The 57542-nt window shown below is 48.8% G+C and overlaps 4 protein-coding genes across 5 annotated transcripts in view; 3 read left to right on the forward strand and 1 right to left on the reverse strand.

Annotated features, from left to right (window-relative positions):
• LOC136513921 (probable E3 ubiquitin-protein ligase ZFP1) overlaps nucleotides 1-3748 on the forward strand; it is a 7713-nt gene extending 3965 nt beyond the window's left edge. Inside the window, exons 2-6 of one of the 2 annotated variants that reach the window (XM_066507898.1) lie at nucleotides 105-986; nucleotides 1234-1541; nucleotides 2245-2373; nucleotides 2469-2633; nucleotides 3297-3748. In XM_066507898.1, coding sequence (XP_066363995.1) covers nucleotides 179-986; nucleotides 1234-1541; nucleotides 2245-2373; nucleotides 2469-2633; nucleotides 3297-3443 — 1557 coding nt within the window. In that variant the 5' untranslated portion in view covers nucleotides 105-178 and the 3' untranslated portion in view covers nucleotides 3444-3748. The remainder of the gene's footprint in view (nucleotides 1-104; nucleotides 987-1233; nucleotides 1542-2244; nucleotides 2374-2468; nucleotides 2634-3296) is intronic. The other variant, XM_066507899.1, reaches the window with a different exon arrangement.
• A 355-nt stretch (nucleotides 3749-4103) lies between these two features.
• Nucleotides 4104-6119, reverse strand: LOC136513922 (ras-related protein RABA1f-like). The gene is made up of 2 exons (XM_066507900.1): nucleotides 5489-6119; nucleotides 4104-4946 (listed from the first exon to the last, which is right to left on the reverse strand). Exons 1-2 carry the CDS (start codon nucleotides 5704-5706, stop codon nucleotides 4514-4516), a joined length of 651 nt encoding a protein of 216 aa, XP_066363997.1. The 5' UTR covers nucleotides 5707-6119; the 3' UTR covers nucleotides 4104-4513.
• Nucleotides 6120-27939: 21820 nt separating this feature from the next.
• On the forward strand, nucleotides 27940-38227 carry LOC136510086 (WUSCHEL-related homeobox 12-like). Its single transcript, XM_066504653.1, has 5 exons — nucleotides 27940-28355; nucleotides 28547-28971; nucleotides 34390-35059; nucleotides 37540-37790; nucleotides 37933-38227. Exons 1-5 carry the CDS (start codon nucleotides 28241-28243, stop codon nucleotides 37945-37947), a joined length of 1476 nt encoding a protein of 491 aa, XP_066360750.1. The 5' UTR covers nucleotides 27940-28240; the 3' UTR covers nucleotides 37948-38227.
• Nucleotides 38228-49661: 11434 nt separating this feature from the next.
• LOC136510059 (protein CHUP1, chloroplastic-like) lies at nucleotides 49662-55155 on the forward strand. Its single transcript, XM_066504633.1, has 9 exons — nucleotides 49662-49953; nucleotides 50034-50083; nucleotides 50963-51958; nucleotides 52313-53581; nucleotides 53726-53857; nucleotides 53957-54138; nucleotides 54293-54404; nucleotides 54548-54691; nucleotides 54785-55155. The coding sequence occupies exons 1-9, from the start codon at nucleotides 49866-49868 to the stop codon at nucleotides 54881-54883; spliced, it is 3072 nt and encodes a 1023-aa protein (XP_066360730.1). The 5' UTR covers nucleotides 49662-49865; the 3' UTR covers nucleotides 54884-55155.
• Nucleotides 55156-57542: the final 2387 nt, after the last annotated feature.

A 57542-nucleotide genomic window follows, 5' to 3' on the forward strand; every position in this document is an offset into this window, starting at 1 on the left:
CTTGTCTGTTATCATCATTTACTTAAACAAGACATGCTTTGCATTTTACATCTCTACTTATCCATATTAGATTGAATGCTGACCATGTTTGGTCAATCGTGCAGGGAGAGGTGATGATAAAGGATATTTGCTGACCAAACATGCAGTAGTTCTCCTTAAGGAAATAGAAATTGGCGTCATGTCACATAGAAATATGCTCTGGACACATCAGTCCGTTAATCCTGAATGGGAGCAAGGACATGTCCAAGTTCAAACAGGAAGTTCCTATTATGCAGGCACTGTAAGTGATTCATCCAACCTGGGTGTGCAAGTTGCTGTCGGAGTTCCAGGAAATACTGCTAATGTTGGTATATGTGATCTGCGGAATCATGAGCGCCCGCATGTTCATAATTCATACCCACATGCCAGTGCTACATCGAGATTTGTCTTCCCAACTAATATGTACAACCCTAGCATGTCAGCAGCAGCTGTCAACATATATATTCCTCAGACTCAAAGCTTTGGACTAGGCAATGTGCTACCACCATCTTTACATAATCAAGTTTCCACAGGAACTATTGATGAGAGTAGCAGCAGTGTCAATTTTGGTGATAGTGCTATTGGATTCATGAAAAGGAAAAATGCAGTAGTTGCTGGAAACCATCATTTTCTTCATGGATTTGCTGGCTCAAGTTCATCTGTTCATGCGCCTCAGAATCCTGTGCGTGGACCATGGAATGCTTCATCTCAATCAAATTGTTTACCCAGTTCTGCCGCTTCAAACCTACCAGAATACCACAATAGTAATGGGTGGCCATTCTTAGAAGAATCTTCAGCAGATGCTTCAAACAGTTTCAGTTCAGTGGCTGCTTGCCCGGAGTTGGTACCTCATGGTAACTATTTATATCCAGCTTCTCACATAAGCCAGTGCAATACATGGGTTCCGCAGGCTGCAAGTCATGGAGTGCCACAGTGGGGATATAGTAATGCCATGGTCAATCCTCCAGGTTAGTAGACCTTCTGAATGAAGATATATTCATCTGATGTTTTGCTGAATGTTGAATTAAGGAATCATCTCACAGTTTTCTGCTTATTTGGATTGACAAAATAGATTACTATTTTTATTAGCTTGCTAATAAGATTAGCAGTAAATTTCTGCTATCATGGATTGACTGGTCATTGAATGGAAATATTTGAGTGTGAGATTTAGTGATGTACTTGGCAACTCTTGCTTTAACTTGTCTTGTTCATCAGGAACCGCAGACATGCCGAATGGAAATATTCAGGATTATCATGCTGGCCATTCTTCTATTCATGGGCCACTACCTCATTTCTGCCAGAATCCTTTGCATAGTATGCAAGCACCTCAAATACAAGTACCCCATCAACAGTTCATCGGTAACAATGTGGTGCATGGTTTAAATCCTTCTGCCACAGGCCTTCCTTTAGATCCTAGAATGCTGGCTCTCCCATTCAATGCTGAGCACACTTTTGGGCATCCAATGCATCCACCTCTGATAAACCAAGCTAACAATGGGGCTTTAAGAATTCTGCCATATCAGGTGGCTTCATATTTCCAAATTTTTACCTGTAAAGTTCTTGCATAGTTGCATGTATCTACTAATAACAATACTGGATGCTGAAAAATATGTCTCCTTGAATATTTTTTATGCGTCCACTGCAGTCTTTCTTGGTAATCATGCAAAACCTATATTAGAGTTTGAATTTACCATTTTGGGTGCATCATTGATAGTGCAGAGATGTCAGTGTTTCATACTCATTCTTGAAGCACAACTCATATTTTATATAGATATAAAAAAACTGGTTGCGCTACATTTATACTCCTAGTTATGTTGGAATTTAGATGCAAATATTCACTTCACAGTCATGGAAGCCTTGTAGCCCTTCTTCATTGAAATACTTTATAATATGCATTGATCATCAAGTTCTAGAAATTCATGTTCCCTGACTTCAATTTGGCACAAATATCTGACATGTAGCAGTTGTCTTATAATATGCAACTTTTCACTTCAGTCATGGTCTGCATCCATTATTGTCTGAATATATCTCTTTCTTCTTGCCAAGATGTACGAGCCATTTTGTTTTATTGCCATGATATGTGAATTTCATAGCCCAACTACCTGCTGGCTTTGAGCTACAAAGAAGCATGTGAGACAAATGTTATCACTGACTTAGTAGTACAGCCTGTCAGCAGTGTCTGCATGACTGAATCTGCCCTCCGTGAACATTTCCTATTTCATGCAGCTACCTCAAGTAATTGATGTATCTGTGCAGAACGCTACAGTGATGAATCATTCAAGGATTTATGAATCAGGACATGTTATTGATGAACATAGAGATATGCGTTTAGATGTGGATAACATGACTTATGAGGCATGTATCTCATTTGAATGCTTGTGAATTCTTTGTGCACCTTTTCTGAGTGTGTATATATCTGATTAAATTCGTTTTCTTTGCTTATTCTGCAGGAGCTTGTAGCATTGCAAGAGCAGATAGGTGATGTCAATACTGGTTTGACAGAAAGCTATATCCAAGAAAACTTGAGGTCCACTTTTCATGTTCCAGGAGCAGCTAGCATCTCTGATCAATTTTCTGAGCTTTCTTTGGAGAATGATGCTTGCATAATATGCCAGGTCAACCTCTTGCCATGTTCAGATGTTCAGTACTGAATTATAATCTGTTATTTGCACTCCCTCCATTCCAAATTATAAGTCGCTTTGACTTTTTTTTGTACATCCATTTTGCTATGCATCTAGATATAATAATATGTCTAGATACATAGCAAAATGGATGAACCAAAAAAGTCAAAGCGAGTTATAATTTGGAACGGAGGGAGCACATCATTAACCCGCTATCAGTTACTCCCCCCACTCCAAATTATAAGACGTTTTGGCTTTTCTAGATACATTGCTTTTATTATGCATCAAAGCGACTTATAATTTAGAACGGATGGAGTACATCATTAACCCGCTATCAGTTACTCCCTCCATTCCAAATTATAAGACGTTTTGTTTTTTCTAGATACATTGCTTTTACTATGCATCTAGACAATGTGTATATCTAAGGCATAGCAAAAGCTATGAATCTCAAAAAGACAAAAGGTCTTATAATTTGGAAGGGAGGGAGTATATGATAGATTCTGCTGTTGCACATTACCATGGTATAGATAATTTGTACCCCACCGGTACTAGAAGTACTAGCTTACTGAAAACAGTGAAACCATCGTCTCTGATATTTGCTCGATAGCCAGATATATGCTTCTTGTCCTTAAGGATGACTTGGTCCATGCCTTGCAGGAGGAGTATGAAGCTAAAGAACTTATAGGAACCCTTGAATGCGGTCACAAGTACCATGTGAATTGCATAAAGCAATGGTTGATGATGAAAAACCTGTGCCCCATCTGCAAGACAACAGCTTTGTTATCAGATAGAAGGAATGGATGATCGTCCCCAATAACATTATTACCGCATGGCAAATTAGCGCGCTTTTGTATATAGACATGGTTGCCTTTATTTGCCGTCCCCTTTGCTGTGGACATAAACTGAGCTTCGAAAAACTGTACAGATATTTTGTAGGATATTTTAGATGTTAAATGGCACCATGGTGTGTAAAGCTCCCATGATTGTCTTGGTAGATGCCCCCTTCCTTTACATTGTACATTGTATTTATCTTTACTCTTCAAAAAAAGAAACCCGAAAACCGAAAGTTATGTACATTTTGGAATTGAAAGAACCGAAAATTGTCCTCACTTCTGGAGCATTTTGCTAGAGCTGCATGAGATTTAGCGGTGGATCTTCCTATCTAAACCGTGTGGAATTTGCTGCTGAAGTAGGACTTGGTTATGGTTTTCCCCTTCAGTTCTGCAGGTAGTTGCGGTTGCAGTACACATACGTTCCGTGGTGTTGACGAAGTCTGAACAGCGTCAGCCACGGCAGCTGGTGGCGAAGCGAAGGCTGTTTTAGTTATGTATGTACAGTACATGCCGTGCTACATCGGGCACCAGCATCGGTTCGTACAGGGCACGCACTTTTGCTGCTGCTTCTGTTGATGGCACCAGCATCGGTTTTTTTTATGGCAGACATGAACATCTAATTACTTCACACTTTGGCGTGCCAACTGACAAGCATATTGATACAATCCAATGAGTTACCCTAGTGACCAATAGGATTGCAATTGCAATTTGCAACATGGCAGCAGTCTAGGAAAACAAATAGCCTGTTGAAGCAATGCAATAGGTTGATAAGAGAAGCGACAGCATACAGATACAAGAAATGAATGCAACAAGGTAGAGAAGGCCTATATGAAAAAAAATATATGATAGCCGCACACTTCCATATGCCTAAACTATACCAGCAGGCTGATGTCCTGAATGAATTAATGTATCAAATGGCAAAAATCAACGAGATACCTGGTAACACATGAATACAGGTCGAGGACCATGACTGCAATAACGTCCTGCGCCCTCTACTGCGGAAGTATCAACCACCCAAGTACATGTTCTATCCTTCTAAAGCTAAGACGAACAGCAGGCAGACTTCTTCACCGCGGACACATCGTCCTTGCCACCAACATTGATGGTCTGGCCCTTGGGAGGCGCCGCAGGGTCATCGCCGATGTCGAGGGCCTTCTTGCTCACGACGCGGTAGATCTGGGTGAGCACCTCGGTGAAGGCATCCTCCACGTTCATCGCCTCCAGGGCCGACGTCTCCATGAAGAAAGCGTCCTCTCTCTCGGCGAAGGACTTGGCGTCCTCTGTCGGGATGGCCCTGAGGTGGCGCAGATCTGCCTTGTTGCCGACAAGCATGATCACGATGTTGGCGTCTGTGTGGTCCTTGAGCTCCCTGATCCACCTCTCCACGTTCTCGAAAGTGACGTGCCGTGTGACGTCGTAGACAACGAGCGCCCCTACTGCTCCGCGGTAATATGCACTTGTGATAGCACGGTACCTGCAGAAGCATCCACCAAATGGTAAGTTAGCTGCAGTGCAGAAAATAGTTGGATGGCAAAAGCCACATGAATAATGGCAATCCTATATCCAACACAGGAATCATCGCCGTGCATCAATCAAACAGTTCAGCACAGAGCTAGAGTTATGATTTCTATCCACAATTTCAACGTCTATAACTTCACATCTGGCAAAACAGGGCTGCCTGTATCAGCTCCTGGCCCTGCACCTGCTCAATCTTCTAACTGCATATTCTGATAGCTCGAAATGTGATACATTGAAAATGGTACGTGCAAGAGCAATCAAGGAAGGTGTGAATTGAATGAGTGCAGATTCTTTCCATTTTCTTTCAATGGTGGTCGCAGCAGTTCATTTGCGTCATGTGCAACAACCAATTAGGGGTCACCGACCAAACTAAGCTACAGAGATCCATACGACGCAGGCATAGCAATCGCTAACGAATGGACCAATCGGAGATCAGATACGAGGAAAGGGGTCGATAAGGCTCGCGGGGCACAGCTGGATCTGGGGGGTTGTACGTACCTTTCCTGGCCGGCGGTGTCCCAGATCTGGGCCTTGACGACCTTGTCGTCGACGTGGATGCTGCGGGTTGCGAACTCGACGCCGATGGTGGACTTGGACTCGAGGCTGAACTCGTTGCGCGTGAAGCGCGAGAGCAGGTTCGACTTGCCGACGCCGGAGTCCCCGATGAGCACCACCTTGAAGAGGTAGTCGTAGTCGTCGTCCGCCCGGTACGCCATCGCCACCACCACGGGCACGCACGAACGCGGCGCGGCGCGAAAGGCTGGCTGCCTGGCCTTGGGCCGGCGGCGGCGGGACGGGCGGTGGATGAGGAGGGGAGCGCGGCGGATGGGAGGGGGCGGAGAGAGCACGCGGACGCGGGTGCGGGTTTTTTTCTCAGTTCCTAATCTCACCTCGTTTTTTTGCTCGGTTTGCCTTTGGCTTCGTGCGGGGTCGGCGCCGTGCGGACGCGTGCGGGCGTCGGGGTCGGTTGGGTTAGTCGCGCGCACGCCGAGCGCCCGAGCCCCCGGCGGGCGGGGCCGGGGAGGAGATGGATGAGGGCTGGAAAGTGGGGAAAACGAGCGAAAGGGCCGTGTTTTGGCTCGGTTTTGGGCTGGTGGCGGCGGATCGTGGCTTGTTTTCTCGGCAGATCGGCACTGCAGGAGACTCTGGCTGGGGCCTGGGAGTGCAGGGACTGGGAGCCAGCTGAGCCAGAGGGATCAGGTTGGCGATGGCGAGAGATCAGATCAGAATGCGTTCGAGATCTGGTCGTGTGGCTGGAGGCGGGCGGCTGGCGCACGTCAGATCGTCAAGTGAAACTCCACGTACGCCAAGGCTACCTAACAAATCAAGGTTTCCGTGCCGCAGATTAAACGGTGGTTGTGACATGGACACACACGCGAGTAGGTCCCGTTTGGCCGGGCTCCCGCGGGCTCCGGCTTCTGCACTGTAGCCGGGTGTCGGCCGCCCAGCAGCCGACAGGTGCCTACAGGAGCCGGAGCAGCGGAGCCAGAAAAACGAGCTTCTTCGGCTCCGGTGGTGTCAGTGAGAGAGGAAAGGAGGGGAGAGAAAAACGACTCCGATGAACAGTAACCGGGTGTTGGCCGCCCAGCAGCCGATAGGCCGGAGCCGGAGTCGCCGGAGCCCGGCCAAACGGGACCTCGCTGCGTGCGTGTAGACTGTAGTGTCGTACGAGTACTAGAGGCCGTGGTAAAATTAGCTGGAGTAGATTCCAGGGTTTTGCATTGCACGTATATTTGGCCATGCAGCCCGCGGCCCGCCGGCTAGGCCCGTTAGCCAGCGGGCCCGGGCCGGCACGGCCCGAGGCACAGGCCGTGCCTGGGCCGCCACCCCGGCCTGTGGCACGGCACGGGCACGGCACGGTGCAAAGAGGCGGCCCGGTGCCCCAACGGCTTCATTTGGCCCAGCAAGGCAGCCCACGAAAGCCAGCCCACCCCGCCGGCCGCCGCATATATAAGCCACTGCTCGCCGCGGCGCTGCCTCCCTCTCCATCCCTAACCCTAATCCCCATTCCTCCCCCGCCGAGCCGTCTACTCTCGGCTCTCGCTCGCTGCCTCGCTCTCGCTCTCGCATTCGCGATCCACCACCGCCGTCGCTCTCCATCGACCATCGTCGTCCGTCCTCTCTGGCACCGATGACCTCGTCGGCGCTCCTCCACCTCGCACTGAGTTCGCTAACCCCGTCTCCTCCCTCCTTTTCCTCTCCTGTTTCCTCTCGGCTCTCGCTTTTGCTCGGAATCGTTGAACCATGTAAGTTCGTGTTCATGTCACTCCCTCCTCCCCCACCTCGCCGTCGATTCTAAGCGGTGTGACGGTGTTTGTCTCATCCTCTGGCTAGCTCGCTGGCTTCTTCATCTCCAGCACCGGGCTCCGGGAAAGCAGGTTCGTCACTTTCCCTAACCCTAGATCTGCTCTTCTCTGCTCTGTCTCTCTCTGATCTCTGTCTCTCAAGTGCCATCTCTCACTCTTCTTCTTCTCCGGCACCGGGCTCCGGGAAAGCAGGTTCGCCACTTTCCCTAACCCTAGATCTGCTGATCTGCTCTTCTCTGCTCTGTCTCTCTCTGATCTCTGTCTCTCAAGTGTCATCTCTCACTCTTCTTCTTCTTCTTTGCGTGCATGTTGGTGCCTGACGCCGCGTCTTCCTCCTCTGGAGTAGACATGGCCAGGCTGCCAAAGCGCCCGTTGAGGGACGATGCTGGAGCTGCTGGAGGTCGAGGTCGTGGACGACTGTTCGGCTTGTCCGCGGGCGGTTGCGGTTCTGGCCTCGCAACGCGGGGGGAGGATCAGCATCCCCTCGGCGACGGCAAAGACCAGGCGCCGCGCCCGGACGATGAGCTGAAAGTCGAGGACGACGGCGACCTACGTGATGATGCAGCCGGTCTGTTCGGCATCGACCTCGGTGACGGCAACCAGCCCATCGATCTCGATGGCGACGATGGTGATGGTGGAGTTGAGGTCTCCACTGACACTCATGGTACCTCAACCACCTCTGGTAAGAAAGTTTCTGCTGTTTGAGATTACTTTCATGAGATTAAGGAGAATAAAATTTGAGTTGCTGCCATCTGTAAACATTATCGGGCGTGATACACTGCTAGATCGTCTGCTGGCACTGGCCATTTGAGACAGCACATGTATTCCTGTATGAGAAAACGTAATCATGCTAGTATGGTCCAGTCTAAGCTTGCTCTGAATTCTGATGGTTTGAAAAATTGGGTGTATGATCCTATGCTTGCTCGCACTGAGTTGTGCCGTTTGATTGCTAGGCTAGACCTTCCTTTAGGGATAGGTGAGACACAGGCTTAGGAGGATTACATTAAGCGTGCTCGTAATCCTCCGTTCGAGAAGGTTTCTAGCAGACCACCACTAGAGATATGTGTAAACTTTTTGATGAACAACGTGCTATGCTTATGAAATCTGTGTTGCCTACTGCATCTTCTGTTTCTTTGACATCTGATATTTGGTCTGGTAATGCTAAGGAGGATTATATTTCTGTTGTTGCTCATTATGTTAGTGCAGATTGGGAGTTACAGAAAAAAGTTGTTGGTCTTAGGCTGATTGATGTTTCACATTCTGGTGAAAACATTACTGATAGGATTTTTAGTGTGGTTGAGGAGTTTGGTTTGATTGATAAGGTTTTTTATGTTTCTAGACAATGCTTCTGCTAATTCTAGGGCTTACGAGATTTTGCAACCTATGTTCTTTGGTTATTTGGGTTCTTATCCTGCACCTACAAGAGCTGATCCTAACAAGGTGCAGTACTTGCTTGTGCATCAGCACTGTGCATGCCATATCATTAATCTGATTGTTAAATCTGGCATGAAGAGGTTGAAACCTTATACTAAAGATTTCAGAACTGTAATAAGTTTTTTTAATTCCTCTAATCAAAGAATTGCATTGTTTAAGAACTACTACACTGCTCAGGGTCTTAGACCTAGAAAGTTTAGCTTGGATATGGATATTAGATGGAATTCTACTTATTTGATGCTCAAACACTTGCTGTCATACAAGGAAGTCTTTCATGTATTCATTACCGCTAACTATGGTTCTACTTTGTTGACTGCACATCATTGGTATATTGCTGAACAAATAATGATATTTCTGGAACTCTTCTATAATTCCACTGTTGTCCTATCTGGTGTTTATTATCCCACAGCTCCACTTGTTTTGCACCATATGTTTGACATGGTTGAGCATTTGCAAAATGCTGAAAGAGATGCTAATTTTAGAATGATTGCTACTCCTATGAAGCTTAAATTCCTTATAGGAAAAAGTCTACTTAACCCCCACCTTTCATACATAGTCTACTTTACCCCTAACTATGAAACCGTCTGTTTTATCCCCTGAATTTTCCAAAACCGTCTATTTTACCCCTGGGTGGTTTTTGACAGCTGGTTGCTACAGTAACATCAGACGGTTTTTGACAGCTAGTTGCTACAGTAGCAGAACCGTCTATTTTACCCCTGGGTGGTTTTTTTGCAGCTGGTTGCTACAGTAGCAACAGCCGATTTTTGACAGCAAGTTGCTACAGTAGCAATGATTGCTGCAGTAACTGTGGATTGCTAAGGTGTGGCGATTTGAATTTTCTTTTTTTATTTATTTTTGGTGAATCTTTGAAAAATCACAGTAAATCATAGAAAAATCATAAAATAAAAAATCTAATTTTGTTGGACTCCACATGAGTAGATCTACATAGTGAATATATAATACGGTATGCTTTAGTACAAAATTTTTACTGTAGCCTTAGATTAATTAGAAAATCTAATTTTGTCTGTAATTAATTAGAATAATTCATAGCTGCAACTTCTATGGTCCAATTGTGGTGAAATTTTTATGGTACACTAATCATTGTATGTTTGAACTATAGTAAAAATTTCGTACTCATTGGACTATGTATAACTTAGTTATAGATAAATTCTAATTAATTACAGACAAAATTGGATTTTCCAATTAATCTAAAGCTATAAAAAAAATTTGTACTAAAGTATACCGTATTATATATTCATTGCGTAGATCTACTCATGTGGAGTCCAATAAAATTAGATTTTTCATTTTATGATTTTTCTATGATTTTTCAAAAATTCATCGAAAATAAATAAAAAAATTCAAAACCAACGGAACTATAGCAAACCCACCGTTGCTGTAGCAGACCCGCTGTTACTGTAGCAAAACCGATGCTGAAAACCGCCCAGGGGGTAAAATAGACGGTTTTAGAAAGTTCAGGGGGTAAAACAGACGGTTTCATAGTTGAGGGGTGAAGTAGACCAAGTATGAAAGGAGGGGGTTTAAGTAGACTTTTTCCATTCCTTAAATATTGGGAGAAAATTCCACTGATTTATTCATATGCATTCATTCTTGATCCTAGAGGTAAGATGAAAGGGTTCTTTAATGTGCTTGAATTGCTTGGTAAGGCAACTGGATGTATTTATAGTGTATACTATAGTGATGTGAAAGATGAATTATATAGATTGTTTGCCAAGTATGAACAGAAATTTGATGCAGTTAGGTCTCAGAGGGTTTCAGTGCCTTCAGCTCATACTGGTAAGACAAAACAGGCATGTGGAAGGATCTTTGGAGGTCCTGGTGAATCTCCTGTCGGTTCCCCCTCATCTTCATCTACTCCATCTGCTGTCAGTGAGCTCAAAGCTTATTTGGACAGTGACCCTGTCACATGTTATGAGGAATCCTTTGACATACTCCTCTGGTGGCATGACCACAAGCTAACCTATCCAATCCTATCTACTATGGCTTGAGATATCATCTCTGTCCCTGTATCTACTGTCTCTTCTGAGTCTTGTTTCAGCTGTACATCCAGGATACTCGAAGACCGGCGGCGGCGCTTGTTGTCTGAGCATGTGGAGATGCTCACCTGCATCAAGGACTAGGAGCAAGGTGCAAGAAGGGAACAACATAACCTAAGGACCTGGACCTGGAGGAGGCATTTAAGAACCTCTTCCTCGATGAAGAAGGCGAAGACAGCGGCAGCGGCAGTACTGCTGGTGGTGGATAGAAGAAGAAGAAGAAGAAGAGAAGAGGAGAGGAAGTCACTCACTCAACTGAAACTTTCAAGTTCCATATTGCTTCTTTACATTCAAGTTCACTAACATTGCTTGCTTCTGTACAATTTTGCAGGTACTTTTGGTGTGATAGACGACAGAGTGAGACAGTGAGTCACTATGAATGTTGCCACTGATGTTGGCAGTTGGCTATTGTAATAGGATAGAACTTTTGCTGCTGTAAACTCACTAAGTCACATTGTCACAATGACTTTGCCACTGATGTTGGCTATTGTAATAGGATAGAAGAACTAAGACTTTGACACTTTAGAGCTGGCTGTACTCTTTTTTTCTTTCTAGGGTTTCTCACAAGGGTGAGTTTTACCTAGAAAGGTTTTTAATGAGGCAGCATTGCACAAAACAGCTCATATTCATATAATGATATAATCTTGTCTTTTGTCCCTTGTCCTTGTGTTATGAGTTGTGAGCCAGGCTATGGACCGGCACGGCCCGGTGAAAATGGTCGTGCCCAACGGGTGGCACGGCACGACCAAATGGCCCATGGGCCGTGCCTTGGGCCGGAGGCCGAGCACGAGCACGCCATAGGCACAGCACGGCCGGCACGACCCGATGGCCATCTATAACTGCACGTGTGCAGGAATGTGTTACCTGCCTGCTGTCTCAAATTTCCCCCCTCGTCTCCGGTATGGCTCCATGTGGGGTATGTACATGCATGTATTTGGGTGATGGCATGAGCTGGATCGGTCGGTGCTTGTCTCGTGCTGATTAGGCAGCTGCAGCTCCTGTTGGATATATTATGGGCTTAGCCCATATAATATTTAATAAATCAAATAAAACTTTATGGTACATAACATTAAGCGTTGTATGATTTAATACCATATGAGATTTTGACTGAACGTTTACTAAGCTTATTTGGTTGGAAATTATCCATCTCAATTGAGAAGCTGAGAAAATAACAAAGGAGTGCCATGAGCGCACGCGCCACCAGTCGGGCCGAGGTAGGCAGGCGGCGAGTGAGCGGGTAGGCGTGGCCACGTTTTGCTGCTTAATCCATATAATCACGGGAGTTTCTCTCCTTTATGGTGGAGGCAAACTGATTACGCCAGTTACCATCTTTTCGCTGTCTCCGTCTCCTGGGATCCTCTGTAGCCTTTCTCCCTTCCCGTCTGAAGGGTCGAGATGGCGACTAGAGGGGGGGTGAATAGTCTTTTCTAAAACTTAATCGCGTCGGCTAACCGAAACAAATATGGAATTAAAACTATTGGTCTAGCCAAGACTATACCCCACTATATATGTTCACTAGCACCTTGCAAAGATAACAATTATGCAACAAAGGTGCCGGGCTAGTTAGAGCTCTCCTAAACAATTCTAGGAGCAAGGTTACACAAACCTATGCCACTAGTACTTTAAGCAACAAGGGAGCTCCTATACATGCTAGTAAGCAAAAGCACAAAGCTAACTAAGCTCACTAGCAATGCTCAATAACAAGGCAACCAATGCCTAATTAGAGAGCGCAAAGACTTAGCTACACAAACTAAGCAATGTGACTAACAAGGTTACTAAAACCAAATTAGCTACGTAAGGGAGCTACTTCTATGCTACACAAGCAAGAAGGTAATTAGCAAGCTACACAAGCTATCTAATTACAAGAGCAACTATACAAGCTTAATATGTATAAAAGTAATTGCAAGCTTGTATAATGGGGATGCAAACCAACGGGAAGAACAAGGTTGACACGATGATTTTTCTCCCGAGGTTCACATGTTTGCCAACACGCTAGTCCCCGTTGTGTCGACCGCTCACTTGGTGGTTCGGCGGCTAATTAGCATCACCCGCTAAGCCCGCACATCGAGCGCCGCAAGAACCTACCCCTTGAGTGAGGGTAGCTCAATGACACGTTTTACTAGAGTTACTCTTCGCGGCTCCCGCGGGGCGAGCACAATGCCCCTCACAAGCACTTCTCCGGAGCGCCGCACAAGCTTCTTGTGCGCTTCGATGGAGACCACCACCAAGCCATCTAGGAGGTGGCAACCTCCAAGAGTAACAAGCACCACCGGCTTGCAACTCGATCACCTAGTGCCACTCGATGCAACCTCACGATGCAATCGCACTAGAATCGCTCACTCACACAATCGAATGATCACTATCAAGTATGTGTGTGATGGAGGGCTCCCAAGCACTCTCAAGCATGGACACAAAGTCCCCCAAGGTGCTCCACACCAGCCATGGCCGAAGGCCACTTCTATTTATAGCCCCAAGGGCTAAACTAGCCGTTACCCCTTCACTGGGCAACGGTCGGGCTGACCGGACGCTCCGGTCGTGTTGACCGGACGCTGGACCTCAGCGTCTGGTCGCTCGCAGACGACCACGTGTCCCGGTTCCAACGGTCATTTGACTTGACCGGACGCAGCAGCACTCAACTGACCGGACGCTGGACCCTCAGTGTCCGGTCATTTCCAATAAGCTCCCGAGCATGACCGGACGCGTCCGGTCGAACGCGATCGGACGCAGCCAGTGTCCGGTCACACTCTAGTTACTGCATCACCGTACGTCAGCCTGACCGGACGCAACCTTCCAGCGTCCGGTGCATTCAGATCCAGCGTCCGGTCAGTTGACCGATGCCGGCATCTTCGCGACCAACTCATTTTCACTTCTAACTTCTTCACCCTTGCACCAAGTGTGCTAACCACAAGAATTTGCATCCGGCGTAATAGAAAATAGACATTCCATTTTTCTGAAAGCGCCGCCGCCTTTGTAAATGTGCCAATACCACCAAGTGTACACCACCATGTGTATGTGTGTTAGCATTTTCACAATCATTTCCCAAAGGATGTTAGCCACTCAACTTGCCACGCCACTCGATCCTAGCGACAATGCAAAGTTAGATCACTCGAGTGGCACTAGATGACCGATGTGCAAACAAGTTTGCCCCTCTTGATAGTACGGCCATCTATCCTAAACTCGGTCATAAACTTCTCTACACACCTATGACCGGTGAAATGAAATGCCCTAGGTTATACCTTTGCCTTGCGCATTCCATTCCATCTCCTTCAATGTCGATGCAACACATGCACCAACACGATCAACAATAATATGATCCACTTCATATCATCACATGATCATATTGGTTCATCGATCTTGACTCTACTTGCTCTTCGCCGTTGCCATCGTCCATCGGCGCTAAGTCTTGCTCAAGCTTCACCGCTACGCGGTCCATCACTCCAAAGCCTTCGACTTGCCCTTCACGCTTGCAACCGGTCCATCAAGCCAAGTCTTGTCTTGATCTTCTCCACCTTGATCACATGACTCAATGTCATGTCTCATGTGCAATAAACTCCTTCATCATCACATGTGTGAGCTTTGCAACATCTCCAAGCCATTTTCACCTCCATGGCATATGTTGCTCATACACATGTACCTGTGGACTAATCATCTGTATATCTCACATAAACACAATTAGTCCACCTAAGTTGTCACTCAATTACCAAAACCAAACAAGGACCTTTCACCGTCCCAGCCATCAATCTAAAATCCTCTGTCAGTCTTTGTCCCTTCCGCTTCGCTTCTGAGAGACCACATCTCAGCCGCCCTTGGGCTTTCCCCATCCCGTACCTCTGCGCGCACGGAGCAGGAGCAGCGGGAGAGCAGGTGCCTCTAGAACCCTCGTCCGCCTGCGAACCTTGCACGGGGTGTATGGCGATTAGGTTTTTGAGGAGCGATTCCGCGATTGCTCGTTCGACATCTCCTTCCTCATGGAACCTGTCTTCTTCCTGGTGATCGCTCGTGGAACCCATCTTTTTCCTGGTGATCCGTTTGTGGGACTGTACTGTGAACACCGTCCTGCATCGATTGTGGTCCACGACTTCGAGCAACGCACTATGTCGACTAGTGCGAATGGAGCCTCCGATGCCCTTGGCATGGGACCCTTCGCTGGGTACAATTTTATCTCTATGATTACCGTACTTTGCGTTCTTACTGCATCGATCTGTATGTTATGTCTACATGCTATAGCGTTCGTTAGAGATTAATTTGACCATGAAAATGCACATATATGTCGTCATGAACCTGCTGATGTTATATTTTTGGATTAATTTGACTATGAAAATGCCTAATTATCTAACAATCCAAAAACATAATCTTAGATAATTTTCTGTCAGTGGTTTCGCTGCTGCTTTGAAGCCAAATAATTTTGCTGGCAAGAATTTCATGATACGGTGTGCCAAGATGGTATTGTTGTTGACTGCGTGAACTGCTATCACGCCGCACAGGGAAAGCCTGAACAGTTTACTCTTGAGGAGGAGCAAAAGTTCTTGGCTGTCGATAACCTGTTTTGAGGTGCCGTGATTAGTGCACTTCATCCTAAGTATGAGAAAAACTATATATCTTGCACATCATACAAAGAGTTATGGGATGCTCTTGAGGCAAAGTTTGGAGTTTCTGATGCTGGCAGTGAGTTGTACCTTATGGAGCAGCTGTATGACTACAAAATGGTTGAAAACCGTTCTGTAGTGGAACAGGCTCATGAGATACAGACGCTAGCAAAGGAACTAGAACATTTTTTATGCCTGTTGCCCGACAAGTTTGTGGCCGATAGTATAATCGATAAGCTGCCACCTTCTTAGAGAGATTTTGCTACTTCTCTAAAACACAAGAGACAAGAGTTTAGCATGGCTGAGCTTATTGGATCTCTTGATGTTGAGGAAAGGGCAAGAGCAAAAGACAACCGTAGAAAAGGAGTTGAGTCTTCCGCTGTCAATATGGTGCAGAAGAAAAACTCATTTGCATCCCATAATAAAAAAGAAGAAGAACATGTAAGAGAACAATAATACAAAGCCTAAGCAAACTGCATAGTTTAAAAAGAAAAATAACAAGAAAGGTGGAGGTTGTTTTGTTTGCGGGAGTGATGAGCATTGGGCAAGTGCGTGCCTAGACCGCAAATATAAGCAAGAAAAGAAATCAGCAAACATGGTGATTAGCGAGACTAGAGGAGAAACATCTGGGTATGGTAATTCTTTACCTTTTATTCTTTCAGTTTGTCTTTCACCTGAGTGATGGATGGACAACGTTGCTAATATTCATGTGTGTGCTGATGTTTCTTTGTTTACTTTCTATCAGGCCAGAAGGACTGGAGCCTTGCTGATGGGAAACAGTTCATATGCACGTGTTCTTGGTGCTGGTACGGTCGTTCTGAAGTTTACTTCAGAAAAGACGGTGCTATTAAAGAACGTGCAGCATGTCCCCTCCATCAAGAAGAATCTTGTTAGTGGTTCTCAAATGTGTCGCGATGGCTTTAAAATTGTGCTTGAGTCCAATAAGTGTGTTGTGTCGAGATAGGGAACATTTGTTGAAAAAAGTTATGATTGCGGAGGCTTGTTCCGCTTATCTTTGCTTGATGATGTGTGTAATAAAGTAGTGAACAATGTTAATGTTTTGGATGAGTCGAATATATGGCATTCACGACTTTGTCACATTAATTTTGGTTGTCTCACACGGCTTGCAAATCTAAATTTAATCCTGAAATTTAACTTAGTCAAAGATTCTAAGTGCTAGGTATGTGTGCAATCGAAGCAACCGCGCAAGCCTCACAAGGCTGCTGAGGCGAGGAACTTGGCACCATTAGAACTCGTTCATTCTGATTTATGCGAAATGAATGGCGAATTAACTAAAGGCGGTAGACGATACTTCATGACATTTATAGATGATTGTACTAGATTTTGCTATGTGTATTTATTGAAAACTAAAGATGAAGCGTTGCATTATTTTAAAGTCTATAAAGCTAAGGTAGAAAATCAACTTGAGAAAAAAATCAAGCGTTTGTGGTCCGATCGCGGGGGAGAATAATTCTCAAATGAATTTTCTAAGTTTTACACGGTGTATGGAATTATTCATGAGAGGACGCCACCATACTCACCATATTCCAATGGGATTGTAGAGAGAAAGAACCGCACTCTAACTGATTTGGTTAATGCCATGTTAGAGACCACGAGATTATCTAAGGAATGGTGGGGTGAGGCTATATTAATAATGTGTCATGTCCTGAATAGAGTGCCCACAAAGAAAAAAAAATTACACCATTCGAGGAATGGGAGAAGATGAGATTAAATCTCTCTTACCTGCGAACTTGGGGTTGTTTGGCAAAGGTGAATGTGCCAATAAACAAAAAATGAAAGCTTGGACCAAAGACTATTGATTGTGTTTTTCTTGTTATGCTATTCATAGCGTGGGTTATAGATTTTTAATTATAAATTCTAGTGTTCCTGAGATGGCTGTTGATACAATCATAGAATATAGAGACGCTACATTCTTTGAGAATGAATTTTCCATGAAAAATGCACCTAGCACGACTGGTCATGAATTTATAATTTCCCGTGAGTATAAAATTTTTACTCTGATAGAACAAATTGAGGAACCCTATATACAAAATCCTGAGAAGAATAACACTATAGTCACTAGGAAAAGTAAGAGACAGAGGACTGTAAAGTCTTTTGATGATGACTATATTGTGTACCTTATAGATGACACACCAACGACCATTGAAGAGGTATATTCCTCTTCTGATGCTGACTTATAGAAGAAAGCAGTACGGAGTGAGATGGATTCTGTTATGTCTAATGAAACTTGGGAAATTGTTGATCGTCCTTATGGGTGCAAGCCTATAGGATGCAAATGGGTGTTCAAGAAAAAACTTAGGCCTGATGATACTATCGAGAGGTACAAGGCAAGACTTGTGGCCAAGGGTTATACTCAAAAGAAAGGTGAAGATTTTTCTTTGATACTTATTCACCGGTTGCCCAACTAACTACAATTTGAGTTTTGCTTTCTCTGGCAGCCTCTTATGGTCTTATCGTTCATCAAATGGACGTTAAGATAGCTTTCCTAAACGTAGAATTAGAGGAGGAGATCTATATGGATCAGCCGGATGGGTTTGTAGCAAATGGTCAAGAAGGCAAGGTGTGTAAATTATTAAAGTCAATATATGGCTTAAAACAAGCTCCTAAGCAGTAGCATGAGAAGTTCGACAGAACTTTAACATATGTTGGCTTTGTTGTAAATGAAGCTGACAAATGTGTGTACTATCGGTATGGTGAGGGTGAATGAGTTATTTTGTGCTTATATGTTGATGACATACTGATCTTTGGATCTAGCCTCAAAGTGATTGAGGGGGTGAATGAATTTTTATCTAATAATTTTGAGATGAAAGATGTGAGAGAGGCTGATGTTATTCTTAATATCAAGCTTCTGAGAGAAGGTGATGGTGGGGTAACTCTGTTACAATCCCACTATATGAAAAAGGTGCTGAGTCGCTTTGAGTTTAGTGACTGTGCACCTGCTCCTACACCTTATGACCCTAGTGTGCTATTGAGGAAAAATCGAAGAATAGCTAAGGACCAATTAAAATATTCCTAGATTATTAGTTCGCTCATGTATCTTGCTAGTGCAACAAAGTCTGACATCTCATTTGTTGTGTGCAAGCTGAGCCGGTTTGTGTTAAACCCGGGAGATGATCACTGGCGTGCTCTTGAGAGAGTGACGCGCTATCTAAAGGGCACTATGAGCTATGACATTCGTTATACTGGACACCCGAAGGTGCTGGAAGGCTATTATGATGCCAACTGGATCTCTGATGCTGATGAGCTTTATGCCACAAGTGGATATATGTTTTCGCTGGGAGGTGGTGCTGTTTTCTGAAAGTCTTACAAGCAGACTATCTTAACGAAGTCTATAATGGAAACAGAACTCACAGCATTAAACACCGCTGGCTCTGAGGCCGAGTGGCTTCGTTATCTCCTTATGGATTTAAAGGTTGTTGAAAACCCATACCGGCTATTTCTATGAACTGCGATAACCAGACTGTGATTACGAAGGTTAACAGTTCTAAGGACAATATAAAGTCCACAAGACATGTTAAGAGACGACTAAAATATGTCAGAAAATTGACAAACTCTAGAGTAATAGCGTTGGACTATGTTCATACGTCTAACAATCTGCCAGATTAGTTCACTAAGGGTCTGTCACACAATGTGATAGAAAGTGCATAGAGAGAGATGGATTTAAGACCCACATGAAATTTACTATAGTGATAACCTGTTCTATGTGATCGGAGATCCTGTGAAGTAGGATGGTGAAACAAGCTAGTAGTAAATTATGAGAAAAGATCCTTAGTAAGACTCATTTCTAATGCATATCTTTTCTTTCTATAAGACAGGTTGGTTTTTACCTTAATATGTTCCAAGTGGCTTGCTAAAGCAAAGATGTTGTCCTACAGAACATCTTTTGAGGAACACACCTATATGAGTCAGACTGCTGGTCACAGTCTATGAGATTTGGGTGATCTCTAAATACTCATGAAATGCACTGGAGTATGACTTATATGCTTCAAATAGAGGGGATGTCTTTTGCAGCCAAGTATCAGCTAAGGACTTTAGTGAGATTCACCTCACATAAAACTGTCAATTTAAGGCTTAGTCTATTGTTCAGTTGTAACTGAGTGAAACTATTGCTCTAGATGGATGTTCAACTTAACAGTCTCCATCGAAACACTGATATATAAAAGAAATGTGGTTCTGAGACTACTTTGTTACAAACCCTAGAGTTTGGTGGGGATTGTTGGATATATTATGGGCTAGGCCCGTATAATATTTAATAAATCAAATAAAACTCTATGGTACGTAACATTAAGCGTTGTATGGTTTAATACCGTATGTGATTTTGATTGAACGTTTACTCAGCTTATTTGGTTGGAAATTATCCATCTCAATTGAGAAGCTGAGAAAAGGACAAAGTAGTGCCACATGCGCACGCCGCCGTCGCCGTCGTCGGTCGAGGCGAGCCGTGGGCTCGGGCGCGGGCCGAGGCCGAGGACGTGGCGAGGCGAGGAGAGGCAGGCAAGCGGGCGGGCGTGGCCAGGTTTTGCCACTTAATCCACATAATCACGGGAGTTTCTCTCCTTTATGGTGGAGGCGAACTGATTACGCCAGTTACCGTCTCTCCGCTGTCTCCGTCTCCTGGGATCCTTCGTAGTCTTTTCTCCCTTCCCGTCTCTCCGCTGTCTCCATAAATATGTTGCCTGCCTGCTGTCTCAAATTCCCCCCCCCCCTCTCATCTCCGGTATGGCTCCATGTGGGGTATGTACATGCATGTGTTTGGGTGATGGCATGAGTTGGATCGGTCAGTGCTTGTCTCGTGCTGATTAGGCAGCTGCAGGTCCTGTTGGATATATTATAGGCTTGTCCCATATAATATTTAATAAATCAAATAAAACTCTATGGTACGTAACATTAAGCGTTGTATGGTTTAATACCGCATGGAATTTTGACTGAACGCTTACTCAGCTTATTTGGTTGGAAATTATCCATCTCAATTGAGAAGCTGAGAAAAGGACAAAGGAGTGCCACACGCGCGTGCGTCGTCGTCACCGCCGCCGGCCGGGCCGTGGGCGCGGTCTGAGGCCGAGGCAGACAGGCTGGCGGCGAGCGAGCGGGCGGGCATGGCTAGGTTTTGCCACTTAATCCACATATTCACGGGAGTTTCTCTCCTTTATGGTGGAGGTGAACTGATTGTGCTAGTTACCGTCTCTCCGCTGTCTCCGTCTCCTGGGATCCTTCGTAGCCTTTCTCCCTTCCTGTCCCAGCCATAAATCTGAAATCCTCCATCAGTCTTCGTCGCTTCCGCTTCGCTTCCGAGAGACCATATCTTCGCTTCGCTACCTCTGCGCGCACGGAGCAGGAGCAGCGGGAGAGCAGTTGCCTCCGGAACCCTCGTCCGCCTGCGAACCTTGCACGGTGTGTGCAGCGATTAGGTTTTTGGGGAGCGATTCCGCGACTGCTCGTTCGACATCTCCTTCCTCGCGGAACCCGTCTTCTTCCTGGTGGTCGCTCACGGAAGCCGTCTTCTTCCTGGTGATCCGTTCGTGAGACTACACTGCAAACACCGTCCTGCATCGACTGTGGTTCACGACTTCGAGCAACGCACTATGTTGACTAGTGTGAATGGAGCCCCCGATGCCCTCGGTATGGGACCCTCCGCTGGGTACAATCTTATCTTTGTGATTACCGCACTTTGCGTTCTTACTGCATCGATCTGTATGTCATGTCTGCATGCTGTAGCATTCATTAGAGATATACACATGCACATATATGTCGTCACGAACCTGCTGATGTTATATTTCTGGATTAATTTGACCATGAAAATGCCTAATTATCTTACGGCTCCCAGCTGAAAACTTATATAGCCATGTTTCCCGGGAGTATTTACTGGGGGAACCATGAGGTGGTTACTGGTTAGCAGTTGCTGCTTGCTTGTGTTGACGACTGCATGTCGATGCTTCGGTTCACAAAATCTGCCATGAAGAGAGACTGGATTCCATCATATCAGTTCACTTTGATGAATCATGCAGTTAAACTTGCCTCTCTCTCTCTCTCTCTCTCTCTCTCTCACACACACACACACACACACACACACACACACACACACAAAATCTGCCATGAAGAGAGACTGGATTCCATCCAAATTTTAATTAGCATGGCCTGGAGCATTCAGTTTGGCTCATGCATGCTCCCCAAACGTGCAACACCCACATTTACTTTGCGCTCCTGCCTCGCGCCTGTACGTCCGTGTCTCCCCCGTAAATATTGTCACGTTTGACACGGCAACGTCATGCAGTTGAAAAGAAAGATTCCCGAAGCGGATCAATGGCAGGGTGGCCCGCGCCGGTCATTCGTTCCGACGTCTCCGGCAGGCCGGCCGGCCGGCCTAATCCCCATGCATTCATATCCAAGCACGCACCGCCATGGCCCATGGCTGTGCTGTCGTCCTGGTCTTGCTTGTCTGGTCTGGTTCCCCAGAAGCCAGGAGAAGCTCTCCCGATTCGTGCTTCACCGGCAGGGGGCAGCAAGCCAGGCGCTGGGAAGCCTGGCACCGTGGCACGGCGTGAGTGCGTGACTATTGACTTTATTGCCATTTGTGCAGACACTGTGTCACGTTCACAGGTCACCTAAGCTTCTTCCGTGATTACTGAACGATTCAATTCCTAACAAAAAGGTGCGAGGGGAGTGGAGTGACCGTGATGAGGGGAAGAACGAGGGAGGCTGGCTGGTAGAGGTGGTGGTGTCAGTCATCAGTCAAGGTGTCGCCGTCTGGCCGTCTGGGTTCGCGGACCATGGCAGGACCGCGCGCACGAGCGGAGCCGGAGCCCAGGCGATGGGATGGGATCGGTGGCGTCGACGACCGCGCAATTCCAGCTGCGGCGCCGGCCGTACGCTCCTCACCAGTCCTACTCCTCTGTCTCTGCCATTACCAGGGGCGAAGCTATAGACCTCCGTGCACCCTGGTGCACCATTTTAACACAAAAATTCTCATATAATTTGACAAATGTACGATCTTTTTCTTGTTTTCATGTCCAATTTTGGATTTTCCCCTAATATCATACAAAATAAAAAAAAGTCATGAAATTTTAGTCAAATTAATAATAATGCTTTAGTGCAAATGGTCTTGTGGTTATTGAAAAAATTGGTATTTTTTTTGGATAGTCCCCTAATGTCGACGAAATTTTAGTCAAATTAATTCAAAATAAAAACTTTACCAACTTTTTCAATAACCACAGGACCATTTGCACTAAAGCATTATTATATAGCTAATCAAGAATGTACCCTAATACGATCAGCAACCATGTCATGGCAAAGCATGAGTAGGAATGAGATAGAAAAGCAGGGAGGCAGAGAAGGGTCATTGTGGTACGGCCTTGGTGGCGTCGGCTGCGAGGCAGCTTGCCTGTAAGAACAAACGTTGCATATGTACTGCATGGATCAGTAGGAGGACTCCACATAGGGAGCCACTACCACTAATGGTTGCGGGTAGACTCAAGTCTTACTTGATGGGATGTGCATTGCTCGTTAATGGATTGACTATGGCCTTTAACCGTTGCATACAACTGTCTAAATGTCTTGCCGGCTAAGCTGCGAGCATCCCTGGTGCACGCTCATGGGGCAAAGGAGTGCACAAGAGGAGAAAAGTTGCTGGTACGGAAGTATTTTTTACCGTGGTGCCGGTGCACCACGCTAGCCCTACGTGGCTTCGCCCCTGGCCATTACTGCGCGGTCGTTGAGACGGCCCCCTCTACTAGAGTCTCCTCTATCGTGATCCGTGCGCGCATCAGTCGCCAACCCACTAGCCTGCCACGCATGCATGTTTCTACGATGAGGTGCCAGAACCCGCCGGGACCCCCCACGGGCCACGGCCACTGGTGGAGCACACGAATCGATCGACCGTGCACCGTGGTTTCCCCTTCATTGATTCATGCGTGCGTGCGTGCTCCTTCTGTTGTCTTTCGTCCACAAAGACCCACACGGCCGGCCAAGCACGCACTGCCCCCGTGCCCGTGCGCCGTGTCAATTGCCAAAGTAACGCGCGTCATCGTCACCGTCACCGTCACGCGGCCATATGTTTTGCCCGTGCGCTCGTGCGGCCGACGCAGACACGGGACCGTCCGCCGCGTACGCGCGCGCGCGTCTTCACCTAGTGAGATCGGGATGAGAACAGACAAGGCATGGCATGATACGAGCCACTCCACCGGCGCCCACAAACATGCATGAATGCAGGGGCCATTTCATTTTTATTATTCAGCACATATGTGCGGCTAGCTAGCTAGTCCCCGCGGACGCGGACTTCGGCGCCCGCGGCACCCAACCCATCGACTGATCTCGCCGCCACCTCCTTCCCGCGAACGATCGAGTCAATGCCAATCCACTCGCAGCCACGCGCACGTACGCCGGCCGTCGGTGCCTGCCGCCCGCCCGGCTGCCGTTTTCCAATCGAGGGCCGGTCCGCTTGCCCTCCCTTCCCGCTCGGCGCGAGCAAACGACACGCATCCATGCGCAGGCGCAAGCGCAACGCCGGCCGCGCGGGTTTCGCTCAACTCCTAGCTAGCTCTCTGCGTCATTTTACTCGGCACAGTCTGCGCACCGACTGCATGCGCTGCGTTCACGAGGACACGAGCTAGAACAGTGCGAGTTCTGCTGCGATCCTCCTCGCTTGGAACCCGGCACTTCTCCCGCTCCGTCTCCGTCGCCATTCGCCATTGAATGCCCTTGGAACAAACCGAGCAAGCGTGCGTGCGTGCATTACGTGCTGTGACCTGTGCGTGAGATCGATCAGGCAACTAGTGAGTAGCTGGAGAAGGACGTGTCGGTGTGTCTCGCTGTCGCGACGCCGAATTGGTTCAGTGCAGCCAGCTCCTCCTATTACCGAGGCCATTCTTAGTGAAGAGTTGGTTTTAGTTTCGTACTGTTATTTTTATACGTGACTCGTTAGATAGAATGCAATATAAAACATAAAACCATGGTTCTAATAGCATGCTATAATACCACTACAGCATTTTTAGAGGACTTACCATTATAATATTACCAATCAGGGGCAAATCCGGACTAAATAATTATTAATGTCACTTGTGTTAAGAACATGATCATTAGCTTTAATTTTCCGCGCTTCATATAGTTGCGCCTGAAAATGCAAAATCAAATTTACCTGACAACTGAAGGAAACAAAGGAAGAAAGAAGAAGCTCCAAAGTAATCTTATTTAAATCCAATTAATGAGAATCATTGCCTAATCAGATGCAAAATTTCAGGCACCAGATATAGAAATGGAATTTACATTATGAAATTAAACCCAAGGCTATACATACAGGTTCTAGAACCAAAAGTAACATGACTACCTGGGGGCAAAAAAGAAGAGAAGAAGAAGAAGAAGAAATGGGACACCCTTGAGCTATCCACACTTTTTTCGTGTGCGTTGCTTCTAAGCTTCAAACCACTACATCTTCTCTCACGCGATCTATCCATCCTTACGATTCCACCTACACTACATTGCAGTTGAAGAAACATGGAGGTTTATCATATTTGACCCTTCTTGTCTAAAGCTTTGGTTGATTACTTGGGTATCTAAATTTTGGGCGCCACTGAATTCGGGGACCTACCAAGCATGCGGTGGGTCCATGATAAGGGCCATCAACTTGAAAGGATTAATAGGGCCTATAGGGAGTGTCGGTGCAGAAAGTGATCAACAAGTAAATATTTATAGTTTTGCCGCACGTTGTGATCGGAGGTGGCCTAGCACTCAATGACACAGGGTTTATACTGGTTCAGGCAACGTGCCCTACGTCCAGTTTGAGTCGGTCGCTGACTTTATTCCTGAGCCCAGGTGCTCGAAGTTTGCAGTGGGGTTACAAACGCGAAGGAGAAAGATGGGGTGCGCGAGTGGTCCAGTCGGCTCTGGTCGAAAGGGCCGAGAGCGACAGAAGCTCCTCTATGAGCTAAGTGTTCAAGCGTGTGCCTGAGGTCCGAACCTGGCGGTTCTATGGTTGTGAGCTAGTGAACTTGGTCGATCTGGATTAGCTCGTATGAACTTGAATCAACTGAGTCTCTTGGGAGAGAGCGCATCCCCTTTTATAGATGAAGGGGATGGCCTTACAAGTGAGAGGGAGAGAGTTCGTATGCTTCTAAGTCTTATTGCCCACGCCGGCAGGTACATGAGGATGGTAGGCGTCCACAACACTGTTGGATGTTGGTTGTATGTGGCAGGTTACGTCGTCTTGTTTTGGGTATGGCAGATATCGGCACCTGCATATACTGTTGATGCCTAGAGGCATGTGAGGAGTTTCACCACGTTCACTCGGTACGGTAAATTCCGGCGCCCACAACACTGTCGATGCCCAGAGGCATGTGGGGGGCCTTACCGTATGGGAGTTAACGGTGCCCAGGGTACGGTGCCCAGAGTTACCATGTGGGGGGCCTCATCAGAATGGTTGTAGAGTACTGTTCCTGCAGGTGACAGGGTACGGTCCCTGGTATCATGGTTTGACTTGAGCGCCTTGCCTTGCTTTCTCCATTCGTTCCCTGGTCCTTTCCGGGCTGGCGTCCTCGATCGGTTGGTCCCAGTCGACTCTGGTTGTGCCAGTCGAAGAAGAGCAGTGAGCAGGGTCTTTGCATACCCCGGTCGGAGACGTGGGGTCGGAGTCGGAGGTAGTGCTTTGCTAGGCCTTCCGGTCGGAGAGACCGTTCGGAGGCGACTGTAGACCGAAGTGAGCGCTCCGGTCGGAGAGGTGGGCCGGAGTCGACAAGCGGGCGCTGTTCCTCCTCGGCCAGACCTTCCGGTCGGTGATTGGACCGTCCTTTTGGCCTGTTGTTTAGACTCTTGGGCCGGCCCATGAGTTGCGTGTTGTCTGCTTGGGCCGAGCCTTTGCGGGGAAGTCGGTCCGCGAGGGACCCCGGGTTTATGAACCCAACAGGGAGTGAATAATCCTAAACTGAAAAATTAAATCAAAACTCATAGTAGAATTAGTACATTCAATCAGATATTGGTGGAAATTGGATGTCTGGTCAGATAGACAGACGGCGAATTAGCTACAAGAAGTATAAATTTGACCAACAAAATTTGAATCTCTACATTTTAGCAAGACCCCTAGTAGATGTGTGAAGATGTCCTCACTAGTTCTCTGCACTTAAAGTTACTCAAGCAAGTAGATCAGGAAAATTCTCCACAAGACAACAAGAACTAGCTCGAGAACACGAGAACACACAACCACAAAGGACACAAGATTTAATTCGATGTTCTGCCAATCCACAAAGGAATGCTACGCCCTCGTTGTCGAGGAAGCCGTCAAGGCTTTGAGCCTCTTTCAACCCTACCCTCTTCTCCAAGCGAATCACTGAGATCAAGCTTGAGTAGATTTCATTGAGCTTATACAATCTTCCCAGAACACTCCACAAAGAGGACGATGGGTGCTTCGATGGGAACTCATTGCGAGCTACGATTCCACCGAATCCAAGAGTTACAAACTCATATTCAAGCTTTGAAGGAGACTCCAAATGCTGAAAGGATGGAAAGTTGAACTTGGAGCACTCAAATCTCTCAACCCAAGCAAGTCCCTTTCAAACCACACACACCTCAAATCCTCCAAGAATCGTAGCTCTAAAGTAGGAGAGGAAGTGAGTAAATGTGCCGGTTGGTTTTGGCTCAAAATGGATGAAAAGCATCGTTAGACCCATTATTATGAAATATATGTTCGGAGGTTATTCCTATGGGATAATAGATGTCAATATTCTTCTTTGTAAATTTTATTAAACTTAAAAGATGATTTGAGTTGGGAATCCCAAATTTCCATCTATTCCCCGTTGTGCTACGGGAGGAAGTAACCGAAGGCCAGCAGAATGGCACCTGCCACTGCCAACCCATGTCATCCTTGCTTGACAAACTGGAAGAAGGATCAAATCACTGCGTACTTTTCATCTACTACAGCTAGTAGGAGCTATCAGTACTGTAGCTCGACATGTCCATGTCCGGGATGTCCCCGTCCATCAGTAGCCCAGGGCTTTTAAATCCAGGGTGTAAATATTCAGGGTGTCATATTGGGTGTCACGTTGTGTCACGTGAAGACGTTGTATGAGGTGTTCAGATACTGATAAAAAATAAATTATAGAATCCGTCAATAATCTACGAGAAGAATTTATTAAGTCTAACTAATCCGTCATTAGCACACGTGTTACTGTAGCACACATTTCAAATCATGGACTAATTAGGCTTAAAAGATTCGTTTCGTAAATTAGCCGTAAACTGTGCAATTAGTTATTTTTTAATTTATATTTAATACTTCCTACATATGTCCAACCATTCAATAGAATATAGAGTAAATTTTAGGAGGGGTCTCGGTTCCCCCCTTTACCATGCAAGATTCAGCCCTGATCCCCTCCGCCTATCTCACCGGTCACCAGTCATCACCCCTCCATTTTTACACTCGCACAATTCCAAGGATCTAGCAAAACAAAAGGGAGGAGGAGATAGAGTGATGGCATTAACTGTGTTATAACTCTGCTGCACTGCACAATTCTACGGTAGTAGGCGAGAAAGCTAGCCATTTAAGCATGCAGCGGGCGCAAGAACAGGAGAAAAGCCATAGCCAAATCCATAGGGTTCTTCGTCCTCCCTCCGATCCCCCACACTGTTCCTGTACAGGCTACTGGAGCAGCAACAGCTGGAGACACAACACGCACCCCCTTTGCCCTGGCCGGCCGATCGATCTGCTCTTCCCCTGTTCCCTCTCACACCATCTCACCAGTCACCAGCACCTATCATCATCGATCGAGCACAGACGACGACCACCACAGCTGTCTTGCCGAAGGCAACAAGGGAAGAAAGGACCACCACCGGCCAGCAATCCGTCGATAAAAGCGCACGTCGGAGCAGCATATGGCGTCCTCGAACAGGCACTGGCCGAGCATGTACAGGTCCAGCCTCGCCTGCAACTTCCAGCAGCCGCAGCCTGACATGAACAACGGCGGCAAGTCCTCACTCATGTCCTCAAGTATGCATCATGTCTCTTTAGTCTTATCTATAACCATGTTGCACCTTTACCAGCATGTTACCGTTTCTTGCTGCATGATCAGATCAGCAGTACGTAGCTAGCTTAGGGTTTGGTTTCTTGAAACGTGGTGAGCGCTGACTCCGCCGGCCGGCTTTGTTTAAAATCCGTTGAGATGTGTGCTTGCTTCCCAGGGTGCGAGGAGAACGGCGGAAGGAATCCGGAGCCCAGGCCGCGGTGGAACCCGCGGCCGGAGCAGATCAGGATCATGGAAGGGATCTTCAACTCCGGCATGGTGAACCCGTCGCGCGACGAGATCCGCCGCATCCGGCTCCAGCTGCAGGAGTACGGCCCCGTCGGCGACGCCAACGTCTTCTACTGGTTCCAGAACCGCAAGTCCCGCACCAAGCACAAGCTGCGCGCCGCGGGGCAGCTGCAGCCGTCCGCCCGCGCCACTCTGGCGCGCGCGAGCGCCCTGGCGCCGGTTCCCGCCGCCGTGACGCCTCCGAGGCACCACCTGCATCTCGTGGCGGCTGCTCCCGTGGCGCCCACGTCCTCGTCCTCGTCGTCCTCCGACCGGTCCTCAGGGTCGTCGAGCAAGTCGGTGACGCCGACGACCGCCGTTGTTGGACAAACCAGCTCAGTTCAGCTCCTATTGTTAGTGAGTGTTTTTGCTTTCCAATAATAGCTCCTGCGCGAGCTTGCTTGTAGGAGTCGTGCGCATGAGAGCATGCAACGACATTGCTGGTTTCTAGCTTGTAGTGGTAGCACGCCCGGCATCGTCTCGTTCGTGGGATGGCGCGGACCGATAGGAGGTGGTGGCGAGCGTGGAGTCGTGGACTGAATTTGCGGTCACGGCATTGTAATGGGATTTTTATATTCGCATGAATAGAGTCAGAAAAGGCTGCGGTTTTCAAGCGGCACCAAATCATCGTGTTCACCTGTGTTTCGCGTTGAGTGTGTTGGGATTCCGCAGGTCGTCTTCTACGTCTCCGGCGGCGGGCGCCGGCGAAACAAAGACAACAATTGGTACCAGAGCCTGTGTGAGGTTCTGAGGAGTAGTGATGGCGCCAAAGAAGGACGGGGAGGAGGGCTCCCAATCGCCGTCGCGCAGCCGCTCGCGAACGCGCGGCGGTCGCCGCGGCCGACACCCTCGCGACGCCATCGTCGAGCGCGTCGTTCGTGAGTCAAGCGGCTCAGGCAACTGGCCCCAACTCACAAAGACGAACTATGACATCTGGTCACTGCTGATGAAACTCAAGCTGCAGTCTCGCTACCTCTGGGATGCGATCGAGCAGGACGACGTCGACTTCCACGACGACAGGTCCGCGCTGGAGGCGATCTGCTCCGGCGTTCCCCAAGAGATGGTGCCAACCCTGGCGACCAAGGCGACGGCCAAGGAGGCGTGGCAAGCCATCCGCACGATGCGCATCGGGGACGAGCGGGTGCGGAAGGCCACGGCGCAGAGTCTCCGGGCGGAGTACGAGCAGATCACGTTCCGTGATGGTGAGTCTGTCGAAGATTTCGCCCTCCGTTTGTCCAATCTTGTACAGCGGTTGGCGATTCTCGGTGATGAGGAACCGGAGCCCAAGGTGGTTGCCAAGTACCTCCGCGTCGCGCGACCGAGGTACAGGCAGCTCGTCGTCTCCATCGAGACGCTCCTGGACATCGACACTCTCTCGATCGAGGAGGTGACCGGGAGGCTCAAGGCGGCTGATGACGGTGCCGACCCCGGCGGGGGTGCGGGATCGTCTGGAGGCGGCTCCTCTGCAGCTCGTCTCAATCACACCGAGGACGAGCTGGTGGAGCGCGTGATGTCGCGGCTACAGGTGTCTGGCGGTGGCGGCACTGGTGGCGGCTCCGGAGGCGGGCGTTTGACGTCCAACCAGAGACGAGGACGAGCTGGTGGGAACTTGTCTCAAGGCCGAGGAAGCAGAGGAGGCTCCAAACCTCCTACCGACGGCGCCGGCAAGAAGAAGAAGAAACTCGCCGGCGACGAGTGCGCGTACTGCGGCATCAAAGGCCACTGGGCCCGTGAGTGCCGCAAGAAGAAGCGGGACGAGGCGGCCCATGCGGCCCAAGTCGAGGAAGGGCCCATGGGGGGGGCCCTGATGCTGGGCGTCGTCAACCTCGACGCCAGTCCGTCCCCAATCCGGGGTCCGTCGGTGGATTCGCTCCCGGCGGCGGAAGACGCCGACCTCGCAGTCGAGATCGAGGGGGGAGGTAGCACGCGGTGGTCGTTCGCCGAGCCGGAGCCAACCGCCGCCTCACTGGTGGCCCTGGCCACACCAAGTCTCGCGGAGGCGAATCGCGCAGGCGGCGCTCGGGAGATCCACCTCCACGAGAGCGAGCTCTTCGTCCAGATCGGGGAGAAGGGCGATGGCGGGAGCACGCGCTGGATCCTTGACACCGGCGCGACGAATCACATGACGGGCCACCGCAACTTCTTCTCCGAGCTCGACACCGGGATCCATGGGACCGTGCGCTTCGGCGACCGGTCCGTGGTCTCCATCGAGGGGCGCGGTACGATCCTGTTCGAGTGCAAGAACGGGGAACACCGCCTCCTGTCCGGCGTCTACTACATTCCCCGGCTGACGGCGACCATCGTCAGCCTCGGTCAGCTCGACGAGGACGACCACGAGGTGCGCATGAAGAAGGGCGTTCTGCGCATCTGGGATCAGCAGAATCGCCTGCTCGTGATGGTGAAGCGGTCGGCGAACAGGCTCTACTTCCTCGACATCGAGATCGCGCAGCCAGTGTGCCTCGCCGCGCGGAGCAGCGAGGTGGCCTGGCAATGGCATGCGAGGTTTGGGCACCTCGGCTTCCAGGGGCTGCGCGCGCTGTCAAAAGGTGGGATGGTGCGTGGCCTGCCGCCGATTGACCACGTCGAGCAGATTTGCGACAGCTGTCTGGCGGGCAAGCAGCGACGACGCCCGTTCCCGGCGGCCAGCAGGTACCGCGCGACGCACCCACTGGAGCTGGTGCACGCCGACCTGTGCGGGCCGATCACGCCGGAGACACCTGGAGGGAAGAGGAGCTTCCTCCTGGTGGTCGACGACAAGAGCAGGTACATGTGGCTGGTGCTGCTCGCGTCGAAGGATCAGGCAGCATCCGCCATCATCCAGTTGCAAGCGCGAACTGAAGCTGAGGCGGGGCGAAAGATGGGCACGCTCCGCACCGACCGCGGAGGCGAGTTCACGGCGCGCGCGTTCGCCGACTACTGCGCCGAGCAGGGCATCGGGCGACATCTCACCGCGCCGTACACTCCACAACAGAACGGCGTGGTGGAGAGAAGAAACCAGACGGTGCTGGGGATGGCCCGAAGCATGCTCAAGGGAAAGGGTCTGCCAGGCTGGTTGTGGGGGGAGGCAGTCGCCACGGCTGTCTTCATCCTCAACCGGTCGCCGACGAGGAGCGTCGAGGGGAAGACTCCGTACGAGGTCTGGTATGGCGTCAAGCCCTCTGTCCACTTTCTCCGCGTGTTTGGATGTGTGGCACACGTCAAGGTGGCAGGTACACACCAGCAGAAGCTCGATGATCGGAGTACACCGATGGTGTTCATCGGGTACGAGCCGGGCTCCAAGGCATACCGCTTCTACAACCCGGACACCAAGCGCGTGATCATCTCGCGCGACGCGGTGTTCGACGAAGGAAGGGCATGGGACTGGAGCAGCGTCGGCGAGTCCAGCGGGGAGAACACCGAGCCGTTCCACGTCGAGTACACGACGGTCTCGGTGCGACACGGCGTCGCCATCGACCCGCAGCCGCAGCAAGGAAGCACGGCGGGACCCTAGTCTGTGGCGGACACAGACATCGCACCTCCAGCGCCAGAGTCGCCGTCGACACCAGTGCACGCACCCGGCGGGGTTGAAGCACCTGCAGCAGTGGGGCTGTCACCGGAGTTCGTCTCGCCACCAAGCGCGAACCCGGACCTCGACAACGACCACGACGACGCACCACTTCGGTTCAGAGCACTGGACAACGTGCTCGGACCAGCTCACATTCCCGGCCTGGCGGAGCGGGAGTTCCAGGTCGACGAGCAGCTCCTGCTCGCCAGCGGCGACGACGAGCCAGCCACGTTCGAGGAGGCACGTGGTAATGCTCGCTGGCGGAAAGCCATGGTGGAGGAGATGTCATCGATTGAGGAGAACAAGACATGGACACTCGCTGATCTTCCACCAGGACACCGCCCGATCGGCCTCAAATGGGTGTACAAGCTGAAGCGCGACGAACAAGGGGCGATCGTGAAGTTCAAGGCTCGGCTCGTTGCAAAGGGCTACATCCAGCAGGCAGGGGTGGACTTTGATGAAGTGTTCGCTCCGGTCGCACGGATGGAGTCGGTGCGCATGCTCCTTGCTGTCGCCGCTCATAGGAACTGGCTTGTGCATCACATGGATGTCAAGTCAGCGTTCCTGAATGGCGAGCTCCAGGAGGAAGTATATGTCCGGCAGCCGCTAGGTTTCACTGCTGCTGGACATGAAGGCAAGGTTTTGAAGCTCAAGAAGGCGTTGTACGGGCTTCGTCAGGCTCCCCGTGCATGGAACGCGAAGCTGGACAAGACCCTGCGCGAGCTGGGTTTCGCCAGGTGCGCCAGCGAGCATGGGATGTACACCAGAGGAGGCGCAGCGGAGCGAGTGGTGGTTGGTGTCTACGTCGACGACCTAATAATCACCGGAGCAAGGCAGGAGGACGTCGAGGCGTTCAAGGAGCAGATGAGGCGCATGTTCCGGATGAGCGACCTCGGCCTGCTGTCATTCTACCTCGGGCTCGAGGTGAAGCAAGGTGGCGACGGCATCAGGCTGGGACAAGCCGCATATGCCAGGAAGCTGCTGGAGAAGGCAGGGATGACGGCGTGCAATCCCTGCCACACGCCAATGGAGGTCCGGCTCAAGCTCTCTGCCAAGAGCACCACGCCGGAGGTCGACGCCACGATGTACCGCAGTCTTGTCGGGAGCCTGCGATACCTGGTGCACACCAGGCCAGATCTCGCGTTCGCGGTGGGCTATGTGAGCCGTTTCATGGAAATGCCTCGACAGGAGCACCTCGCAGCCGTCAAGCACATTCTGCGCTACATCGCCGGCACAGTCAACTACGGGCTGTTCTACCCCAAGCTCGGCAACACCGGCAACATGCTAACTGGGTACGAGCTGGAAGGGTATAGTGACAGTGACTTGGGGGGAGACATTGACGAGAGGAGGAGCACTGGTGGAGTCATCTTCTTCCTGGGTGAGATGCCAGTGTCTTGGCAGTCACAGAAGCAAAAGACGGTGGCCCTCTCGACGTGTGAAGCAGAGTACATGGCGGGCGCGGCAGGAGCGTGCCAGGCTGTGTGGCTCGTTCGGCTGCTGGGCGACATCACTGGAGTCAAGGTCCAGCCGCCGATCCTGAAGATGGACAATCAGTCCGCTATTGCACTAAGCAAGAATCCCGTTCTTCATGACAGAAGTAAGCACATCGACACTAAATATCATTTCATCCGTGAATGTGTGGAGAACGGGAGAATCTTCGTGGAACACGTGAGCACGGAGGAGCAGCTCGCGGATGTGCTGACGAAGTCACTTGGGCGAGCGCGGTTCAGTGAGCTGCGTGACAAGATCGGCGTCGTCAAGCTTTGATGAACAGAGTCTGGTTTGGGGGGAGATTGTTGGACAAACCAGCTCAGTTCAGCTCCTATTGTTAGTGAGTGTTTTTGCTTTCCAATAATAGCTCCTGCGCGAGCTTGCTTGTAGGAGTCGTGCGCATGAGAGCATGCAACGACATTGCTGGTTTCTAGCTTGTAGTGGTAGCACGCCCGGCATCGTCTCGTTCGTGGGATGGCGCGGACCGATAGGAGGTGGTGGCGAGCGTGGAGTCGTGGACTGAATTTGCGGTCACGGCATTGTAATGGGATTTTTATATTCGCATGAATAGAGTCAGAAAAGGCTGCGGTTTTCAAGTGGCACCAAATCATCGTGTTCACCTGTGTTTCGCGTTGAGTGTGTTGGGATTCCGCAGGTCGTCTTCTACGTCTCCGGCGGCGGGCGCCGGCGAAACAAAGACAACAGCCGTCGTGCTTGCGTCACCGGTTGTCGTCCAGGGCGTGATGCCGACGACGGCCATGGACCTGCTTACGCCGCTGACACCGTCGGCGGCGGCTCTGGCCGCACGCCAACTCTACTACCAGTACCACAACCAGATCATGGCGCCTGCTACCGCGCAGCCAATGCCCGATCTGATGATCGCATCCCCCGAGCCACTCCTTCCGCAGTGGCAGCAAGGCGGACAGCACTACCTGCCGTCCACCGAGCTCGGCGGCGTCCTCGGCGGCCACACCCACACGCACGAGCCGACGGCCATGCACAGGGCCGCCGTTTCACTCTCACCCAGCGTGCTCTTTGGCCTGTGCAACGAAGCTCTAGGGCAAGACTGCGCCGACATCAGCATCGTCTCCAAGGGACTCGGCCATGGCCAGTTCTGGAACAACACCTGCGGCGGTTCTGATGTGAGCAGTAGCAAGACCGACGCCGTGAGCGCCGTGCTCAGGGACGACGAGAAGGCCAGGCTGGGGTTACTCCACTGCTACGGCTTGGGCGCGGCGACGACAGCTGCCGCGGCTGCCACTCTTGCAGATGCCGGTACGTATACGGCGGCCATGCTGCTTCCAAGCTCTGCGCCGAGCAACGCCGCCGCGGCCACGAGCGCCGCCGTACTCACCGACCAGTTGCAAGGTGCGTGACAGTAATAGCTTATTGCTTGTTTAGTTCCCAAAAAGTTTCCTAAAAAGTGCTACAGTAGTCATCATATCGAATTTTGTGATACGTGCATGGAACATTAAATATAGACGAAAAAAAAACTAATTACACAGTTTGGTTGGAAATCGCGAGACGAACGTTTTGAGCCTAATTTGTCCATGATTGAACATCAATTTCAAAATAAAAACAAAAATGCTAAGGTAGTCAAATTCCCAAATATCGAGACAGATCATATGCAAGTTCGTTTTTGTTTCTTTTCGGTTTTCTGTCCGGCTTTCAATTCACAAGCATTGTTCGCGCAAAAGCTTGTAGTAATAGCATGCATGCGCATAGACAAAAGACCGGGTCTCCTTGTCCTGCCGTGCCTGCACTGCACGCATCGTCCTAGTGCCTGGCCTGCTCTGTCTCGATCTACTTGCAAGCTTCGATGTAGCGAGCTTGGCAAAGGGGAGGACATGCCACTTCGATGATAGGAATGCATGGTTCCAATTTCTTGCGATCACATCGGATGCCAATGTACGCATGCTTGCATGGTGTTGGTGTGTCGCAGGCAATGAGACAAGGTTAGGCATGCATGCATGTAACATCGATCTACTGGTGCATGCACCGATCTTGTCACGCTGTATGCGCACCCTGTTCATGCATAGCTAGAGATCGACATTTGCATGACAAGGTTACACTTGCACAGGGGAACTTGTCAACTTGTAAGACTATATCCAACAGAGCTGATCCAAACACATGAGCTATTTCACCGTTTGGGTCACGTACAGTGAAAGACAAAGGCAAGCAAAACCGTCGAACTCCAACAGCTAACGCAAAAACAGAGCTCGCGAAGCACGCCGCCGGGGATGGAGCAGTGGCCGAACTGGCGCCGCCGAGGCCGCGCCCTCGACCACGCCCACCGGGGCCGGGGCTGCGCCCGCGCGAAGGGGTCGCGCCCCCTACCGCCGGATCCGGGCCGCACCCGCACCCACGCTCGGCGGAGCTGGGGGCGGTGCCGCGAAGCCGCGTGAAGGGGTTGCGCGCGCGACCGCCGGATCTGGGTCTGGGGCAGCGCTCGCGCACACCAGAGTCAGAGGGGAAGAAGCGCCACCGGAGGAAGGCACCGGATTGGATCTCGCGCCGGCGGCCGGACATGGAGCTGAGAAAGAAGCGCCGCCAGCCATGGAGGAGCGGAGCTCGCGCTCGTGGCAGCCCTATTTCTCACGCGCGCGGAGGCGGAGGTGCGCGAGGCGACGCAGTTTTGGGTGCCCTCTCACCGTGGACGCAAAATAGGTAATCCATATGCCTAGTCCGTTGGAGGGTGGTTTTTCACTGCGAACGATGCATTTTGGGTATGGGTCACGTAATGCATCGTCCGTTGGAGACAATCTAAGCATACATATACATGGCCGATAGGTGTAGAGGTGGAGAAAGAACCAAATAAAAGCTGTGAGCTGTTTCCTATTTCATGCTTGGGAAAGCACTACCGTGAAATGTCATACAGTAGTACTAGAGGTACACTACACGCAGTCGGAGTACAAATCTAGACGAAAGTCTATGTATCTAAACATATTATTTATCTAGATACATATTAAAATGAATATATTAAAAAAATCAAAATAACTTATAATTTAAAACTGAGGGAGTAATAAACACGAAGACATAGGAGTGGTTGGGAATATATATGCACGTTCAGAAGGCAGAAGAACATCGCTAGCATTGTTATCACATAGCAGCAGTAGGAAGATTTTAAGCATATGATTCCAAGAGAAAACTTTATGGCATTACTAACAGCAAACATGCATGCTGATTGTTTGATTGCTATATGCATGAACGTAGTACAATGCTATATTCCGTACCTGATTTATGTGTGAAAAGACTTGGACTGGATATATATGTGCCCTGAGATATTGAAATGAACCATGGAGATCCAAAAGCAGATTGACACCTTCATCAGTAGACACAGTGGCGACTTGGGTCTCCATCGAGGTCATAAATGGCGCCCTTGTATAGTCTTGTCGGGGTGCTTGGTGAAACATCTACGTATACTCCTACTAGAGGGCTGAAAAGATTGAGCGTGATGGCTGTCAAATCGTCTCCTGCTCGATACCGCACGGCAGCTAGCTAGCTAGCTAGGGCATTCGTATACTCCCTCTGCAAAAAAAAAAAAGAGTCAATTTGGTTTAAAAAAGTCGGTAATTTTTAGGTTTGACCAAATATATTTAACTAAATATTAATATTTATGATATAAAATTAGTATCATTAGATAGATAGTTGAATATATTTTTATAATAAATTTAGTTGGAAATATAAATATTATATATATTTTTTATAAACCTAGTTAAAGTTGAAAAAAATTGACCACCATGATTTCCATAGCCACTCTGTTGATGTTGTTGAGACGGAGATAGGAGTTTCTGCCAAGCTTGGAAAGGCTGCAAGTTTGGCAATGATTCCACTCGATCTGTTAGCAGGGCTGTTGGATGCTGGGCTGCTGATCGGGGAGACGCCGACGGCGACGTTGGTGGCCGTGGCGCGGGACGCCGTGACGTGCGCGGCCACCGCAACCGCGCAGTTCAGCGTGCCGGCGATGCGCCTGGACGTGAAGGGGGCGTTCGGCGAGGCCGCCTTGCTGGCGCGCCACACCGGCGAGGCGGTCCCCGTCGACGAGTCCGGCGTCACTGTGGAGCCGCTCCAGCAGGACACTCTCTACTACGTGCTCATGGTATGTGATAACCTATAGCTAGGGATCATGAACTAATCCTGTCTGCTCAGTGTTCAGTACCGGAAAAGGAGAAAAATCTCATAAGCAACCATTTATGTAGTACTGCTAACATTATTGTTCCCCATTTGTTCTGCATTCACAGGCGACTAACAACTGAATGATATAAGCTCCAAGTCTTCTGAGTCAAAAGGTGTCAAAGGGAAGGGAACGCGAAGAGCGACAGAACTACTGATCCACGCACGGACGCCTATATATTTCGGAGTGTAGCTAATTAAGCTAGCTTAGCTGCTGTCATCTGATGATATGTATCATTTTCCTTCAGTACGAACCAAACCTAGGTATATTTTGCCATGCACGCATGTATTTTAAGTCAGGACCAAACAGCACTGTGTTTTGCTTTATTTTCATCTGTTTAAGGCATTGTTTAGTTTCTCTCCTTAAAGTTTACTCCATATTCCATCGAATATTTGGACACGTGCATAGAGTATTAAATATAAACTAAAAAATAACTAATTGCACGGTTTGCGACTAATTTACGATACGAATCTTTTAAGCCTAATTAGTCCATGATTTGACGATGTGGTGCTACGGTAACACATGTGCTAATAACGGATTAATTATACTTAATAAATTCGTTTCGCGGATTACTGACGGATTTTATAATTTATTTTTTTATTAGTATCCGAATACCCTATGTGACACCCGATATGACACTCTAAAACTTTATACTATGAATTTAAATAAGGCCAAAATGAAATAAGCCATCCCAATGCAAGTTCTGGAGTACTAGTAGCACTGAAGTGGATCTTTTTTTTTTTATTCAACGGAGTCTGGCATTGTGTGTGATGATTGATGAGAGAGGCAGCAGAAACGCTGCTGGTATGGTCTGCAGGGTGCATGGGGGAGGTCTGGTCTGGATTCTGAATTTCTGAATTCTGATCATAAAGGTTTCAGAAGTGCAGAGAGGCCTTTTCGCGGACGATGACCGATCACGACCACAGCACTGTAGGAGTAGTACGTGGATGCAGCGTTACGTGTGGGGATTTTTTTTTAAAATTTTAACACTTTTTTAAACTTAATTTTAAATCTAACACTCTCGGTTTTTTTAAAACTAACACTTTTGGCCGCGCCTATTGTCCTCGTGCGGCCAAATACCTGTGCCGCGCCATGCATGGTGGCGTGGCAGAGGGCTGACGTGGCAAGGCTCTGCCGTGCCACCGATCTTGGCGCGGCAATGCCGCGCCCTGATCCATGGCGCGGCAGAGCCGGGTATAACCTTCGCCGCGGCCCGCGTGCCCGAGCAGTTTCCATTCTCCGAGTAGCGCAGCAAGGCTGGCCGCCGCGCCCGCCTTCACCCGCGCCTTCCCGCCGCCGTGCATGTTGTCTGCCACGGCCGCGTCCGCCCACGCCAGCCAGCCCGCACGCGCCAGCAAGCCAGCCGCGTCCGCCCGCCCGCGCCAGCCAGGCCACTGGCTGCTGGGTGCGGCCGCCGCGACCGCACGTCGGCGCACCTCTCCCTCCGGCCAGAACCTCCGGTCACATACGACGGCTGCCCTGCGCCCGCGCCTCCCGGCCCGGTCTTACACGCTGCAACGAGGTACTCCACTAATATAGTTAGCACAGTTAATAAAGTTAGTAAAATTATTAAAGTATAGTTAGTATAGTTAGATGGTTTAGTTAGTATACGTAATATAATAAGTTAGTATATGTAGTAAAGTTAGGTAGTTTAGTTAGTACAGTTATATTATGCCTTGTATAGATGTTAATATTTGATTAGTTAGTATAGTTATAGTTAGGAAATATATTAATGTTAGTATGGATATTACGTACGATGATTTCGACGACTTAATGAAGTTTCTTGAAATGCTTCTGCAGATGGATTGTTGTGTTAGAGTTTTGTACGGAGGAAGTGTTAGGAGAGAGGATGGTATGTTTGAGGATATAGAAGAAGAATTGGAATGGTTTGATGAACCTCCTAGCTTCAACGACCTCTGTGTCTGGTTGAATATAAAGTTTGGCGGTGATTTCACGCTAAAAGGGAGGTTTGATACTGGGAAGACTAGGACACACTATGTCCTCATACCCTTGCGCGACCCTGCTCGCTGGTCCCGCTACACTAGGGTTCTCCAAGGTTCCAATGTGCCCATGGCTGAGGTGGTGGTGGAGAATGGGTACAGGATACATGGTGTTCAGGACGGCCCGTCCATTGATGATTTTGGAGGCAATAAAAAAGAATTAGGGGTCGAAGAGAAAGCAACTTAGGATAACATAGATTTGGACGGTCAGTTGACGCAGGAGCAGTTTCATTCAACTGCAGTAGGCTGTATAAGCAATGACTTCGATGTGAATGAGTTCGAACGGAAAGAGGAGGAGTAGCAGGAGGAGGACATGATCGGTGATGTAGTTAGCAGTGATTCAGACGATTCTGATGATGACCAAGGACGTACAGATGCTATGACAACAACGGCTGATGCCATGCCAGTACCGGTACATACTATGCTATTACCAGTACCAACTGAGGTTTTACAATGTGTCTATACTCAGAGTAGACTAGTCACAGATTTGGCTGCAGATGATATTCCCTATGATTCATGGGCCAAAATTAGCGAAGCGCAGCAGTATGTTCCGCCACCACCTTACACAGCGACTGAGCTTGAGCAACTAAGGTCCAAGAACATACCTTTCAGGGGCGTTCCAAACTATAGGGATGTCACCATGACGGATATGGCAATTTGTGATACTGGTCTTTAGATGTGTAGGAATTCATTGTATGACTATAAGACAGAAACCCTTAGGAAGGGGATGATATTCAACATAATGTCAGAGATAAAACTCTTCCTTCAGGACTATGTTGTGTACCACCATAGACCATACACCGTCACTTATTCGGACCAGGAGTTGAGGTACCACTTGATATACAAAAACGGTTGTCTGTGGAGGTTAAATGCACGAAGGAGACAGAGTGATGGCAAGTGGAGGATAACTAAAGTTGTTGAACCTCACACTTGCCTAGACAATAGGGGGAAGGAAAATCATCAGCAGCTCACTGCACGTTACCTTGCCCGTCGTATATTGGGGCTCGTTGATGACAACAACGACATCTCGGTGTCTTCTTTATAACAGTCTATATCTGGATTCGTTAGGTACGATGTGACGTACGGAAAGGCTTAGCGTGCTAAGCAAATTGCTCTAGCGATTCGATGGGGTACTTGGGAGGAAGCGTACAACAGGGTGCCCCGTATCTTATGTGCAATGCATTATTACAACCCTGGCTTGAAATGGTTTGTGGACACCGGAGGAATATTTTTTCGGGGCCCATTGAGGCATGTCCTCTATCGTGTGTTCTGGTTGTTTGCGCAAATGGAACATGCATTCTAGTTTTGTCGGTTAGTCGTACTTGTTGATGGCACTTTCCTGACAGAAAAGTACAGGGGCACCTTGATGATGACTGTTGTTGTTGATCCTGAGGACCAGATAGTACCCGTGGCATTTGCTTTGGTAGAGGGAGAGAACAATGAATCATGGTCATGGTTCATGCGGTTTCTACGTGTGCAAGTGCTTGGCCCAACTCGCACTATATGTTTGATCTCTGACCGTCACGCAGGGCTTCTTAATGCTGCAGCTGAGTATATAGATGGGTTCCTGCCTCTAGTACATAGATGGTGCATGAGACACTTTGCCGCTAATTTCTGGCGGCGTCAGCGGAAACAGGAGGTATGTGACAAAATAAAGGCTCTATGTTGTGTACGTACAGAGCACCAGTTTAAGGAGACAAAGAGAGAACTAGACAAGATGGTAAATACATCGGGAAATGCCTGGTTAGAGGCGCAGATGGAACATAAAGCTCAGTGGGCGTTAGCATATGACGAGGGGGGTTTCAGGTATGGCATCATGACCACTAACTCCTCGGAGTCCTTCAACCGTGTATTCACCGGAGTTCGATCGTTGCCTGTGTCTGGAATTGTTGAGTTCTCCTTTCATAAGTGCAATGAATATTTTGTGAAGAGGTGGGAGCTTACGTAGAGGAATATAGCTGAGCAGGGGCATTTTAAAAAGGCTGGAGCTGAACATTTGAAGGAGGCCAAGGAATTAGCCAAGCAGCACACTGCCGAGCTGTATGGACCCCGCCGCCATATCTTTAGTGTACGGGGCAATGGTGGCACAAGCCTGGGCGGCGAACGTTATGGTGAACGAAACTACTAAGTTGATCTTGAAAATGTAGAGTACAGTTGCAACGTCCCTTAGATCATGCATGCCCCTTGCTCTCATATGATCATGGCCTGCAGGGTTCACGGGTACAACTATGAGGATCTACCATATATGTCACCCTTGTATCTCCATTCGAACACCGTTAGTATTTGGGAGATGAGCTTCGAGCCATACCTTGACCCAACACAATGAAAATGTTGTATGGCAACTTATCATCCATTTATTTACTTCATGTTCGTTTTGTACATCACTTATAGTTTTGTATAGCACCTCCGCCTATAAGCCCACCTCCGCTTGTAGTTCTGTAGTTTTGTACAACACAGACGCGCCGTGGGCTATGGCGCGACAAATGATTATGTTCTTTTAGAATTTTTTAGCGCATGATACAAACAGATGTGATCACTTAAGATCGATCATGGGTAATCCGAGTACATCATACATGGGTACAATACATCGTTAGTTCAAATAGAATATAAGACAACACAATAGAATTTCTACTACATGGCTACATTGATCATTAATAAAGCATGGAACTAACAGACGACGCAATCAAAAACCCTTAGTCAGAAACATACTGAGTAAGCAACTCATCGTCCGAGTACCAATCCTCAACCACAATCCTGTTGTTGTGGCTAGGCTCACCTACATTGCTCTGACCTCCTGTCACCTGTAGTAAGCGGACTTCGCTTCATCTGCGGCCGCTGCAGCCTGAGGGAAGAACACATCGTCATTCTCCTCCGCCTATAACCCCACCTCTGCTAGAACGATGAGCTCGCTCAGTCTGCCAGTGTCATCCTCATCCTCCTTCGCTTGCAAGCCCGCCTCTGCTAGAGCGATTAGCTCGCTCAGTCTGCCAGTGTCGTCCTCATCCTTCTCCGCCTGTAAGCCCGCCTCTGCTACAGCAATTAGCTCACTAAGTCTGGTAGTGTCATCCTCATCCTCGTCCCCCTCATTAGACAACACAATCGGTGATTGAACAGTGCGACCAGCTCGCTTTCTGTACTCATCTAACTTCTTTTCCTCGTACCTTGCATGAGCCACCTCTGCAGCATGTTCCTCGTTGTATCAAATCCCTTCATGTATAAAATACAATCAGTTAGCAACGTGATTATATTACATTTACAATCAGGCAACGAAAATAGGCGTTCAAGCACTCACTGCCACATAATGCAGCAACATGCTCGTTCAAGACCTACATCTGTACTCTTGTCTCCTCCCTTGCCTCCTTCCTTGCCCTCTCCTCCTCTAACGTCATCCGTCTCTCTAATCTCCATTTGTTAAGCCCAACATCAATCGGGTTACAAATACCGCGCTGTCTAGCAAACTCACGTATCTTTTCTTTGTGATGTTTAACGAATAGGTTGACGTAGTCAGGTACATATTCCCTCTTCCTTGCAATTAGTTGCCTCTTCTTCAGTTCATCCAAAAACTTAGCTTGACCATCGTAACGTTCTCACCTGCATTTCCTAGTGCTCTGTTCAAAAGAAATATTATATCATATATGTCTTAGCAAAAGAAACAAAATACGATTTCATGTTTACCACAAAAATAACGAACCTCTTTGTACTCAACCATATGACCGTAATAATGGCCCATTCCAAGCTCCGAAGAGACTAGGCCATAGTTAGAATTAACACCACATTCACACTTGACTGGTGGTGCTTTGTAAATTAACCTTTCTTTCTTCTTTTGTTTTGCTTTTGGAGGTTCTTCGGGCCATTTGTTCTTATGATCATACAACTACTTCTTGAAACGACACTTCGTCATTGAATACATCTAAATAACGTGACATTAGTACATGACACATATAGCTCAACATTTCAACACATATACTTTGCACTTACTTCATGCTTGTTTAGACACACAAACTCCAACGTATTGTCAAGGTTTATCACGGTTCGGTCTCCGCAATGGCACATAGGAGGTTCCTCGAGTCGTCTAACTGCGGCTAAGTGCTTCTCCTTAGCCATCATTGGAGGGGGGGTTAGGGGGAGGGGGAACCCACCGCTCGAAGTGCTCTCGTGGATGTCGCCCTCTCCACCAATCGTCGAAAAGGAGGTACCTGGGATCAAACTTGTCTACACCGTCGATCCACTAAAAGAAAAAACACCTCTCATAGGCCTACACAATAAAAATTCAACACAATATTAGTAACCTAGTAATACAAATGAAGAAAAAAATATACAGAAACAATAACTTATATTAAAACGACTGCACGTGTAGAAGCAACGAGCCGCTGTGTCCGGATGTCTCGATTGAAACGCGTCGGCCGGATGATCACAGTCACAATTAGGGACAGGGAGTTCAGGAAGGATGGGGGCATCTTTGCTAGACTCGTCGGGGTACATTTCTCTAGGACGACCCCGTTTTCGCCATAACTGCTCCCAAAACATGTCTTCCATTCAAATTAAACACCAATCAAAACAACGCAAATTAATGCAAAATGTAATAATTTGCAATGCAACTAAAATATTATAAACAACAATTATAGCAACAAAAATATACATGGCAAACATATTTCTAACTAAATAATTAACCTTAACATTGACAAACTCATACTAATATCTTCACCATAGTTTTCAAACATAATTTTCCTACTAACCTTAACTCCCATTCATAATATCATATCCACAATTCAAACGAAAATAAAATGTGTCATTACCTTGAACTAGGACGAGGAGGGAGAAAGGCGGTCGGGGAATGGAAGGGAAGGGAGGGAGGCGGCAATGGAGGGCCGGACTGCCGCCGTTCGTGGCGCGGCGTGCTTGGATGAGCGGAGGCCGTTTTGCTGCTCGGACAGCGGGACTGGCCGCGGCGGAGGTTATACCCGGCTCTGCCGCGCCACCGATCAGGGCGCGGCACTGCCGCCACCGATCAGGGCGCGGTACTGCCGTGTCATGGATCAGGGCACGGCACTGCCGCACCAAGATCGGTGGCGCGGCAGAGCCCTGCCACGTCAGCGGCCAGCGCTTCCGGTTGCCGCCACGTCAGCCCTCTACCGCGTCGCCATGCATGGCGCGGTACAGGTATTTGGCCGCGCCATGGCAATAGGCATGACCAAAAGTGTTAGTTTAAAAAAAACCCGAGAGTGTTAGATTTAAAATTAAGTTCGAAAAAGTGTTAAAATAAAAAAAAATCCGTGTGGGCAGGCCTCTCCCGTGCGCAACCTGCCTTGCTCCCTCCGCTGGCTGGTAGTGGTAGCTGCCCGGCCGGCCAGTCCAGTCCAGGGTCCGCCGGGGCGCGTCGGCAGACCAACCGGACGGTTCTGCACCTGTGCTCTGCCACTGCCTCTCTCTGGCATGCAGATGCAGTGCCTCGTCGTCTCAGGGGGGACCGGGCAAAGGGAATTTGAACAGGCCATGCGTTTGTATTGCTCTCTCATGCATGCATCTCTGTACGTCTCCGGGCAAAGGGAATTTGAACAGGCCATGCGTGTGTATTGCTCTCTCATGCATGCATCTCTTAAAAATGACTCGTTCGACTTCTTTTTTTTTTGTCGGAACAATATTTTTCTTTCACAACAATTCAGCCAGAACAGTGTTTTTCAGCCAGTTTCAGCCAACGAACGGGGCCAATTGCTCTCTCTTGTGCACGGCACGGTGCACCGGCCTCGTCTCTCTCAAACGCACTGATCCAACGCACACGCAGTCAAAAGGGTGGGTTTGTTTGTCGTCGACAGATTGGCAGACCGCAGACGTGCAGGCCGCACGCAGCACAGGCACAGCTCCGGTAAAGAACGCAGCAGGGTTCTCTAACGGTGATGTTTCATGCTTCATGGCGGCGAGCAACGCACGCAACGGCTTCTCTTTTTTTAATTGAGGTGTGCACGCAACGGCTTTTCCATTTGGCCGATGATGTGCTACACTTGCTACTAGTACGAGTCATCGTGATACTATAGGGAGCACATAGAGAGTTCCGGCCAGTTTTTTTTATAACTCCGGCCAGGTTTGTTGCGCCAACCGATCCATGAAGATCCTCTATACACGGCCCGGCCTGATAAATTCATGGACCGACCCATTTGGTGTGTGGGGGTAAACATACCCTTGTTTTGTCCTAGGCTGTCTTCAATAGGAGACCCAAACCTAAAATGGGTCTTCAACAGAATATCTATAGCCTCCAACAGAGTATCTATATAGAAGACCTATTTTAGGTGTCAGGAGAGGTATAACTCAAATTCGAGTGTCCTCTCTCCTGGAGACCCATTTACAGAAAGGGTTCTCTTTTGAATCTTATTATTGGAGAAGACCAAAAATAGGTATTGAACTATTTACCTGTAGCGTTACCTAAACGTGGAATGAGTCTTGTATTTTGGGTAGCGGTTGTTGGAGACAGTCTACGGCTATCCAGCTCGACCCTAAATTTATGGATCTCCTCCCCGTCACGGATGAAGGTGGAGAAGTCGTTCCTATCCATCCCCCATCTGTTTGCCTCCTCCGCTGCTCTAAGGACGACGGCGGCCTGTATCCCCGCCGCCGCACCAACACCCGCAGCAGGCCTCCTCCCCAGGGCCACGGGCTCACGTAAACGCCGCTGCCCGTTTTTCAATGTAAGAAATAACACCATAGACAAATATTGCTCATGCATCCAAGGAAAGAAAAAACGTATGACATAGATGCACTACTACACAAAATCTTTTGCGAGGCGTTTTCAAATTGGACTCAGAGGCGGGAGGGCTAGCTACCCGCCTCGGTTATTCGTGGAAGGACAGCCGGCCCAGCAACCGCCTCGGCTAATACTTAACTGAGGCGGGCATTGTAAGAGAACTGCCTCGGTTAATGTCGATTAACTGAGACGGTTATCCTAACTCAATCGCCTCGGTTAATACATTAACCGAGGCGAGCGTGTTAGGTTGCCAGCCTCGGTTAATACATTAACGGAGGCAGTTGTTACAAGGCAATCGCCTCCAGAAATAGTGGCCCAATAGACAGCGCGTCTCGGCCTAATAGAGTTAGGGTTACAGTTTCATTCTCATTTTTCCATCTCTCTCAGCTCCTCCCTCCCTCACAGCACACGACAGTGGCGACGCAGCCGGCTCCTCACTTTCCCATGTTCATGCCAGCTCCTCCCTCCCTCTCTCTCTCTAGACGTGGCAGTGGCGGTGGCCAAGCACGCGGCCATGTCCGACAGCGGCAGCGGCGGCGGCGGCCTTGCGCGCCCACCCAGCGGCGGCGATAGGAGCCACGCACGCGGGGCCGGAGGAGGTGGCAACGGCCCTCGCGCTCCCGTGACCAGCAGAGGCAGCACCCCTTTCCTTGGAGCTCCTCCGGCGCGGATCGACCTTCCCCGGCGCGGATCCGACCTTCCCCAGTGTGGATCAACCTCCTCCGGCGCAGATCGACCTCGTCTGGCGTGGATTCGGAGAGGATCGACCTCCTCCGACGCGGATCCCTGCTCCTGCGTGCGGCACGACGGGCGACGGCGTGGCTAGATCCAGCTACTGGGTTGGAACGGGCTCTACGGCGGGCTCAGGAACTGGCTCGCCGGTGAGCTCCGGGATTTTTTTTATCGATTAACCGAGGCGGGTAGGGCAACCGCCTCCGTTATTCACGGATTAACCATGACCTTTGAACAGAGGCGGCTGCCTTTGCTCGCCTCGGATAATGAAAAACGTCCGCCTCGATTAAGTTTGCTATAGTAGTGATGCTAGGCCAGCCTGCTAGTTTTTGTTGGGCCTTTGCCCTAGGTCAATAGACGTACCTATTCACTATATTATCCAATATGATTAACCTGCAACCACACGTCCACAACACAAAGTCATCGTCGGAGATCGAGCCGTAGCTCGAGCGGTAAACGCTCCAGGTGGTGGAGCGGCCGGTCATGGTTTCGAGCTCTGCTCGACTCACGATTTCTACCGGGTGTTCCCCACATCATCTAACAGGTGCAGCCTCTCTCGTGTGGAGCCACGAAGGGATAGCGGCACGTCCGTCGTCTACGAAGCCTTGGATGGTTTCGGTGATCTCCTTAAGAACGCGATCTTCGAATATATGTGTAGTTATAGGGTACATTGGATGTGAGTGAGGTGTGCGTGTGTGTGGTTTTGGTGTGTGTCTATGAGAGGCGTTAAAAAACACACACACGCCGTCGTCAAAACCAGGCTTCGCCTACCCCTTCCTCCCTCTCTCAAGTCAGAAAACGAGCCTCTTTTCATTCTCTCTCGTGGCCTCATCTTCTTTCTTTTCTCAGACTGCCATGGCCACGGCGCTAAGCTCCTCCAATCCTGAGTCCTGACGGCCTGACCGTAGATGGAATTGAGCTTCTACTGGCGCTCCTCTGTTCATGCTAACTGCTTGCAGCACTCACTGCCAGGGACGTAGCCAGCGGTGGGGCCAGCCCCCTACCCATCCTGAGCACGTGGAGTTTTCTTAAGTCCTCCCTTAAAATTTTATACATACATGTATTAGGTAGGAGGGGCTAAGGTTAAGGCCTCGTTTGGCAGGACTTCTCCACCGGCTTCAGGAGCCGTTTTCTACCAAACGGGGTAAAGTAAAATAGCTTCACTTGTGAAGCCCCTAAAAACATGCTCTCACAGTGATTTTGGGTGGGATGGAACAAAAAAAAGTGGCTTCTCCCGACTTCTCCTCCATGCCCCTAAAAACATGCTCTCACAGGGAAGCCATTTTGCCAAAAGGTTTACCAAAACCGTTTCAACTCCACCGGCGGAACTGTTCGTGGAGCTGAAGCAAAAAAAAAAAAATGGCTTCATTAGTGAAGTGAAGCCCTGCCAAACAGGGCCTAAGAAAAGATAAAAAAACCTCAATTCTTTTGTTCAGCCCCTTCTAAATTTTTTTCTGGCTTCGTCACTGCTCACTGCCCCGGCAGAAAATGCGGCAACACGGCAGCCCGCCTGCTGGCCGCCCCGCCCATGGTGACCTCGGAGTTCCATCGTCGACTGGTCGGTACGGGATCCACGAAACGCTTTATTCCGGCCGGAACAGCCGGGATGACCGAAATCAACCGGAATCTTGGCCGGTACGGGATGCGACGTCTTCTATGCCGGTCCACACACTGGTACGAGGTGAGGTATTCCGGCCGGAACGGAATTTACAAGTCTGGTGAGAACAAAATGCACGGCCGCCAGGAGCTGCAGCGCGAGCGAGCGAGGCAGTACGTCCGTTGGTCGGCTCGCCCGCCACACACGTCGCGCATGCACGCGCGGCGCCCGGACACGTGCCGGCGCGGGCACGTCCCTCTCCGCGCCATTTCCCCGCTGCCACAAGAGACAGAGAGTGCCATCATCCCGATCGAGGCACCGCCGACCGGACTCCCTCAAAGCCGGCCACGCGGGCGCGAGCGGGAGAGCGGCTGCAGCAGCACGCGCACGGGCACGGACACGGCGGAGGCGAGCGCCCGGCATCGACGCGACGCTGCTGCTGTGAGCTTGATAAGTCCCCTCATTTTTCCTGTGATACCCAAGCACACCAGCCACCACCCATTCCCGTGCTTAGCAAATGGGCCTACTCGCTTCCAAGCCACAAATCTTTCGCTGTGCATCACGGCCGGGCCAAATCAGTAGCCACGAAGAGGCTCGCTTTCACCATCAGCGTATGAAAATTTTGTCAGCTACCAGACAGTTGGACACAGAGACATGAAAGGGACTCGTGTGGTACACGAGTTCGTTTTTTGCAAACGGATAAACACAGAGAAGGCAATTGCAGCCAGCCACATGTTTTTGTGGTGTATGCTCATCAGCTCTCGCAGGCAGGCAGCTGCTCCAATCCATCTCTGGGCTAAGATATGAAGAGAGTTTAGCCTGCTAGGCCATTCATACATGCTTTAACTCCACTTCACCATTTTTTGATGAGTAGAAGCTCCCCATCTCGGCCCTCATGCCGGTTGAGGCCGGCAGAGTGATGAGTGAACAGAGTCATGCTTGTGAGATTAGGCTTTGTCGTTGTAGCCTCTGTCGCAGCTTTAACTCTTCGGAGAGCTAACAGTGGGGGCAGGCACAACAAAGGTACCAATCTTGCTCTGCACTCTCTTCTATAGGTTTCTTCTGTTCATTTGAGTTCTTCATTCAAGCATCCTTGCTTTCAGACAATGGCCAAGCAAGGAAAAGGGAGGATAAGGCTCGCAGTTCTGAACATGTACGTATGTCTTATATCAGTTAAAGTTTGCTAAAAGAAAATTATGTTGTATTGCTACAGTTCCCACGTTAGGTAATAGCTCAAATGAATCCAAGCCATTGATTTTTTTTATAAATTAGTTAAATAAATAAAAATAATTTAAGAAAATTGAAAAATATTCTCATATATCCCATAATCACTGGAGAATAAAAAAGTAGGCAGGCCCTTCCTTCTTTGTTTGTGCGCGCCAACTGGTGCAGCAACTCATGGGCGCTGGAAGCGCGGTCTAGCGGCCTGATGTCCCTCGTGTAAACGTCGTCCGTGCAGAAAAAAAAGAGTGATTTTTTTTTAACTGGCCGGGTGCAACATGTAACGTTAATTAAGAAAAATCGTTATCAATAAGTACAAAACATGCTACGTGTGCCATTAAAAAATATTTTAGATGCATAAGAAAAATTGGTAACAGTTGGAAAAAATCACGCACATGAATAAAAAAAATTCTAAGCATAAGTCAAACACGCTAGCAAATAGGAGAGGTACACGTTCCTGTGCATCAAGTATATATATTAAAAAAGTGAGCTAACGTGACAATGCTTGCTAATAAGGAGGCATTACGTGTAAAAAAAGCTTACACGCCAGAAACATATTACCAAATAAAAAGATTTACCACGATCACACATGCATCAATTATACTTAAAAAGATTTTTATATGTAAAACTTTCCTTATTATCCTATTTTCTAAAATTAATTAATAAATAAATATATATTTCACATATTACATCTTAGGAAGTAATAGACGATTCTAACCATCTAATCTAATTAAATGAAGGGCTCACAGTCATTTGAGTGTATCATAGCAAAGTTCCTATGTCATACTGATCTCTATAACTGCTGTTACAGGGGGAGCAACATGAAGAGGAGCGAGAGAAAGAAGAAGAGAAGGAAGAGGTTAAAACAATCAGTGGCATAGTTAACTCTGCTCGTTCACTAGACGATGACGATGACGATATGCTTTCCGAGATTGAGAGCCTCCTGTCAGGAGACATTGACATCCCTATACCACGTGATCGGTTTGATGTCAATGGACGGTCACGGTACAATGCTTACATGGCTAACGAGGCCTCTGAGATAGAGAGACTGCACAACCTGGTGAGGGAGATGGAAAAGAGGGAGGCGAAGCTTGAGGGCGAGCTTACTTACATGGCTAACAAGGCCTCTGAGATAGAGAGACTACGTAGCCTGGTGAGGGAGATGGAAGAGAGGGAGGCGAAGCTTGAGGACAAGCTTGCTTACATGGCTAACGAGGCCTCTGAGACAGAGAGACTGCGCAGCTTGGTGAGGGAGATGGAAGAGAGGGAGGCGAAGCTTGAGGGTGAGCTGCTGGAGTACTATGGAATGAAGGAAATGGAGACTGACGTCATTGAGCTGCAAAAGCAGCTCAAGATCAAGACAGTGGAGATCAATATGCTCAATGACACCATAAACTCACTGCAGGAGGAGCGAAAGAACAAGACAGTGGAGATCAACATGCTCAGCGACACCATAAACTCACTGCAGGAGGAGCGGAAGAAGCTACAAGATGACGTTGCACGTGGAGAAGTTGCCAAGAAAGAGCTCGAAGTGGATAGGAGCAAGATCAAGGAGCTGCAACGGCAGATACAGCTAGAAGCAGGCCAGACGAAAGGTCAGTTAATGCTGCTCAAACAGCAGGTCATCGGATTGAAGGCCAAGGAGGAAGAGACGGCAAAAAAGGAAGCCGAGGTTGAGCGAAAGCTAAAGAAGCTCAAGGAGTTGGAAGTGGAGGTACTTGAGCTAAGGAGGAAGAACAAGGAGTTGTTGTATGAGAAGAGAGATCTCATTGTGAAATTGGATGTAGCTGAAGGGAAAATAACTGAGGTATCTTAGTACTATTAGTCTCTGCAAGTTGCCTTTCTCATAAAATAATACAAATCTCATGAAGATAACCGCAAAAGTTGTAACTTCCTCTTATGCATGGTTATCATTATGCAAGATATTACAAAGCCTACCATTAACAAATTTTTAGACCAGTACAATGAAAATTCAGTTACCTAAAGTACTTACTAAAGCATGGTTTAAGAGGTAGCATTACATTTAACAACTACATTAGAATTTAAGATTCTCTAAGAGGCAAGAATGCACCTAGTGATTTCTGCAAAGTATTCATATAGTTTTGATACTTTGAGAAGCAGGAGCATGTGCTAATGGCATGCCCTACCATTTATCATGTAGAGTGATGTAGTTGCCAATGCAAGAGAAGAGATAAACAAGCTAAGGCATACAAATGAGGACCTCACAAAGCAAGTGGAAGGCCTACAGATGAACAGGTTTAGTGAAGTAGAGGAGTTGGTATACCTACGCTGGGTCAATGCCTGTCTGAGATTCGAGCTCCGCAACTATCAGACTCCATCAGGGAAGGTGTCTGCACGTGATCTTAACAAGACACTGAGCCCCAAATCACAGGAGAGGGCCAAACAACTTATGTTGGAGTACGCAGGATCTGAACGGGGTCACGGTGACACAGACCTTGAGAGCGTTTCTTCAATGCCTTCTTCACCTGGAAGTGAAGACTTTGACAACATTTCAATTGACAGTTCTTCCAGCAGATACAGCTTCCTAAGCAAAAGGTCTAATCTGATGCAAAAAATCAAAAAGTGGGGAAGGAGCAAGGATGATAGTAGTAGTTTAGCCTCCCCAATTGGTGGTTCTCCACTGAGGAAACCAAAGGGCCCCCTGGAAGCTCTCATGCTAAAAAATGCTGGAGATGGTACAACCATAACAACATATGGAAAGAGGGATCCCAATGATGCCTTGGACGATGAAAATGTCGCATCCTCATTCCAATTGATGTCCAAGACAGTCGAAGGTTTTGCTGATGAGAAGTATCCCGCTTACAAAGATAGGCACAAACTTGCAACTGAACGGGAAAAGACGATAAAAGAGAAGGCTGGACAAGCAAGAGCACAAAGGTTTGGCGGTGGACACAGTTCAGCTCTTATTTCCTCTCCTAAAGGTGCACTCCCTCCGAAACTTGCTCAAATCAAGGAGAGATCCCCTACAGCTAATGCTGAATCCAGTGAGCAATCTAGTGACAACCAAAACAACACCCTGGTGGTGAGCCAGATGAAGCTTGCCAACATTGAGAAGAGAGCAACAAGAGTTCCCAGACCACCTCCCCCTCGATCAACCATTGCTTCAGGGGCTACCAATACTGCAAGTGGAGTACAAACGCCACGTGCACCAGGTGCACCTCCTCCTCCACCACCTCCAGGGAAAGCTGGTGGCCCACCGCCACCACCACCACCTCCAGGTGCTCTACCAAGGAACCTTGGTGGGGGTGACAAGGTACACCGTGCACCGGAGATTGTGGAGTTCTATCAAAGTCTCATGAAGCGTGAAGCAAAAAAAGAGACATCTTTAGGATCAATGTCATCCAATGTTTCTGATGCCAGGAGTAACATGATTGGAGAGATTGAGAACAGATCGACATTCCTCTTAGCTGTAAGTATTTTCTGTTGGCACCACCTTGCACAAGAATCCTGCCAAATTTATGAGTTCCGCTATTAATGCATAATTATAACTAGTAATCAAATTTAACAATAATAAAAAGTTACAAATGTTTTATAAAAACATGGAATGCTTCAGGTAAAAGCTGATGTGGAGACACAAGGAGAATTTGTTGAGTCTCTAGCAAATGAGGTCCGAGCAGCAAGTTTTGTAAATATTGATGATGTTGTTACATTTGTAAATTGGTTGGATGAGGAGTTATCTTTCTTGGTAAGCGCATGCCCTTCATACAACACCTTTGCTATAAAGTACCAGTTATTGTACTTATGACACATGTTCTAATACTAAAGAGGATCAACAACATTTTAGGTTGATGAGCGAGCAGTGCTAAAGCATTTTGATTGGCCAGAGAGCAAAACAGATGCAATAAGAGAAGCAGCTTTTGAGTACCAGGATCTGATAAAGTTACAGAACAAGGTTTCATCCTTTACCGATGATCCACAACTTGCATGTGAAGAAGCTCTCAAGAAGATGTATTCTTTGCTTGAAAAGTAAGTGTCTCGTTAGACCTAGTATTCTCTCTAACATAGTCCTTCAGAGTGAAACAACAATATTTTTGCCTGGTTTAAGATATGTACGTGATGAACATAATTTTACCCAAAGTGATGGTTTCATTGTACTAACTATTGTCAATACTTATGCCAGAGTGGAGCAGAGTGTCTATGCACTACTCCGTACAAGAGACATGGCCGTCTCACGCTACAAGGAGTATGGGATCCCATTTGACTGGCTGTCTGATTCTGGAGTAGTTGGGAAGGTGTGCATCTCTAGCATACACTCCAATTTTGCCAACCTTTTGTTAAAGAAAACATGCATCTTAAATTCCTTATGAAGGCAGGTACGCTTTTACTCAGTATGCACCTACATGAACTCAATATTTTTATTTGCATGTTGGAATAGATCAAATTGGCATCTGTTCAGCTTGCGAACAAGTATATGAAGAGGGTTGCCTCAGAACTTGATGGATTGGAAGGCACTGAGAAAGAGCCCAATAGAGAGTTTTTGCTTCTCCAGGGTGTGAGGTTCGCTTTCCGGGTTCATCAGGTAAAATCCTCTTACCAATATATTCAAAACCTAGGTACTTTACAGGTGACTTGAAGATTTCGAATCAGTAACTTATTCCTCTACCTTTTGCAGTTTGCTGGGGGCTTCGATGCAGAAAGCATGAAAGCTTTTGAAGAGCTAAGAAGCAAGATGACCACACAGACATCTGCTCCACAGATATCTGAAGGCTGAAGCGTGAGTTAAACACAGGATTCAACACCTGTCTGGTCTTACTTGATGGAGACTGATTTTTAGTTGTGTAGCTTAAGTGTACAAAAGAGAAGTTTAAATTCCGCGGTGTAAGAGAATGTACAAGTTATCAGGTTCTGTGTATACGTATAACAGTTTTGCATAGTTGTGTAGCTTAAGTTATTAGCAAGTTGTATATGCTATACCTATATCTTTTCATTTTAAAGGTTGTAACTGTAAACAGGCAGTTCCAGAAAAGATGCATAGTTTTGCAAGTGCTTTTTTCAAGCTGGGCATGGTTTTGCTACTACGTACTAATAAAATGTCAAAAGCGTCCATTCTGCTAGTCTGATATCCCATGGAGATAATTCCTGCAGATGAACCTTGCTGACTTTGTTGCAGAAAAAAAAACAACAAAAAATTGCTACCTCACTGCATCCGATATTTTGAAGAAATTGACCCGCTACCAGTTAGCGCCCACACACTGACACACATACAATGCTAGAATAGCAGATTTGACTTGAAGAATCATATATCAAGACAAAAATCCACCTGGACGGAGAAGGTCGAGGTTGCAGGCTTGCGGCGGCGAGCTCCGCCTGAACGTGGAAGTGGAACCGAACACTTCCAGTGGTTGGGTGCGGCGAGCTTGCCGCCTACTAGTCGCCGGGGGCCGGGTATAGTTGGCCAAACGGGCCGCCCGGCACAGCCTAGCACGGGCACAGCCAGGCATGGTAGACTAGCTGTGCCGTGCCTGTTAGTGCCGCCGTGTCGAGGTGTCGGCCCAGGCAACGACAGTATCAGGTCTTATCCGTGCCGTGCCGTGTCACTGGACACGGTGGCCCAGTAGCGCTCGTGCCGGCACTGGCACTATAAGTGCCCAACGCCTTAAACTGATCAGAATATCAGGGACAATAACTTCATCATCTCAATCTTAAGTTACAAGTTCAGAGAACTTATTAAAGACTCAAAGTTACATGTTCACAGAGAATTGATAGTAACTTGATCACTGAAACGCATAGATCACATAATCACACAAACACAAGAAGAGAACAAACACGAGGCATGGATCCGGCGAGCACAGACGACGAGGGACGGATCCGGCGAGGAAACCGAAGGATCCAGCGAGGTCGACGATGGATTCGGCGAGGACGAAGCGAGATCAAGGGTTAGGGTTAGGGATTGAGCAAGGGTTAGGGTTAGGGATTGTGACAGTGCCGGCCAGCGGTGGCTCCAGAGGCCACCGGAGAGCGAGAAGAAGAGAGGAAGTTGGAGGCGAGAGAGGAGAGCGAGTCGCCGACTCGCCGAGAGGGAGAGCAAATGAATTAGGGCGACAGAGCGAGATGCGGCCGACCCGTCGGGATGGGTTTTTATACCTCCTATTCCAACGGCCGGATCCAATGGTCCGATGGGAGCGAGGCCAGAGATCCGACGGATCCGGCAAGGTCGACGACGGATCCAGCGAGGACGAAGCGAGATCAAGGGTTAGGGTTAGGGTTAGGGTTAGGGATTGAGCAAGGGTTAGGGTTAGGGATTGTGCCAGTGCCGGCCAGCAGTGGCTCCAGAGGCCACCGGAGAGCGAGAAGAAGAGAGGAAGTCGGAGGCGAGAGAGGAGAGCGAGTCGCCGACTCGCCGAGAGAGGAGAGCGAGGCGAGAGAGGGGTGGGCGAGATGGTGCTGCGGGGGAGAGCCGAGAGCGAGGCGAGAGAGACAGAAAGTGAGAGCAAATGAATTAGGCCAACGGAGCGAGACGCGGCCGGCTGGCCGGGACGCGTGGTTTTATACCCCCTATTCCAACGGACGAATCCAACGGTCCGATGGGAGCGAGGCCGGCGATCCAACGGTGCCGAGCTGTGCCGCTGTCGGGCCGGCCCATATAGCGTGCCGTGCCCGGGCCGGCACTACGGGCCAGAATGGCAGCCTAGGCACGGCACTAAGGTCGGGCCGTGTCAGGCACTGGCACGAAGGCTGCCGGGCCGGGCCGTTCCTGGGTCGTGCTAATTAGTGCCGTGCTTGGGCCGGCCCGTAGTGCCCGGGCCAAATGGCCAACTATAGGGCCGGGCCGGGGCTGGGGCAGAGGGGCCCGCCTCTGGTCTGGCTTCAGCGCCTCCGAGCGCAGTGGCAATGTCCCCGTCGCGTAGGTGGAAGAACCCGCCGCGTGGGTTTCGGTTCCAGCTGCGGCCGCTTGCCGGGGAATCCAAGCGGGAGAGGAGGTCGCCGTTGAATCGTGATTATTTTTTTTAGCACAAAGTGAATCGTGATTACTTGGGCCCTATCTCATTGACGTGTATGAGAACGAATCTATTATCAAGCCCATGAAGCCTAACCAGGATCCAGTCCACCGGATGCCTAGGTCTATGAAACCTCATGTTAATTTTTTTTCGTCATGTGTCAGTGTCACCAAGAATCCTATCGATCTAATGATCAACCATTGTGATCAGGAGCCATCAACATCTGTCAGATTACGTAATTGATCGAGGTCCTCATCTTCTCTCTCATTATTGCCTTTCATTATTTTGATGACTGCTGCAGCATTAAGCCATTAACGGTGTACGTAGTACTTAATTATGCGTACGTGCGGGTGCATGTGCACGACCGGACCGGCTGACCTATTCGTGCGCGCGCCGTTTGGTTCCTTCACTTGTGCGCCCATGCCCATGTGC

Source organism: Miscanthus floridulus, chromosome 16 (assembly GCF_019320115.1).
Source record: "Miscanthus floridulus cultivar M001 chromosome 16, ASM1932011v1, whole genome shotgun sequence".
NCBI classification, from domain to species: Eukaryota; Viridiplantae; Streptophyta; class Magnoliopsida; order Poales; family Poaceae; genus Miscanthus; species Miscanthus floridulus.

Excerpts from the sequence above, each read along its gene's own strand:
- LOC136513922 (XM_066507900.1), bottom strand. The coding sequence starts at position 5,706 with ATGGCGTACCGGGCGGACGACGACTACGACTACCTCTTCAAGGTGGTG. Across the intron at positions 4,947-5,488 it reads GACACCGCCGGCCAGGAAAG|GTACCGTGCTATCACAAGTG; the intron begins GTACGTACAACC and ends ATGCTTCTGCAG.
- LOC136510086 (XM_066504653.1), top strand. The coding sequence starts at position 28,241 with ATGGCGTCCTCGAACAGGCACTGGCCGAGCATGTACAGGTCCAGCCTC. Across the intron at positions 28,972-34,389 it reads AGTCGGTGACGCCGACGACC|ACAACAGCCGTCGTGCTTGC; the intron begins GCCGTTGTTGGA and ends GGCGAAACAAAG. Across the intron at positions 35,060-37,539 it reads ACTCACCGACCAGTTGCAAG|GGCTGTTGGATGCTGGGCTG; the intron begins GTGCGTGACAGT and ends ATCTGTTAGCAG.
- LOC136510059 (XM_066504633.1), top strand. The coding sequence starts at position 49,866 with ATGCTTGTGAGATTAGGCTTTGTCGTTGTAGCCTCTGTCGCAGCTTTA. Across the intron at positions 50,084-50,962 it reads AGGCTCGCAGTTCTGAACAT|GGGGAGCAACATGAAGAGGA; the intron begins GTACGTATGTCT and ends CTGCTGTTACAG. Across the intron at positions 53,858-53,956 it reads ATGAGGAGTTATCTTTCTTG|GTTGATGAGCGAGCAGTGCT; the intron begins GTAAGCGCATGC and ends ACAACATTTTAG.